Consider the following 72,089-nt stretch of genomic DNA (forward strand, 5'->3'; position numbering starts at 1 on the left):
TTCAGTCCTACATCACTTCCAATATTAAAATAATTATCCTTGTTTTCAAAGTCCTCTGCATTTCTCTACCCTTCATTTAACTTCAATGGTCCTCTGAAACCTCCTTCCAACTCTGCACCGTTAGCAAAGCTAATTGTCAACTGTTCACGAATTATTGCCGTACCTTCAATTGCCTCCACTCACATTTCTCAAAGTGCCTCCACTCACATTTCTACCCCCGTTCTTTGCCCTCTTCCATTTCAATGTTCATCACATTTTGTTTTTTTAAGCAGACTTCCATCAACCTGCCCCAATATTTCTTTCTGTGGCGGGATACCAGATTTTGCATCACTTATACTCTGTGCCTCAGCTCATGTGACTCCTCATGGTTGCACGCCCGCAACAACATATTCATACAGGCGCCCACATTGGGGATGAAAGAGTTTCTATTATGTAAAGCAGCATCACCTTGAGAAAAGAAAGCTCAGACCCAGCCGTTGGTGAGTCCAGCATCTGCAGTTCCTTCCTGCACACGCGGTCGGTAACAACGTGCGTGGCTTGACGTCAGCGCGAGGGGGGCGGGAGACGGCGCGGCAAGAGCCGGTGTCTGAAGAAGGGTTTCGGCCCGAAACGTTGCCTATTTCCTTCGCTCCATAGATGCTGCTGCACCCGCTGAGTTTCTCCAGCTTTCTTGTGTAACCCAAGAGCCGGTGCCCTCCTGCTTGGCGGTGACCGCGTGCTGGACGTTGACAGCGAGCGATGGTGAGCGAGGCTTAGCCACGTGCTGGGCGGGGCCGGGGCGGGCTAGTGACCACGTGCCCCGCGTTGACGTCAACGGTCGGGAGATGGAGGCGCGCGGCGCGCCTGCTGGCTGTTGACGACAGCGGTCGCGTGCCCGCGCACAGTCTGTCAGTGGCGGGAGAGCGCGGGCAGTGCGTGCTTCTCCTCCTCACCGGCAGCACCATGACCGAGTGCGGCCGCCGCAGCGGCGACCACCGGAGCTCCTCCGGCTGCAAGCGCGCCCGCAATGGGGAGAACAAAGTGACGGTGGCCCTCGGCGCGCAGTGGGGCGACGAGGGGAAGGGCAAGGTGGTCGACCTGTTGGCCACCGACGCCGACATAGTGTGCCGCTGTCAGGTAAGCGCTGCTGGCGTGGGTAACACCGTCGGTTGCCCCAGTAAACCCGGTTAACTGACCAGCGAGGGGCTAAAGAAAGTGCGTCCTTACAAACACACCCTGCAAATAATCTGTCCACAAAACATGTATTTGTGTACATAGGTCGTGTAGTGGGATGCCTTGGTTCCACATGGACAGTGTGTGCGCGAGTGTGTCCCAGTTTCGTTCCCCACCGTAATTCAGGTTGGGACACTGCTGACTTGAGTCAGGTCAGACATCGTACTCCACTGATTTCAGGCAGTCACCCCAACCTCACACATCACTAAATATAGCAGGCCTATTTTGCTTGGTTCAAGAGTGTCCTGTGATTCAAGCAAGGTCGTTCTCCCTCTGACGCAGTGGTCGGTAACTGATAGTTCAGGCTGGAGTTTTGAACAGATCCGTGAGCAGACATATGTTATTGTGCAGTAAATGTTGGATCGCAATAAATAATCAGGCCAAGTTTAAATGCATTGTTTTAATGTTGCGATAATCATATTTTGTGGTGTTGCTTTAATGCTGCGATAATCATATTTTGTGGTGCAGTGCACGCAAACCTGACTAACAAGTTGTGAGCAAAGTATGTTTCAGTCCGATATTGTAGTTAAAACAAGAGTTTTTAACCGCTCCGTGAGATAACATATAGTTCTGCAATAAATTATCACAATTAAATAATCAAAAAATGCTGGGGAAACTCAGCGGGTGAGGCTGCATCTATGGAGAAAAGGAGTAGGTGACGTTTCGGGTCGAGACCCTTCTTCAGGAATTAATACGGGGAGATACTTAACCATCCTAAACTGAAATGCAGGCAATAACTTTACCTTTCCTGGGAGTGCATTGCAGGCATCAAAAGCCGCGTGAAGTACTTCCAAAATCACCATCAATTTTCCTTTTATCCTACTCAACATTATTCGGTTTCAATCAGTCACTGGGAATTGTGGAATAGGTAGCATTAGCTATACTTTGCCATTAATAAAATCACCGATTAGATTAGATTGTGTATTTGATGGCAACATCTTTGAGGGATATATCAATGAGGGAAAGGCAATAAATCTACATCCAGGATGGAAAAATCAAATACTAGAGGGCATAACATTAAGATGAGAGGGACACATTGTAAAGGGGATGTGCAGGGGAACAGAGGGTTGGAGGTTGATGCAATAGTGACATTTAAGGTTTTGGTTAGGCATATGGCTATGTAGAGAATGGATTATACGCAGGTAGGCTAGAGATGGTCGTGGTATCATGTTTGGCACAGATATTGTGGGCCAAAATGCCTTTTCTCGTACTGCACTGTTATACGTTCTAATTGCCTTAAATACTTTATAATATTTTCTCAGTAAAAGAGAACCATCAAAATATTTGGGGGAGTAAAACATTTTTTAGTCTAGGTAATAACCATGATTCATTCAAAATGGTGCTTATAACTGTGCTGCAATGAACTCGTCCATTTGTGATGAGTACTAAGTAAAAAATTGAGTTAATTTGTTTCCATTCATGTATACAATATGGGAGCTGTATTGGAAAAACCCTATGTGGAAAAAAAAACACACAATAGTTTATTGCATCCTCCAGGCAACACCAGGAAGATAAATATACTCAACTTGCTTGTTTTCTCAGTTGTAGTTTGGATGTGTGGATTAGAAACGTCATGGCTTTCATATTCAAACTTGCATTTTCTTGAATTGAGGCCCAAATGTCTCAAAGACCAACATTGTTGAATAGAGTTAAATGTCGATCAGAGTAATTGCTTAGCAATTTCAGTGCCTTGTCAATTTCAATAGCCTCCAACAGTGTAACTGGCAGCCTGTGTTCTTAAAGAGAGTCCGCTATAACCAAAATCAGTAAGAGAGGGCTTACTGTACTAAACAATATTCTCTGACAGACTTTTCAATAGATAAAGATACAGAAAACAGATACGTTTTTACATCTTTATTAGCATGCACCCTCAATACTCTATGAGAATATCCTGGTTATGTAATAATTGTAAGGTAAAATATTTTATTCAGTAAAAGATTAGACTTTTTTGGGTTCCGAATAAACTGAAGTTTTATCATTCTATACTATGAGGAACTATGGGGATCAGGAAGCTAGAGGCCTGCATACCAAGCTTTTCTGATAGTGTTTCCTTTTAAGACACAAAAGATTGCAGATGCTGGAATCTGGAGCAAAAAAACAAACTGCTGGTGCATCTCCCTCCCCAGTCTGGAGAAAGGGTCTCAATTTGAAACATAAACTGTTCATGTATTTTCACCAATGTTGCCTGATTCGTTGAGTTCCTACAGCAGTTTATTTTTATTCGTATTACTCTGTACCCTGCCAATCTATTAGTTTATTTTCATCAACATCTAATTAAGTCATTTTGAAGTGGAACTCTGCAAATTATTATCTGTGATCAAAGTATAATCGCTGACCATAAGTCAGTGACATTGAACAGACACACAGGGAGATTTTCACTTGGAAAAAGTTATGCATAAATATTGGTCTAACAGTCCATTGATGAGCAACTGAAGTTAAAGTAAATACTAAATCTCCTTAAACACTGACCTAATTAGAAAAAATGTTTTATTTTTAATACATCTCGCATATCTTCACTTCCAATGGTTGCAATGTAAACAAACTGCAAACCAAACCAATATCACAGAAACTAATGCCGGTTTATACCGAAGATGGACACAAAATGCTAGAGCGGTTCAGGCAGCATCTCTGGAGAAAAGGAATAGATGGCATTTCGGGTCAGAACCCTTCTTCACAATGCACAATGCAATCAGACTGCTCTCTCTCAGACTGCTCTTACAGAAATGGTTACTTGACATAAAGATGTGGTTTAAACTCCATTTGCAATCTTGAGTCATCATGGGAGCAACTTATAATATGATGATGTGCCTGAATGAACGTTCAGGTTTAGTTAAGCAATAGACAAAAAAGAGTTCATACATGGCAGCAAGATTAGAAGTTGACTTTGTGGGCATTGATTTATGACACTGCCACCTACCCACGGACTTTGTTCAGCATCAGTGTCAGACTTCTTTCCCATGCACAGCTCCCTGTCAAATTCAGATGTTACTTGGCCAAATTGAGCAGTTGGCCTTTACTGTTGGATAGTTGGCCACACATATCAGTCACAAACCTTGTGACAAGCATGAAGCAGAGAAGATACTGTCTCCCAGATTTAGTTGGATAACGTGCACAGAACAGGCCCATTACCTGGTGTAAATATTAGCAATTTGTACTAACTGCAGCAGGCATCTCAATGTCTCCTAACAAGGGCAGAGTCCCCCTTGTCCTCACCTTCCACCCTACCAGCCGTCCCATACAACAAATAATACTCCAACATTTTCGCCACCTCCAACTGAATCCCACCACTGGCCACATCTTCCCATATCCTCCCCTTTCGGCATTCCGCAGAGACCGCTCCCTCCATAACTCCCTGGTCAATTTGTCCTTTCCCACCCAAACCACCCCCTCTCTTGGTACTTTCCCTTGCAACTGCAGGAAATGCTACACTTGTCGCTTTACCTCCCCCTTGACTCCATCCAAGGACCTAAGCGGTCTTTCCAGGTGCGGCAGAGATTCACCTGCACCTCCTCCAACCTCGTCTATTGCATCCGCTGCTCAAGGTGTCAGTTGCTCTACATCGGTGAGACCAAGCGTAAGCTTGGCGATCGCTTCGCCCAACACCACTGCTCGGTTCGCAATAACCAACCCGATCTCCCGGTGGCTCAGCACTTCAACTCCCCCTCTCATTCTGTATCCGACCTTTCTGTCCTGGGCCTCCTCCATGGCCAGAGTGAGGCCCACCATAAATTGGAGGAGCAACACCTCATATTTCGCTTGGGTAGTTTACACTCCAGCGGTATGAACATTGACTTCTCCGATTTCAGGTAGTCCCTGCTTTCTCCCTCTTTCCCCTCCCCTTCCCAGCTCTCCCACAGTCCACTGTCTCCGCCTCTTCCTTTCTGTTTCCCGCCCCTCCCCCTCCCCCACCCCCTCATCAGTCTGAAGAAGTCTCGACCCGAAACGTCACCTATTTCCTTCGCTCCATAGATGCTGCCTCACCCGCTGAGTTTCTCCAGCATTTTTGTCTACCTTCAATGTTTCAATATGTCTGTTAACATTAAAACATAGTAATAGGTTAGGCCTATTGATTTCACGTTGATCATGTAACCACTGTGTTCCCCTTGAAGAAGGGTCCTGACCCGAAACGTCACCCATCCCCATTCTCCAGACATGCTACCTGACCCGCTGAGTTACTCCATCACTTTGTCTTTTTTTGTAAACCAGCATCTGCAGTTCAGTGTTTAAGAAGGAACTGCAGATGCTGGAAAATCGAAGGTACGCAAAAAAGCTGGAGAAACTCAGCGGGTGCAGCAGCATCTATGGAGCGAAGGAAATAGGCCACGTTTCGGCCCGAAGCGTTGCCTATTTCCTTCGCTCCATAGATGCTTGCTGCACCCGCTGAGTTTCTCCAGCTTTTTTGTGTACCTTCTGCAGTTCAGTGATTCCTCATGTTCCTTTAGTTACTTTTCTAAAAACCTTGAAACTTATTTATTGGTCATTTTAGGTTTTTATTCCCCACATCTTGACCCAGTAATTAGCTCTGAATGTACGTATTTCACTATTACTCCTCAGAGTAGTGAGTCCATTGATGCCTGGCGAGTCGGTTCATATTCTGCACCGTTGGACGCATCCATGCATTGCTGATGCTCTGGATCTAATAAGATTCTTTGATGTTCATCACAATGCTTGATCCAAGATGCTTTACTTGATCTGTAGATAGACACAAAAAGCTGGAGTAACTCAACGGGACAGGCAACATCTCTAGAGAGAAGGAATGTTTTAGGTTGAGACCCTTCTTCAGACGATCTGTAAGCAGACTTGCTCGTTTTGCAACCAGGGTGATATTTTAGACAGTCTTTACAATATAATAATAATATGTTCCATGTTTCTACCAACTTCCTCATTAGATTATTTTGCTGTCTTTAATTTAAATTTGACTACATCTTTCAAATACTGGTACAAGAGTTCTGACTTCATTATTCCAGTTATCCTTTTGGGATGTCTATATCAGTTTATTAAGAACTGCATAATGGTGTAGTTAGTAGAGCTGTTGCCTCGCAGCACCAGAGAAACAGGTTTGATCCTGACCTCAGGAGCTGTCTGTGCAGAGTTTGTACGTTCTCCCTGTGACCGCATGGGTTTCCTCTGGGTGCTCCTGTTTCCTCCCACATCCCAAAGACGTGAGGGTTTGTAGGTTAATTGGCCTCTGTAAATTGCACCTGATGTGTAGGGATAATTTACCATCTTAATTATTTTTTTTATCAGCATAATAACGCAAATGGTTTACTTTCAGGAGATAATTTGCTATAAAAAAATAATACGATTAGCAGTTGAGTTTCATCATTCCATAGTTCACAAATGTAGGTAAAATGGTATCATTTTCATGTTTGATACCATAAATTCTTTACTTTGGGGCAACAGTTCTAGTATATGTATGATTATTTTTGCTTTCATTACATCAAACCATAATTATATAAGGCCTTCATAAAACTGTTGAGATTTTTAGAATCTCTTTGTGACACACTTTTTACTCTAGCTGTTAAGTTCTGGTTGCTAAGTTACAGAGTGTAATAAATAACGTAGTAGAGGCTTAGATTTTTTTTCAAGCAGTTCAAATTCACCAAATAGACCCTTCCCTGATAGGGTTTAGCACTGGACTTGACAAATTAAAATTCTGAATTTTTCAAGACTCTGAAGAATGGATTGTTGGTAAGTCCATTGCATTAAAAAAAGTTGGTTGAGAGGGGACGGGATTTTTATCGTCACTGAGCACATGAATGTGTAATTCACATTTATTTAGGTGGGAAATGCCTAAATTACCTGGAAGCAAGGTGTCCTTCTCTTCCAGGCTTCCTACATTGTCCACCATTCCACTCCTCTTATCCCAGCATCTAAAAGGGTTTTTGTCATCTGACCTGCAGCTAGTCCTCCTTCAAAATGCCCAAACCATAATGACAACCCAAACCAAATATCTATATTGTCCTACATTCCAGAACAGAGATTGTCCACATTTGCAAATTGCACTGTTTTTAAAAATTGATCACCACAACCAGAAATGGGCTTTAAAAAGTTGTAACAGGCTTAAAATAACCAGGCATGGGTGTCCCTGAATGCAATTTAGGCTCTTTCTAAATAAACTTTGCATTCACAACTGTTGCTTTGATGAATTGACATGATTTTCGAATGATTGGTGGTAATTTACACTGTTCACTTTTGTGGTATGTTCAAGAATCCCAATTTATATTTATTATTTGTCTCACACTGCCTTCAAATGCCTGAGATCTGCCTCACTATGGTGTCCTGAACAATTTGGTGTACTTCGATCATATGTTTATGCTGAAGAAATAGCAGCTGTAAGTTGGATTTCTATCATGAATTTTTTTTTTTTCATCTCTCAAGATTCAAATTGATATGTGCATTCCTTATTTTATTAATTGTCAGTCAATTTCACAATCCAGTGTAAAAATATATGTAGCTTATTTAATGTCCAAAACACCAGCACCTTCACCTTCCTGTTAATTAGGCCAAAATAACTGGTCCACTTTCCCCGTATGGAATACTAAAGGTCAGATTGGAGTGCTAAGTAAGAACATGAGAAGGTCAGTTAAATGTTTGTTGTTGGCAGCAGCACAAGATCTGGAACTATGTCATCAGTCACCCCAGGCACATCAAGGTCTCATTGCATGGTTAGAGGTTATTATAAACTAATTCAGAAACTCAATTGCAATAAACGAGTCCGGTATTCCGAACGCGCATGCCCATGTCATAGGTCACTTGCTATAAAACAGTCTCAGCAACAGTGCTGCTGCATTGTTTGCAGGCTTGCGTTTTGGTCGGAGTCGGCTCTCCGTCACTGCGGGTGCTGTTGAGTTGCTGTTGGGCCGTCCCCTCCCCGGTGTCCCATCCCTGTCCGGGGTTGCCCTGGGCTGGCGGGGAGGACCCTGACCTGCAGCCGCTGGCTCCAGCTCGGCTCTGCTTGTCCCAACGGGTTTGCCCCGGCAGCCCTCCACCCCCACCCCCCCCCCTCCCTTCAGTCCAACACCGAGATCCTGCTGAAGATGGGCAGCTGCCGGCCCTTCTCGAAGATGGGCGACACCGAGCCGCTGTTGCTGGAGTTGTCCTGGTCGGAGAGAGAGTCTGCGGATGGGCTCCTGCCGGCCATTGGCAGGCCAGCGCCCGCTGGAGCTGCGAGTATTGTTGGTGATGGTGGTGCTGGCGGCAGCCGCAACCTCCTCCCCCTCCCTTGCCCAGCCCCGAGCCCAGAGTACAGGCCAGCTCTAACTCCAGGTCGGGGCTGAAGGCTGCCCGCAGCGTGACACAGTTAACCGCCGGGCCGGAGAAGGCCGAGCCCAGGCTGATGCTCTGACACAGGTGAGGCCGGGGCCCTCGCTCCTCCTCGGGGGTTGTGGATGAAGTGGCAGCAGGTACCGTGGGGGCAGAAGCCGGTGGTGTGTAAGGTACGGCTTGTACTTGGGGTAGAGGCTGAGGCCTTGTGCGAACTTGCACTTGTCGCCGCAGCAGTCCATCGGGGTGCAGGTTCATCTGGAGTTGGAGCGGGGTTGGGCTGGAATTGGCACTGGCTGTAGGTCTATGGGTTCTGTGGGTCTGGGGCCGCTGCTGTTGTCCGTCCGGGCTGTCGGTTGGCCCGGTGGGAGAGACGGAGGTAAGCAAGGGTTGGTGCTTCTCTACGCTGGGCCTGGGGGCAGGTGTCCCATCGATCCGGACTTCTCGAGGTGGGGGGGGAGGGGGGGACCGGGGACTGTCCAGTGGTGTTTCGGCAGCGCTTGCGGGTCTCCTCCCCCTGGTCTCCCACTGAAAAAAGTCCAAAAAGGATCGATCAAACCCTGGTCTCTGACGCTGCAACGCATGAACTCTACTGATGAATCACTGTGCTGCTGCCCAGTGGCAGGTAGACGGAGTATATTGGTCGGCCTGGGCAAGTTGCACCAAAGGGCCTGTTGCCACGCTGTATAACTCTGACTCGGATGGGAATTTATTTCAGGAAGTCTCACATTATTGATTCATAGTCATACAGCATGGAAATGGGTCCTTCAGCCCAACCTGCCAATGTTGACCAAGATACCCCATCTACATAAATTTGAAGAAGGGTCTCGACCTGAAACGTCCCCATTCCTTCTCTAGAGATGCTGCCTAGTCCCTTTGAATTACTCCAGCATTTTGTGTCTATACCCCATCTGCACTTGTCCCATCTGCCTGCATTTGGTCCATAACTCTCAAACCCTATCCTATCCATGTACCTGTCCAGTAGCTTGTGTTGTTCTGTTGCTTAGATGGAAGCCTTCCTCAGCCAGACAGCTGTTATTTGCGCATCCCTTCCATGTTTTAAAAAAAAATAGCCCCACGTACCTACGAACGGCTATTACCGTAATTCTTCGAGTTTGAATCAGGGGAAAACTCGGGAGAGCGTGAGTAAATCAGGAAAGTGGGACAGGGCCTTAAAGCCGAGAGGGACGAAGTTTAATGGATAGATGCGGGGCAAGATTGTTTTACATAGAGGGTGGTAGTGACTGGAACAAGCTGCCAGGGATGGTGGTGGAAGCGGATACAATTGTGGCATTTAAGAGACATTTGTACAGGCTCATGGATATGTTGGGAATGGAAGGATTTGGATCATATGCAGGCAAATAAGAGCAGGAAAATCTCTTGCCATCATGTTCACCACCGATACAATGGGCTGAGTGTGCTGTTCCTGTGCTGTACTGTTTTATGTTCTACAAGTGCAATATTTTTTAATCAATGCAATTTCATCGTTAATTATTTGCTTCAATCACTAATTTACAATTTTACCTGTGTTGTAGGGTGGAAACAATGCAGGCCACACTGTTGTGGTGGATGGAAAGGAATACAAGTTTCACCTTTTCCCAAGTGGTATTATTAATCAAAAAGCTATCTCATTTTTAGGTAAGTGAATTGACTTGGTGAATATAAAATAAAATTGAGAGTATAAAAGTGGTGGTGGACCAATCACTATTGCTTGGCTCAATAAGATGTATCTTTGTTCTATATCATTAGGAAGGTCTGTTGAAAAGATCTGAATAGTACAGTTCACTTCATCTTTGGATTAGGTGGAGAAAGATTCTCGTGCATCAGTTCTGGTGATTATTTAGTGACCTCTGCAGGAGTATTGGAGATGTTTCAGAGGGAATGAAGTCAGACATCTACGATTTCATCAGTCGTGAAATGGGCACAGGTTTTGCCACTGAGGCGAAACTTAAAGGGATCTTTGATCAGTGATAAGCTTGAACTCGTACCATTGAGTATTAAAGATAAAAGATCAGCGGGGAGTTTAAGTTCATTAGTCATGGGAGCAGAATTAGGCCATTCAGCCCATCAAGGCTACTCCGCCATTCAATCATGGCTGATCTACCATTTCCCCTTCAATCCCATTCACCTGCCTTCTCCCCATAACCCTCAACACCCTCATTAATCAAGAATCTGTCAATCTCCACCTTAAAAATACCCAATGGTTTTGCCTCCACAGCTGTCCGTGGCAACAAATTCCACAGATTTTTGGGAAAACCAAAAAAAGAAAGGTCAAATACATTTTGTAATCTTGCAATATAAACATGAGACTTAGCACTACGTTTTTTGCTTAAAGGTATTTTGTTATTCATTTAACAGCATCTTAACTCAATATTGTGTACCCAAGAGTGTCCAAGACCAATAATGCAGTTCATAGGGGGACTGTCGAAGGGGGCTGCCGTTGTGTATGGCTGCCCTGCCTACAATTGTCCTTTCACCCTTTTTATTTTTAGTGTGATAAAAGGTTTTGCTATGTTGGTCTTGTAGTCTTTTATGTGGGAGGTGGGCGGGAATGGGGAAACTGTTTTTCTCAGTCCCTACTTGGTTGGAGATGTGTCTTTCCTACGAGGCGCATCTTCTCTCCCTCCTCGTGGCCTACCAACTGGACTGGAGCGGCGTTTCCGGCCGGAGACCAGCCAGAACTTCAGCTTCGGCGGTGGCACAGGGCTGAAGTATCATCGCGGAGCGGGCGATGCCTTACTGAGGATCGCCGTGTGGTAAGCTCCGGAGTGCTGAGACCGCCGACTCCAACATCGCGGAGCTGTGGTTGCGGACTTTCCAGCTGCGGGCGGCGCTGAGTTGAACATCGCAGAGGCCTGGGATCTTTCGCCGAGGTTGCCAGTGTGAATCTACGCCAAGCTTGGCCTGTGGACTTCTTCGGAAGCGGCCGTTTCAGAACTCCAAGCAGCTGGAACTGTTCTTTCCGAAGCCAGAGCTCCATCATCCAGCGAGAGGGCCTGAAACATCAGGCCTCCGTTGCGGCGACCACGGAGGCCTCAAATAGGCCCCGTCCACGGGTGAACACAGAGGAAGAGGACTGAACTTTTACTGCATTCCCTCACAGTAGAAAACGTTGATTTCGCTGTGGGGGGACGTTCATGTTAAATTCTATAGTGTGTTGTGTTTTTCTTTTTATTTCTATGGATGTACGGCAATCCAAATTCTTCTATGTACAGCACTTTAGTTCAACGCGAGTTGATTTAAATGTGCTATATAAATAAAAATTGATTCAATATTTGCAGTGAAATCTCAATACCAATTCTGCAGAGAAGCCTTACCAAATTGTTAAAACTATCCTATTTGCAGAAATCAAACAAAATTGAAGGAAACTACAAACGTGTTCCATGTCATAGTGGGAGAGTCAAATTTTCCAAATTTCACAGAAAATTGATGCTGGGGCTGTTTATTCTGCTGGAAAAGTTAAAGCCTTTGCAGGGAAGGGTGTTTTAGGCTGTTGACTCCAAGTGGAAATGTGAGGACACTTCTGGCGTTAGATGAACTTGTAATCGATTACAGTACCTACATGTACCAATGTGTCTCACTATTTTTACTACTTTAGGGAATGGTGTTGTAATACATCTGCCTGGATTGTTCGAAGAAGCTGAGAAAAATGAAAAAAAAGGTATTTTAATTCAACTGTTGGATTACAGTTCCTTTCTAATGTGCAGTAAAATACTTCCGACGTTGACAATGTTTTTATATTTATACTTCAGACATTCAAAAAGCACTAATTTGAATGCCTTTTATTTATCCAGTCACCTTCTTGGAAGACTTTCTTTAAATAATTTCTGTTTAACCTTCCAATATCTGATTCTAAAGTAAATGGACTTAACACATTTTACTTCACTCGGATATGATATGCTACAATTATATATTTTCATGCTTAAATGCCTTTTGTCCTTCTCCATGATTAAAACAAAGGTTTTATTTTAACACTTTTTTAATAATTTCTCGCTTTCCTTTTTATTCTTGTACATTGGGAGAATTGAAGAGCTTTATAACATGATGGTAAATCTTTTGCCTCTACCTCTGTCCTACTACTATGGTTTGCACCTTTTAAAAAGTTTTTTAGAGAAACACTGTGGCGCAATGCCTTCACTATTACTTAATTTAATTAAATATATTCTGTCCTTTAAGTTATTAATGACATGATTACTTTCCACTTCCATAAGGTCCAAGCAACCTAGCGTTCCTTAATATCAAAGCCAAAAATATTTAGTTCCTAATCCTTCTTTCAACCATTCCTCAATTATTGTCACCATATTTATAATTTCACAAGGATAACCAATATTTTAGTTTACCAGAATTTTTTTTTAATCAATATTGGTGACACATCCAGCATTGTTAATTTACAGTACGTTTATACAGTACATATGCAATCAAAATCCCCTGGCTGGTTTCCTGCTTTGGATCACTTCTTTAATCAATACCTCTTTCTATCTAGTCTATTTGTATCTTGTCAAATACAGTTAAATCCACCAGTGTTAATGGGTAGGAATGGTGAGAATGAAAATGCCAAACACAGGTTGGGAGTGCCTTGTGCAACATCTCCAGTCTGCAAGGGTGATCCCAAATTTCTAGTTGCATGTCACTTTAATTTCCATCTCACTTCATTCTAACATTGTTCTTTGTCAATAGTCAATAGTCTATTTAATTGTCATTTGGACCCCTGGAGGTCCAAATGAAATGCCGTTTCTGCAGCCATACATTACACACAAATAGACCCCAGACACAACATAATTTACATTTTACATAAACATCCATCACATAGCTGTGATGGAAGGCCAAAAAACTTATCTCTCCACTGCACTCTCCCCCCCCCCGATGTCAAAGTCAAAGCCCCCGGCTGGCGATGGCGATTGTCCCGCGGCCATTAAAGCCACGCCGGGTGGTGCGAGGTCGCACACCGGGTCTTGGTGTTAGAGCCCCCGGCGTGCGCTCGCAAAGTCCCGTGGCCATTCCAAGCCGCGCGGGGCAGTGATGTAGGCCCCGCTCCAGGAGCTCTTCGACCCCGCAACTCGGGCGGGAGAAGTCGCCGTTGCAGGAGCCCTGAAAAGCGGTCTCCCTCCAGGGATCCGCGGGCTCCCGGTGCCGCCGTCCACAGACCTGCCGTTGAAGCCTCCGCATCAGCGGCAGCAGCAGCAGCAGCAGCAGCAGCAGCGGCAGCGCTCCTCCACCGCTCCACCCGCCCCGGTCTCGGCCAGCTCCGCGACGGTGAGGTGAGTTGGCACCTGAGTCCCCGGCTTCTTCTGTTGGAGGCCGCTCCTCGTTGCAGCCCCAACGACAACTGAGACCCGACGACGAGAAAAAGGTCGGGTCTCCAGTGCAGGGAGAGAGATTTAAAAAGTTTCCCCCTCCCTCCCACCCACCCCCCCCCACCCCCCCACACACACACCCCAACATATAAATAAAAAAACTACATATAAACATAGACAAAAAATAATAAAAACGCGGACAGGCTGCAGAGGCCGCTGCTGACCAGAGTCGCGCCGCCTCTGATGCTGTTCTAAAAAGGCCCAAAGCAAGCTCAGAGAATGTACTTTTCTTACCAGGCACATTACTGTCTTCCACGTTCAACATTTAATTCAATAGTGTCAAATTATTAGCATTTTCAACTTTATTTCACATTTCAGCGTTCACTATTTTTTTCGAGTCAAGAGTGTTTAATTGTCAGAAATATGTCCAGTGCCAATATGTCAGTTTTACTTGGGACAAGCAGGAACTTTTTATTGATTGGTATTTTACGAATGCTTTAATCTATGCATTGATCTCCTATTCTCAAGTGCAATTCTTTTTGTTAGGCTTAAAAGATTGGGAGAAGAGGCTGATTATTTCAGACAGAGCACATCTAGGTAAGTGGTGTTAAAGCAGTTCACAACATTTTAAAGGTGTTAAACCTTAAATTTCTTGCAGAATTTGCCTTGATGTTTTCTCTCAATATGGCTGTGGAGACATTTTCTTTTGAACTCAACATTATTTTTCTATTTAATTTAACAGTGTTTGATTTTCATCAAGCAGTTGATGGCCTCCAAGAGATCCAGCGGCAAGAGCAAGAGGGGAAAACGTAAAAAGTGCCTCAGTGTTAAACTCGTGTGCTGCAACAGAACATTAGAATTTAGAACGTTAATGACTAGGGCACTTTGTACTGTGAAACTTCACTCACTTTGTAGAACTGCTTCTGATTTTAAAAAGAACCACTATAAAAACCTGGTAATTTTAATAATGTTGAAATATGAAGAATCTCTTTGGAAATGGGATTTTTCTACATAGCTGACCATTGAATATTTTACATATACAAATAGTAGCCATGAATGGTGTTTGTCCAATTTTAGATCAGAAGTCGATCGAAAGTTAGTCAGGATTTGCAACATTTGACCTGACAAATTTGAAAACATACACTGGCACCTCACATATTACGCAAGTAAAAAAATGTGCTTGTTTAATTAATACCAAAACCTAATTTAAACACTATTTTTGAAATAATGCACTCAAATTTACGTGTGTTTAAATGTATAGTTTTGTTTATTATCACGTGTGCTGAGGTACAGTGAAATGTTTTTTGTTGCGTGCCAACCAGTCAGCGGAAAGACTATACATGATTACAATCGAGCTGTCCACAGTGTACAGATACAGGATTAAGTGAATAACGTTTAGTGCAAGATAAAGTCCAGTAAAGTCCGATTCATGATAATACAAGGGCTTCCAATGAGGAAAATGGGAGGTCAGGACCATGTTCTAGCTGATGAGAGGATGGTTCAGTTACTTGATAACAACTGAGGAGAAACCCTCTCTGAATCTGGAGGCATGCGTGGTCACATTTCTGTACATCTTGCCTGATGGAAGAGGGCAGAACAGAGAGTGACCGGGATGAGACTCGTCCTTGATTATGACTCGCTGCTTTTCAGGAACATAACCCCTGCATAAACTGCGAGGTGCCTGTACTTAAGTTAACTGCAAAAGTTAAATATGGTGCCTGTGTAACAACTTTAATCAGCAATGGAGCTGGGCTACATTGCACAATAACTAACAACATGTCCTATTCACATCAATCGGGGTGGAAAAAAAACAAATCTGTATTTATCTTTTGCAGTTTTCTTGAACTTTTCTTCAACAAGCTATTTTTAAACTAACATGGGTAGATGATTGTTGCTGCACTTTTGCATATTATGATAAATATAAAGGAGTACATGTTGTCTTTCTAGTATTGGCACAACAAAAAAAGGCATAGGACCAACATATTCTTCCAAAGCAGCACGCACTGGTCTCCGTGTCTGTGACCTTTTGGCTGACTTCAGTGACTTCAGTGGCAGGTAACAACAGAGAAATTGTATGAAACTTCAGAATTTAAATGGAATTTAAAATTGTCACAATTCAGCAGGGAAGTCAATAATGCCCATCATTATTGGGGGAAATTATGAGGGCTGTAGATAATGGGAGTAAGAAGCTTCTCCTAGCAGTCTAAAACTAGAGAGCATGGGTTTAATGTGAGCAGCAGTAAGTTCGGAGGGGATCTAGATTAGTTTAAAGATACGGCATGGAAACGGGCTCTATGGTTCACCAAGTCCATGCTGACCATCGATCACCTCTTCACACTAGTTCTTTATTATCCCACTCTTGCGTCCTTTCCGAAGACACTAGGTGCAGTTTACTGAAGCAAATTAACCTACAAACTGCATATCTTTGGGATGTGGGAGGAAACCAGAGGAAACCCACACAGGCACAGGGTGAATGTGCAAACTACGCACCCAAGGTCAGGATCGAAGCTGGGACTGATAATATAATTAAGGAACTGGCACCTCTTTAAATGGTGGGATGGGAACTTTATCCAGTTGCCAGGCAATTATGCATTGACTGGGAGCACATCAAGTGAAACTGCTGCAAAATTGTAAATTATAGAAATCTATTGTTTGAAAATTAGTAAACCTCTGGTCGATTTCTGAGATTATGAGATAAACTGGAGATTACTTCTTTCTTTTATCATGGCTGCCAGTTTTGCATTGGATAGAACAAAATCTTCAACAACCAGAACAAGCAAAGGGGTTAGGATTAATTACTTTAGACTTTGGAGATAGTGTGGAAACAGGCCATTTGGCCCACGAGTCCACGCTGACCAGCTATCACCCCATGCACTAGCACTATCCTACACACTAGGAATAATTTACAATTTTTACCAAAGCCAATTAACCTACAAGCCTGTACGTCTTTGGAGTGTAGGAGGAAACAGGAGCACCTGGAGAAGGCCCACACAGTCATAGGGAGAACATACAATCTGTACAGACAGCATCCGTTGTCAGGATTGAATCCGATTCTCTGGCGCTGTAAGGCAGCATCTCTTCCACTGTGCTGCCCCAAATGTTGGATTGCTTTGGCTCAATAAATACTGAATGGGCATCTCCTCTGCTGCAAACATGTGTGGTTCTTTATTTGATTAGGAAGAAAAGGAAGCTGATAATGTTTTATATGATTCTCGAATCTTTGACAGATTTAAACTTCTGGCTCAGCAATATCAGTCCATGTTCCCAAGTCTGAAAATCGACATTGAAGGACAGCTTAAAAAATTAAAGGTAAAATGATGAAGGGAATGTTCTAAGTAAACATATTTATCATTGTTAGTAAATGATGCACATGAGAGTACATTGATATTGAGTAATTGTATTATGAACTTCTTGTAACAGAGTATATAACTTTTATTAATCTCCTGTTCTAATGATTTGAAATTGTGTATTCCATAAGATTATATTACATCTGTCCACACTAATCCATAATTTTCCTATTAATTTCTATAATATGACAGGAACAAAAATAAGATAAAAGAAGGCATACACCCAGAGTTAACGATTGTATAGCTCCAAGTCTAATTGGTAATTTAAGTATGTATGCTCTACTATAAATTCTAATTGTGCAGATTGACATTGCATTTTGGGATACTGGGTTTACAATTCTATAGAGTGAGAATTCGTGTGGGCATACCTCGAGCTGTATTTGCATAACTTAAACAGATGGTTCGATGAAGAAAAAGCAGAAATTCATTGGATAGTTTTTTATATGCTACTGTAATGAAGTAGTATTTCAAAGTGAGATGAGAGTATTGAACTACATCAGTGACATGTGGCTATAACATTATCAAACTTAATGTGATAAACAAGTGGAACCTGCTATCCATTAGAATTAACCTTGTGTATATAATCGCAGTGATCTTGCGCACAAGGCTTTGAGGCCCACTCAAATGGGAAAGGCGTAATTTTATCGCTCCTCAAGTAATCAGACTGAAGTCTCAATAAAACAAGCAGATTCTGGACCACGGAATACCAGTTTAAGTAGATACCCCCAGATCAAATCGGGTACAGAAATAAAAAGTGTGGGGAAAGAAAGGTTAGATTGAACTGGGGAAATAGAGGTAGAGAGATAAGTTAGAAGAGCCCTAAGAAAAGTAGGTATTACAATCTGAGAGAATGAGACTGCACAATAATCAGTTTAATTTGGCATCGTGTTCAGCACGAAAATTTTGAACCAAAGGGTCCATTCCTGTGCTGTAGCATTCTGTTCAATTTAAACAGGTGTGCAGAATTTATGAAACTGCAAGTGAGACATAATTGAAAATAAATCTTTATTATTTGAAGACACTAACTTTTACATGAGATCCAAGTGTAAAAACCAATTGGCAAAGCAAGGTCAGTACATTGCATGTTTTCCCTGTCATTCCTGGTCTATTTGCTCTTAATGTTGTCAGCACTGTTCAAACCTGTTTTTGTTTAATATGGATGTCTGGAGCTATGCAGTACAACATTTGAAACCATTCATATTTACCTGTCAAGTACTTTAAGTAGAAAGCAAGGAGTTTTCTTTAGAAATCAAATGAACAGCTCAATAATTCTGCAATTTAGAAATGAATGGGAAAATATCTATGGACTACAGATTTAATATTCATTAAAGATTACCTTTCGTCAGAGAGACTCCGTGTTCTTCAGCAAAAACAACCTGTAATATTCAACTCTTACTTTAGGAATACGCAGAACGTATCAGGCCAATGGTACGAGACGGTGTTTACTTTATGTACGAAGCTATTCATGGTCCACCTAAAAAGATTCTTGTGGAAGGTGCCAATGCAGCGTTACTAGATATCGATTTTGGTACGTTATCAAAATCACATGTTTTACTCATTAAATAAGAATACACATTTTATCGAAAAACGAAATCTCATCTGTTTAGTTTGTCACATGTACAGTGAAAAGTGCTTTTGTTGCGTGTTATCCAGTCAAAGGAAAGACTATACATTTCGATCAAACCGTCAACAATGTACAGGATAATGTGAATAGACCTGAACATTGAACAAATTCTCATTAAGACGTTTCTAGGTTGTTTGTTATTTGTACTGACAACGGAACAATTAAATTCTTATTTGCAGCAGCATAACAGGCCTATAAACACAATAATTATAAATAACAAAGTATAAACAGTAATCGAATAAATTAATACCCCCCTAGTGCAAAAGAAAGCCCGGTCCTTGGTGCAAACAAAAGCAGTCCATAGCGTAGTGTTCTAGGCTCTGATGGTTGTTGAACCTGGTGGTCACAGATTCAGATTCCTGCACTTTCCTCCTGATGGTAGGAGTGAAATAAGTATGTGGCCAGGGTGGCGTGGGTCGATGATGTCTAAGAAGAGTAAGGTGATATGTCTCTGACTACTGTTTAAGAAAGATCTGCAGATGCTGGAAAAATCGAAGGTAGACAAAAGTGCTGGAGAAACTCAGCAGGTGAGGCAGCATCTATGGAGCGAAGGAATAGGTGACGTTTCGGGTCGAGATGGTCTGAGGAAGGGTCTCGACCCGAAACTTCACCTATCCTTCGCTCCATAGATGCAGCCTCACCCGCTCAGTTTCTCCAGCACTTGTCTGCCTCTGACTGGTGGCACTAACATCCGTGGTGATGAACTGCTTTGAGAGTTGGTTATAATGCATATCATCAACTACCTTAGCAAGAACCTGGAGGCACTATAATTTGCCTACTGCCACTAAAGTCCAACGGAGGTTGCCCAATCAAAATAATCGGAGCTTAGATTTAAATGCAATAGTTTAATGGCAATTCTTATTCTTCGGAGATTTATTTACTCCATATTATTGCATCACCATTGAGTTGAGGTTGGTTGTTATAGAAAATTATTCCACGCGCACATTTCACTCCTGCCATCAGGAAGAAGGTAAAGCCTGAAAACTGTAATGTTCAGATTTGGGAGCAACTTCTTCCCTGCAGACATCAAGCTATTGAACATTACAATCTCCAAAGAGGCTCTGAACTAGACTTGGGACTTTTATGTTTTATTATGGGTTTTGCAGGTACTATGTTTACATATCTGTTATGCTGCTGCAAGTAAGAATTTCATTGTTCCGTTTTGGGACATATGACAATAAAACACTCTTGAACTCTTAAATACGTGGTCCCTTTTGTTGCTGTAGCATTAAAGCATGAAAGGCAATCGTTGCCCCTGTGTAGCATTGCTATACCTTCCAGGCTAGCAGCACGTTTTGGGATGGGGACTGCCAATAGCTATTGGGCACTGCTCGAGGGCAAGAGAATCTGGACCCGATTTTGTTGGAAATGATAGCATAAGAATCACCCAGGCAAATTTAACAGGCAATGTGTTTTGATATGTTGTTCAGATACTATGGAACGTAGAACCTGTTATCTGCAGGCTGGTTCTTGGTTAGAATGGTCAGAGCTGCTGCTTATCTAAACAAAACAAATGGATGGGCATACCTGTTCTGCTGTGGTTTTCTATGTTTCAAAGTTGTACTTGGAAATTTGAGCAAAATATTTCCAGTCCCTCTTAACAATTCAATTTTAGTATTAGTTTATTATTGCCACATGTACTAAAATACAGTGAAAGGCTTTGTGTACTATCCAGTCATATTATACCATTGAGTGCAATCAAGTTTTACACAAGTACAACAGGAAGTGCAAAGAGAAAAATAACAGTGCAAATATAGTGTTACAGCATTACAGTGTTACAGAGAAATAGACAAAAGTATCAATCATTCATTCAAAAAGTCCAAAGTCCCCAATGAAGTAGGTTGTCAGATCAGGTCTACTCTTATTGGGAGGACCGTACACTAGTCCAATAACAGTGGAGAAGTTGTCGTTCTGGAATATGATGCTACGTGCTCTACAGTTTTTGTATCTTCTGCCCGATGGGAGAGGGGTGAAAAGGGAGTGACCAGGATGAGAACGATCTTTGATTATGTTGGCTGCATACCTGAGGCAGAGTTGAAGTACAGATGGTATTTTGTACAACAGAATGAAAGTTACTGAGCAACTCTTAATGAATCGAAGGCAGTTATGTATTTTTTGCCTGCAGTTTGAACGTGATAGGCAGTTTATGGCCATTAATTTATCTTCACTTTATAATCATGGGTATACGTGAAGATGCCAATACTCAGTAACATGAGCCTATTCTTGGCATGGGATTTCACCACCAGGTGGCATAGTTAGCCAGGAGCCCATCACACAAGTCTGCCAAGAAATACACAAAGTTCTGAAGTTACTTGACGGATCAGGCAGCATCTCTGGAGAACATGGATATGTGACCTTTCGGATAGGACCCTTCTTCGGGATTGCCCCTAAAGTCAGTCTGAAGAATGGTCCCGACCCGAAACATCACACATCCATGTTCTTCAGAGATGCTGCCTGACCCGTTGAGTTACTCCAGCAATTTGTGTCTTTCTTTGTGAACCGGCATATGCAGTTCCTTGTTTCTACACAAGCCTGCCGGTTTAATTACTCCATCTAGACTGAAATTGGACTGCATAGCACTATTACTTGGGTATTAATTAAGCAGAATTCAATATTTGGAATAGGAAAATAATTTCCAGGTGAAAGTGCACCATTTGTAAAATTGGAAACGGTACTTTTGTCTATGATTCTAATTTTTATCGAAGTTAGCTGACATTAGATTCACATGATATTCGTTTTTGCCCCTACAGGTATATATTGTAACATAAAGCTCCACACTAAGTCTACTGTGGAATAATCCCCAGAAAACTAGGTGCACATCATTTGCCTTCCTATTTGCTTGTCTACTGCATATTAGTTTCCAATTGAGTCCAAACCAGTCATGTTTTTTAAGTAATTTAATCTTTCAGATGGTTTTCTGTGGAGGTTTTTCTATTAAACAAGAAGGGGAGAAAACCACCCATTCTTGAAAAAGGTTCATGAAAATGTTGCTTGTAACCATTATTAGAACATGTTACCCAAATGTTCTTATTACTTTGAAGACTTGTATCCTGCACCATCTATGTGCCTGCTTGTAATCCATAGTTAAATGTGTTTTCATTAGTATACTTGAAGGGTGTTTGGATACTCATTAAAGTGAATCATGCAATCGTGCAATTTCATAGATGTTGCCTCACCCACTGAGTTTGTCCAGCATTTTTGTCTACATGCAATTGTGAGTTTAGTTTAGAGATACAGTGCGGAAACAGGCCCTTTGGCCACCGAGTCTAAGCCAACCAGAAATCCCCGCACACTAACACTATCCTACACACGCTAAGTACAATTTACAATTTTACCAAGCCAATTAACCTACAAACCTGTATGTCTTTGGAGTGTGGGGGGGAAACCAGAGCACCCGGAGAAAACCCACGCAGGTCACAGACAGAATGTACAAACTTCGTACAGACAGATCCATAGTCGGGATCGAACCCAAGTCTCTGACGCTGTAAGGCAGCAACTCTACTGCTGCGCCACTGTGCTGTCCCTTGATCAAAAAAAAAATTCTGACGTTATGACTGGATAACACTTTTTTTTGTTCCTTAATAATTTTATAATTGAGATCTTGGAAAAAACTGTTAAGCTGCGTTTGACGATATTTCCAGCAACTGCATTGTGCTTTGCTTTTCTAATAAAGGAACATATCCGTTTGTGACATCCTCTAATTGCACTGCTGGAGGTGTGTGTACAGGACTGGGAATCCCTCCATCATGCATTGGAGCTGTGTATGGGGTCTTCAAAGCCTACACCACCAGAGTTGGGATTGGAGCATTCCCAACTGAACAAATAAACGTAAGTTTGCATTGTTCACCCTAATAGGCTCGAAAAATAATATCTGACGCACATTGAAAATTGTACAGACAGTAATCATGATTGAACCCGAGTCTGGTGCTGTAAGGCAGAAACTCGGCCACTGTGTAGCCCTTATTTGTGAATGTGTCAAGAATGGCAAGTTGAACATAACATTTGTGCTTGTTTAGTTACTGCTTCATGAATTCTGTAGGTGCAAATTTTATTTCCTGTCCCATTTTTTGGATAGTTGTTTATGAATTCTATTATCCATTAGTGTGCTGTCGTAACATAAGACATTAGACAATAGGTGCAGGAGTAGGCCATTCAGCCCTTCGAGCCAGCAGCGCCATTCAATGTGATCATGGCTGATCATCCCCAATCAGTACCCCATTCCTGCCTTCTCTCCATATCCCCTGACACCGCTAACTTTAAGAGCCCTATCTAGCTCTCTCTTGAAAGTATCCAGAGAACTGGCTTCCACTGCCCTCTGAGGAAGAGAATTCCACAGACTCACAACTCTCTGTGTGAAAAAGTGTTTCCTCATCTCCGTTCTAAATGGCTTGCTCCTTATTCTTAAACTGTGGCCCCTGGTTCTGGACTCCCCCAACATCGGAAACATGTTTCCTGCCTCTAGCGTGTCCAAACCCTTAATAATCTTATGTTTCAATAAGATATCCTCTCATCCTTCTGAACTCCAAAGTATACAAGCCCAGCCGCTCCATTCTCTCAGCATATGACAGTCCCGCCATCCCGGGAATTAACCTTGTAAACCTACGCTGCACTTCCTCAATAGCAAGAATGTCCTTCCTCAAATTAGGGGACCAAAACTGCACACAATATTCCAGGTGTGGTCTCACTAGGGGCCTATAGGGACACCTATACCTGGAAATCAGGAAGGCAAAAAACGGTCCCTCACTCAAATGCCAAAACTAACATTGCTACAAAGCGAAGACCTTGGTGGGAGAGGGAGGGAGGGGGGGGGGACAATAGAAAACCCAGCAAACAACTTACAGTGGAACATTGAGGACTCTGATCTTGCCCTCTGGGTATGATTCCAACTTTACCAAAAGTGAAAATAAGATAGTGAAAGGACTTCAGAATCCACAGCAGCAGTAAAGTCCTCCAATAAAATCATTGCTCTAATCGCCTGAATTTAGCTATGATCCTCAATCTGTTGTTGAATACAAGGTAAACATCATGCAGCAACAATTGGATAATCCAGAATTTAAATATATTTATGTACAAATTATTAAACAAATATATTATAACTTATTGATGTGCGCATTGTTTCTAAATAAAGTTGGGTTACAAATGTAAATATTTTTCACTAATGTTTCAGGAAATTGGTGAAATGCTTCAGTCACGAGGCAATGAAGTGGGTGTAACGACGGGAAGGAAGAGGCGTTGTGGCTGGTTAGATCTAGTCATACTGAAATATGCTAATATGATCAATGGATTCACTGCGTAAGTACATTGGTACAGATTGCATTTAATGTACTGCTTTATCACTGAAGTAAGTTCCTACATTTACTCAGCACCACTTACATCTCCAAACATTCCAAGAGATTTCATAGCCAAATAACTATCACATTTAGTTTTGGGAATACAGCATGGAACACGCCCGACAGCCCACCGAGTCCACACCAGCAATCGATTACCCGTTCACAGAATTTCTCGGTTATCTCACTTTTACATCATTTTAGGGACAATTTACAGAGGCCACAAATCTACAAATCTACCCAATTCCGGAATGTGGGAAGAAACCGGGGCACCCGGAAGAAACCCACGCAGTCACAAGGAAAGCGTACAAACCCAACACATCGACAGCACCTGTAGTCGGGATCGAACCCAGTTCTCTGGCGCTGTGAGGCAGCAGCTCTACCAGCTGCACCAATGTGCTGTCCTTTATGTGAAACTATTTCTCCAAATGTGTGACTGGAATTCTAAAGTTACAACAAAAGTGTTCAAAAGTGGCCCATACAATTAAAACAAAACTACAAAATATAAATTTTAAAGAACCTCTGTGTAACAATCCAAGACGGTGATCCAATGATATTCAAGATCAGAGATAAACACAAAATGTTGAAGTAACTCAGCAGGACAGGCAGCATCTCTTGAGAGAGGGAATGGGTGATGTTTTTGGTCAAGACCATTCTTCAGACAAAGTCAAGAGAGAGTGAGACTAAAAATATGGACGGGTAAGGTGTGAAAACGACAGATCAAACCAGACGATCAAGGAAATGTAGAATAGTTCATTGTTAGCTGTGGGGAAGATGACAATGAGGCATATAATCAGTAAAATTGTGTGTGGAGGGGGGGATAAGGGGGTGGTAATGTGTTTGGCAACGTGTTTGGCAACTAGGAGATCGCATAGACAACCTACGAGCCCCCGGGCCAAACGCAGCCCGTAACCCAAAATCATCCGGCCCCCAGGCGTTTTTTTTTCTGTAGTTATCCGGCCCGCAAGCACGGTGACGCAAGGAGGCTTGCGCTGGCGGCCGCAATTGCGGAGCCGCCGAGCTCTGGGGGTACCGCATTCTGCACAAAGCCATCGGCAAGGCCGCGCACCTTCTGTGTCTGGGCTTCAATGTCGGGATCAGGGTTGTCAATAGACCAGGGATGAGTGAGTGTGAGTATTTGAGCCACGGCCTTCAGGACAGAACCAAGGTAATGGACCGTAGGAACGCCGTGTTCGTGAGCACCCATAACTAGGGACCAGTGCTCCGGGTGACGTCCTCGAAGGGGCGGGATCCATGTGAACACGTGATTTGATGCCTGCCATCCGGGGCGGGATGGGGCCGGGACCTATGTGAACACATGATAGATATGACCCGCCATCCGCTCACAGACATGCGTCCTGGTCCCTATGCAGAACAAGGTTGCCAACTCCTGGCCTAGAGGTGGTGGGATTGTACACTAAAATTTGAACTTCGCATTTGATTTTAATAGTGACATTATTTCTAAATCCATAGCTTGGCACTAATGAAGCTGGATATTCTGGAGACCTTTGATGAGATTAAAATCGGTTTAGCATACAAACTGAATGGAAAGAGAATTCCGTATTTTCCAGGTACTGTATGAAAGCACATGTTTTGGGTTAATGATTAATAACCTTCAGTCATTCTCCAACCCAGCTTTCCTAAAATGGCATAATGGCACCAAAATCTGTCAACTATTGCATATAGACAATGGGATGTTTCTGTGCATGGGGTACTTCAAAGGTTTCAAATGTCTTTTATTGTCACATGTACCAATTGAGGTACAGGTTTATGCGGATTACCATGCAGCCAAACGAAATAAAAAGTAACAAGACACACAACTGCATAAAGGTTAACAAACAGCCACCACAGCAGATTCGCCACATTCCTCACTGATGGAATGCATAAAAATCCGTTCTTCCTCTATTCTACTGCGGTCGGGGCAGTCAAACCATCCGCCGTTGCGGCGATCGAAGCCCCCATGTCGGGGCGATCGAAGCTCCCACTGTTGGAGCTCCTGAAGTCAGTAAAGGACCACCAACTCCACGATCTGTCGGTGCGGTTGAAGCACTCGCAGCTGGTGGTCGAATCTCCCTCGTCGGGGCGGTCTAAGCTCCCTCGTCCTGGTCGAAGCTCCTGCGGCTTGGAGTTCCTGAAGTCTGTCTCTGACCAGAGATCGCGAGCTCCATGATGTTATGTCCGCAAGCACCCACGGTTGGAGCTCCAAAGTTGATCCCTGGCAAAGGGATCGCGGGCTCCGCGTTGTTAAAGTCCCGTAGGCTCCCCACGGCGGAGCTCTCAAAAGTTGGTCACCAGCAAAGGCCGCCAACTCCTTGATGTTAGCGTGGACAGAGATACGATACGGGAAAAAAATCTATGGAGCGAAGGAAACGGGCAACGTTTTGGGTGGAATCCCTTCTTCAGACTGAGGAAGGTTCAGTCTGAAGAAGGGTTTCGACCCGAAACGTTGCCTATTTCCTTCACTCCACCCGCTGAGTTTCTCCAGCATTTTTGTCTACCTTCATCTATCACCTCCCATGCTTTGTCCTGCCCACCTCTTATACAGCTTTCTTCCCCAACCCCTTGTACAATGTCTGAAGAAGGGACCTGACCCGAAACATCACCTCTCTATGTTCTCCAGAGATGCTGCCTGACCTGCTAAGTTACACCGACCGTCACTTTGTCTTTTTTTATAAACCAGCATCTGCAGTTGCTTGTTTCTACATTCAATTATTTTCCTTGTTGCTCAAGGTGTTGATCGATGCAGGTACCAGCCCAGAAGTATGCTAGTTATTCCTCTTCTCAATGATCCGTATCCTCAGAATCTCTGCAGTATACTGACTGCTGGTTTGAGGCGTCATTTATACGTTTCCAACTGCCCTGCTGACTGTCCCGGTCACTCTTTATTTTTCTGGACCCAGTAAGAAGTGGAGGACCCAGCACGTTGATAATTCACTCAATGACACTTCACTGCCACTCGGTGTTAATCTTTCAAGCATTGGCTCTGAATTCCTTGGGCCTGCATTGGGAGATTCACCAAGGATCCAAGGAGAGATAGCTGACAGGATAAAAAGTTGGCATCATGGAAGCATGGAAGGTGATGGTGGAAAGTTGCTCTTCTGACTGGAGGCCTGGTTCGACCCCTTGCTGCATGTCATTTACATCAATGATTTGGATGAGAAGGCATGATTAGCACGTTTGCAGATGTCGCTGAAGTGGGTGATAGTGAAGATGGTTATCAAAAATTGCAGCAAGATCTTGATCGGTTGGGCAGGTGGATCGAGAAATGGTTGATGAATGTAATACAGAGAAGTATGAGTTGTTGAATTTTGGACAGTTCAACAAGGGCAGGACCTAAACAGTGAATGACAAGGCTCTGGGGAGTGTTGTAGACCAGAGGCATCTAGGTGTCCAGGTAGATAATTCCTTGAAAGTGACATTAAGGTGGTCAAGAAGGTTTTCAGCACAATGCTCTTCACCGGTCAGAGAATTGTGTATAGGAGGTCATGTTACAATTGTATAATACGTTGGTGAGACCACATTTTGGAGTATTGTGTTCAGTTTTGGTCACCATGTTTTCGGAAAGATGTTGTCAAGCTGGAAAGGGTGCAGAGAAGATTTACAAGGATGTTGCCAGGACCCAAGGGCCTGAGCTATAGGAGAGGTTGAGCAGGCTAGGACTTTACTCCTTGGAGTTCAGGAGGATTAGGGATGATCTTATAGAGGTGTACAAGACCTTGAGAGGAATAGATTGGGAAAATGCATAGACCTTTACTCTCCAGAGTAGGGGAATCAAGAACAAGAGAACATAGGTTTAAGGTGAGGGGATAAATTATGTTACACCGATGGTGGTGGGTATATTCAATGAGCTGCGGAGGAGGCAGGTACTATCACAGTGTTTAACAGACATTGGGTTGTAGGAAGGAACCAAAGATAGATACAAAAAGCTGGAGTAACTCGGCGGGCCGGGCAGCATTTATGTAGACAAGGAATAGGTGACATTTCGGATCAAGACCCTTCTTCAGACTGAGAGTCTGGGTCTGAAGAAGGGTCTCAACCCGAAACATCACTTTTTTATTTTTCTCCAGAGATGCTGCCTGACCCGCCAAGTTACTTCAGCTTTTTGTGTCTATCTAAGTGACACTTGGACAGGTACATGGAGAGGATAGGTTTAGAGGGCTATGGGCCAAATGCAGGCAGGTGGGAGTAGTGAAAATGGGACATGTTTGTCATCATGGGCAAGTTGGATCTAAGGGCGTGTTTCCATGCTGTATGATTCTATGACACTAGTGTACATTAATAATGGCAGGAGCTTATCGCAAGATTAATGTTTACAGACCACTTCACCTGTGGGAGGGTCTGCCTGTCAAGGGGAGGCTCGTCAGCCACAACAGGAAATGCAACCACAGATGAACATTCCCCTCACCAAGCAGGACAATGTTAAAGCCACACCATCATCTCTCACAGATGGGCATATGCTAACAAACTATCACACGAAAAAAACATGTTTTAGTCAAGCAGCAAAGACTGCAGACAAAGGCTTTCAGAACCCAGCTTGACAAAGACTGATAGCTATGCAGCTCCATTTGTTCAATGCCTGCTTGGTAATCCGAGAACATTGTTACCTACTGTGAAGGAGTTTATTTTCAAATTGTGAGAAGCCATTTCACGATTGATCGAATCAGTGGAATCGGAGGTGAAGCATATGGTCGCTTATATACACAGCATTAGTATGGTCCTCCGTTATAGCGCCTGCAGTGTTGACTCCAACAGGTTTGATCGATGTTCAGACAGCTGTTTGAGGCTCTGGTTACCTCCAGCTCTGGGCTAAGTATGAATAAAAGCATGGATAGCGTGCCAGGTTCAGTGTTGCCGGGGTGCTGAGACATAATCCCAAGTGAGAGGCGATGGCACCATTGGAGCGGTGCATGCTGTTCCCTCAGGCCGACGGCACACCTGTTCTCCACCAGCTGACCAGCTCGTGCCCATGTTAGTGCGAGAAGGACAGCTGGGCCGGGCTGGCTTCTGCCACAACCCTGCAGTCTGCAGCTGCACTCTTCTAAGCCACGATCTTGTGGTTGCCCACGGCCATCTCCAGCACTTTCCGTGAATGAACTGCAGCTGTCCTGTGCTGCAGCTGTTCAGAGAGTGTCCATATGAGCACAAAGTTTAACACACACGTTATCGTTTGCAACCACATTTTAAAACTGCTGCATTTGTTCTGGAGCACTTTGGAATTTTCAGAATCTATGAAGTGTTATCAAAATGAGAAAGTAGAAACAAGGAACTGCAGATGCTGGCTTACACAAAGGGCCACAAAGTGCTCGAGTAAGTCAGCGGGTCAGGCTGCATGTCTGGAGAGCATAGAGTCTGAAGAAGGGTCACCTATCCGAGAGACGGCACCTATCCATGTTCTCCAGAGATGCCGACTGATCCACTGAGTTACTGCAGCACATTGTCTTTTTATCAAAAGAAGAATCTGTTTTTTCTTCTTCTGTTTTAATACACTATTTTTGGTGCTCACAATGCTTTTCCTTTTGCATTGTAGAGACCAAGTGGGAAATAAATGTTTTCTTATTGAAGCCCAGTGTTCAATCGACAAGTCTGACCCTAAAGATCTTGTTTCTCATTCTCATTGTCTCTATTCCAACAAGAGGGTGACAAATAGAACCAACTCACAACGATACATCCCTCTGGCCATAACCTCTGGACCAGTAATTTCAGATAATATTGACTACTCCCTATTTTTGTTGAACAGCAGCTGCTGGTAATGGTTCCCTTGTTGCCATTCTTCAGATTCAGCTTCACTTGCCCATTTTAACCATCTTCAAGTCAACGTTAGACACAGGAGTAGAATTAGGCCATTCAGCTCTTTGACTGCTCTGCCATCCCATTATGGCTGTTCTATCTTTCCCTCTCAACCCCATTCTCCTGTCTTCTCCCCTTAACCTTTAGCACCCTTACTAATCAAGAACCTAATAATCTCCTCTTTAAAAATACCCAATAACTTGGCCTCAATGGTCATATGCATGTACAGTGAGGTATGATATAGACTGCAGAAATTTACACAAATTCTGTAAGATTAAAAAAAAAAGACAACACGTTAAAAAAAAATACAAATCCATGATAGTGCAAGAGGTCTATAGTTTTCCATTGTTGATGTAAAATTGAGGTGGTGCAGGATGGTTCAAGAACCTGATAGTTGTATGCAAGTAGCTGTTCCTGAACCTGGTGTTGTGGGACCTCGGGCTTCTCTGTCTGTGCTTTCCGATGGTAGCATTGAGAAAAGGGCATGGCCAAGATGGTGAGGATCTTTGATAGTTGCCACCGTTTTGAGGGAGCACCTCGGGTAGATGCTTTTGGTGGAGGAGAGGATTGTGCACATGATAGTCTGGGCTGAGTCCACCACTCTGCAGCCTCTTGTATCCCTGTTCATTCAAATTTTCATAAATGTACAGAACCTACAGACCCACATGTCTTTGTGATGTGAGAGGAAACCGGAGGAAATCCACGTGGTCCCAGGGAGGTTGTGCAATCTCCACATAGACAGCACCCGAGGTCGGGATCTCTGGCGCTATGAACCAGCTCTTTACTAGCTGCGTCATTGCACTGCCCTCAGCATAATTGCTAATTCTTTGGGGATCGCTGTTCAAGAACGTAGAATGAAGTGTTTTCAAAAGAGAACATTAAGGGCCTCAACCCGAAACGTCACCCATTCCTTCTCTCCAAAGTGTCAATCTTCAGTTTAAACCAGCAACTGCAGTTCCTTCTTGCACATTATTAGTTGCTATGTTGGACTTATTGTCATCCAAGGTAATCTCTTTAATTGCACCAGTTTACTTCTGTCAAGTTTCAGGCTGTACAGTTTCTGTTCGAGTCATTTAAGTTATGTTTGTCTAGATGTTATTGCACTAAATGTGCTCTCTCCAAAATCCAACATCCAATGGAAACAGAGGAATGGATTTCACAGATGAACTACATACAATGACACTGCCATGTTGCACATTTAATGGGAATAGTAGGCGATGAACTTCTTGGAAAAACATTTAGGTTTTTCTATGTTATGTTCTGAGATCTCGCCTTGATCTTACCTGGTTCGGGGGCTCTCGAAGACTTCCAACACCTTGACTGGACTTTGCACTTTGGTCTTTTTTTCGTTTTTTTTTAATGGTGCTGAAAATTGTGGCAACAGTGCATTTGTGGTTGTGCAAAAGAATTTCATTGTGCTGTGTATACGTGACAATAAAGAACCATTGAAAGAATAATATATTAGAGTGTTATTCTTTATTCATTACTCGTGATTATCTATTCTTTCAGCAAACCAGGAGATTCTGAATCAGGTGGAGGTTGAATATGAAACACTTCCGGGCTGGAAGAGCAACATCACCGCTGCACGAACATGGGATGATCTTCCTCCAAAGGCTCAAAACTACATCAGATTCATTGAAAACCACGTGGCAGTCCCAAGTGAGTGTTCTGAAGAAGCACTGCTGCTAACATTGCAATTAAATGGCATCTTCAAGTTTAATAAGAGAGGGTATGTTGGATCTGGTTCCAGGGACGCGGAGGGGTAGGTATTAGTGGGAGAAATGATGAAAAAAACATAATAATGGGAAAGACAAGAAGCAATCTAAAGTGGAACTTCTTAATTGCTAAATTAGATAAGGTGAGAGAGAATTTTAGAGATAGAGATACAGCTCAATAAAAGGAAATGTATGACATTTGTTAATTGAGAAAATCCAAGTGAGAGCCAGGCTTAATTTAGTAAGCTGTGGCTAGAAATGAAAATTAAAAAAGGATGGACAAAAGAGAGAATGCAAAGAAAATGAGACTTGGAAGTGGTTGGCATGAGGAGGGGATAGGGAAAATTAGGAATAAACAAGATGAAATATGCATTGAGGCTGAGGAGCAGCTGGAAAGTTAAATGAGAATACGTTTCATCTTCATGGAGGAGGAGAATGCTTTCAGAATTCCAACAGAAAGGCAATAGTGGAGATAACAGATAAGGCAAATGAGGAGGTGCTAGAAAGGCAGACCGTTTGATTTCCTTTTACAGTAGATGTTGATTATCGAGAAGGCTATGAATGAAAGTGCGACACTTCCAGGAACCATTAACAACATGAATAGGAAAGTGGCTTGAGGGGGAGAGCAGATAATAATGATAAGTGGGACTAACTGGAACATGTTGGCCAGTGTGGGCAAGTTGGGCTGAAGGGCCTGTTTCCATGCTATGACAATTTGTGACTATAACAGACAATGGGAAAGAATGAGGGAATGGGTCTGACAGTGAGGAGCCAGAACAGTCGTAAAGAATCAAAGACCTGTGCCATTAATTATTCTACGATTCTAGAATATCTGATTTTCACTGTATCATTATTATAAATATTTACCAAAATGTCTTTAATTACAAGACGAGTCTTTTAATTAATAGACAAGGTTCAATCCCCCCATTTTATTATATTCCAACTGAAATTTCTCCACTTTCTTTCAGTTAAATGGATTGGAGTTGGAAAATCAAGGGAGTTTATGATCAAACTTTTCTAAGAAAATAACAGGACAAGACTGGATAATTTGAACAAACAACCATTTTATTTGAGGAAATATAACTGACTGCTTTCCTATTTCAATTCAAAACTGTTTTATAGTTGAACTGTTCCCAATATAGTGTAAAGTATAATTATTTCACAATATCAGTTGTGTATATTAACAGTAATGTATTTTTAACTGAAGGAAGAAATACTTGAAATACTTTTCTTGCTGTTCATGTTCATATTGAAACAAAGTATGGCATCGAACCGCTGATTGCAATTTCCTTTAAATGTTGAATGAAAGACATGTAATACTCATGATCAATTACACCTGGAGTAATATCTTTAAAACCACTCCATAATTTGTGCCTTTAATGGCGGTTTTACTAAAAAATCATTCATTTGCATCTACTTTTTAATTTTGTGAACTAACATGGTATAAAAATGCATGATTTGCAGTGTTGGATGTATCCTGTTTGTGTTGTTTGCAATGATATATACAGTAAATCAGTCGGCTCACTCGTATGATATAAATTCTACACCACAGCTTCTTGTTTTTATTTTAAGTATGCCAGTAGAATTTTTTTTTTTTAAGTATACCATAATGAAATGTTTTAATATAATTAATGATGGCTTAAATTACTTGGCAATAGGTAAACAATATTCAAATCAAAATGTAAAATATTTGCTGAAAAATTGCAGTCTATGGCTTGAGTTGAACTATTTATTAAACAAAAATGAGACAAACACTTTATTTGATATTTGGCTTTATCAAAATATCTTCGAGCTGTTGATCTTTTTGAAAATCAGAAATGGTGCTTCTATTTCCAAGTGCCCTGTAAGATATATTAAGCAACATAAGTAATGCATGACTTGAGATTATGTAACCACTCTAATGAATCAAGTTTCACTCATCTGTTAGTTCTAACTTACGTCAGGGTTAATGTTGTATGATGAATCATATTCTGTCTTCCATCGATAAGTATCAGGTTCCCCAAATATATCTTTTGGGATTCTTTTTGGTGTCTCACTTGATTGTTGAAAATTACTGTAAGGACTGACTTCACAATTTAATTCTTCAATTCTTCTTGCATAATCTGCACTGTTATGTTTATTAAACAACCAGTTGTTAATGAACAAATTGTGTCCTTGTAATTGTTCATTTTAAAGTATTATTACTTTCATTGCTGAATAATTAATATTCCTGACTATTTTAAACCTTCAGGATTCAATCATTTTAAACCTACATGTTATAGCAAACATAGCCATCAAGCTTTGAATACATGTGTAGGAAGGAACAGACTCTGAAGAAGGGTCTTGACCCAAAACATCACCCATTCCTTCTCTCCAGAGATGCTGCCCAAGTTACTCCAGCATTTTGTCTATCTTCAAGCTTTGAATACAAGTCAAGTGGTATCATTTTTTTTATCTTCTCCAAATGAAAACAACCATCGTATAATTTTGAGACCCATCTGGTAGTATCAGTGGTAATGCTCTCAGATATTTCCAAGTTGTGTGGACCAGTCTTTGAGATCAGTGCTGACACTTCTGCAGTATAATTATGAAGGACCTATTCCAGGATGATACCATTTTCTAGATGAAATATAACACTAATGAGCCACAATCCCCCATATTTGGGTATGGAAGATCCTGTCACAAGATTTGAGAAAGGGTAGGGAGTACTTCTAATTTGTATCCTAGTATACATCAGACCAATTTGCATTATGTACAGTATATAATACAGCCTCAAACCACACACATAGTGGCTTCAATCTAGTTAGTATATTAAGATGATAAAGCCATATCCAGTCCTGCACACTTTGAAAATCCTTTGTCATAAACATTTGGATCTGTGTCAGAATAGAGAGAGCTAAACATAGTCCTAAATGTTCCAATTATGTTCATAGTTACTTCCCGTCTCACCAGCAGTTCAGAGCTCTCAGAGGTGATGCTACAGTCTACAACCAAAGGAAACAACGAGAGAACTTAACGTTAATTCTAAACCCTTCAAAGATTGGTACTATCAGGTCTCATGCAAACAAGGTACCTTTTCAAGGTACTTTCTCAAATTATGCCTACTTTTGAATAAGTTCTCTGTTGTAGAAGCAAAGAACTACAGATGCTGGTTTATACCAAAGATTGACACAAAGTGCTAGACTAACTCAACTGGTCAATCAGTCTGAAGGGTCTCGACCCAAAATGTCACCCAACATCTTTTCTCCGGAGATGCAGCCTGTCCCACTGAGTTACTCCAGCACTTTGTGTATATCTCCTCCTCTACTCCGTATTTCTACAAGGAAATATATATTCGTTAGTCGACTACCCTCATATGGCTGCGGTATCAGTGTTGAATGCAAGGCACAGAATGTACTTTGGATCAGGGGCTTTTTTTTATTGCCAAATTCATCTGGGGTTAACGTATCATGAGTGTTTGATGGCATTAGGTGTACTTTCCCAGTACAGGTAGTTTAGAGAGTTTCTTTGAAACCCTGGTGGTGTCTCTCCAGTTAAGACATCAGTCAACTGTTGCTTATCAGGTTTGAATCCAAGACTAATAGATTTCCCAGAAGGTCAGATAGTTTATCCATTTCAGCCCTTGCCAAGAGAAGTTAATTACAGATTCAAACTTTAAATTTTACAAAAAGTAAAATCCATTCAACTTGCCTGCCAGTAATTCTGCCTTTACAAAGTTCGACAGTCCCTAAAGGAGGCACAATAGAAGTCTGGAGAAAGCAAACAAAAATAAATGTATGCCTTCTCTTGAAATAATATCCAAATCACTCACTCTACTGTACTTCTAAAATACATCTTCATATCTTTATATTTACAAGGATAGAGTTGCCCTGGTCCTCATCGTTCACCCCAGCAGTCTCCACATCGTCCTCCGACACTTTCATCGCCACCAATATGATCCCACCACCATTCACATCGTCCCATCCCCACCCCTTTCCACCTTCCGAAGAGATCGCTCCCTCCACAACTCCTTAGTTACTCATCCGCTCCCACCCTTTTCCCCTGAAACTGAAAGATGTAACACCTGTCCCTATATGGAGTGATGGAGGAGACACAGTGGCCAGATGGCAACTCCTTTTCCTTATGTTATACTTTTGAGATTCTATGTTGACAAGCATGAAAATTCACCTAAATATGAAACTTCTGTTTAGCAGACAATAATACGTGCTCAATATTTTCTCTTCTAATTTCTCAAATAACTTACAAGTGTTATTATTATTGCACGAAAAAACACATCAATCTTCTACTTACATTTGGGCCATGTTGGCACCCAATACACCCTGCCTTTTCCTGTATTTGTTCTTCTTTTGTCTTCCAATTAAAGGTTATTCCCTGAAATATACATTTAAAAAATATTAATCAACCCCAGAGTTGATAATATATGGGATTAGTAATTCCTGCTCTTGTCTTTACATATGGTCAGCGTCGCCAATGGAGGGACTAAAATTAAACAACTGTAATATGGTGTGCAATTGGAATTTAAAACATTTAAGGTAGACTATTGTTTAGTTAGCTATGTTATTGTAGGAAGTTCAATTTAGAATAGAAATAAAAATAATGATCTATTGACTGTATGCACTATTCAACAAAGCACCAGTGCACCTAAGTTTCTTTCTACCCATCTGACCATCAACTGACCGACAACATGAAGGGGGTTTCCTTCCACATCCCAAAGACGTGCGGGTTTGTTTGTAGGTTAATTGGCCTCTGTAAATTGCTCCTGGTGTCTAGGGAATGGATGAGAAAGCGGGATAACATAGAACTAGTGTGAACAGGTGATTGATAGTTGGTGTGGACTTGGTGGGCAGAAGGGCCTGTTTCCATGCCCTTCCAAATAAGCAACTTAAATGTATTTTCATTCACATAACCATCGAGAAAAGCTGCCGACACACCTTGTGTGCTGAGAATAGTTCAATGCATTAATTATGCTCACTTAAAAAGCTGATTTGAACTTACATCCCTTGGATCGTGATATGTGTTGTAGGCTTTATGATAAGTGGTGGTCCAGCGATTGATGTCAGGTCTCCCGTACACATCCAATGGAACCAGTTTTCGAGGTCCAGCTGATGTTGGGCCACAACATAAACTGGATGGAATATTTGAGCGAACTTGGTAGTTATTTGCTTGTTCCGCAGTTCCCACATATTGCCCTCTGTAATGATCATTAAAATGTCACATTTCATTGTAATCTATTATACATTATAAGTTCATGTTATAAGTTCATAAGAGCAGAAATAGTCAATTCAGCCCATCAAGTCTACTCATCATTCAATCATGGCTGATTATTTTTCCCTTTCAACCCCATTCTTCTTCCTTCTAACCCTGAAGAGTCTGAAGAAGGGTCTCGACCCAAAACGGCTCCTATTCCTTTTCTCCAGAGATGCTGCCAGAGATGAGTAACACCAGCATTTTTGTGTTTCTTTGGTGTAAACCAGCATTTGAGGTTCCTTCCTAGACCTAGATATTTCCATTTGTCAGGTAAGCATATATAAATTTGGGAATTTTGTAAGTCTATTGAAATAACATAAAGTTCTTGGTACTTACCCGGGAGTACACAGATCTGCAATCGAGGGGCAGAAATAATCCATCTCTTCTATTGTCACATTAACAGACTGTGGGAAATTAGAAAATTATTTTTACTGCGGTGTGACTGGACGGAACAGTTATTGTATCTGTCACAACTGATATTTAACTGTTTTAAGAGATAGTGCGTGGAATTAGGCCCTTCATCCCACCGAGTCCCTGCCGACCAACAATCACCCCGTACACTGGTATCCTACACACTAGGGACAATTTACAGAAGCCAATTAGCCTACAAACCTGCACGTCTTTGGATTGTGGGAGGAGCGGCCTTGTCGAGGGAAGTGCCTTGTGAGAAAAGTATGAGTCTTTGGCTCGAGAGTCTTCGACGAGGAGGCTGAGGCAAGGAGGCTACACTTGTTTGAAATTGTGACTTTTGTCTTTGAAGAAATGGCAGGCATGTTGGAGCAGTGTGTTCCCTGCAGGATGTGGGAAGTCAGGGACACTGCTGGTGCTTCTGGAAACTACGCCTGAAGAAATTGTGGCCAGGTGCAGCTTCTGAACGAACTTGTTAGGGAACTGGAGAAGCAGCTGGATGACTTCAGGGCCATCCGGGAAAACGAGAGTTTCCTGGACAGGACCTACAGTGAGGTTGTCACGCCAAGGATACAGGAAGAGCAAAGGTGGATGACTGTGAGAAAGGGGAGTAACCGTGGAGTGCAGGAGACCCCAGTGGCTGTGCCAAATGGAAACAGGTACATCCTTTTGGGAGCTGTCGGGGCAGACGACGCTTCCAGTCTGAGCGGCGGACAGGTCGGTGGCTCCAATCCTAGTGATGAGACTCGACAGGCGAGACCGACGTTGGGCAGAGCTATAGTGGTGGGTGACTCCATTGTCCGAGGTGCGACAGGAGATTCTGTGGCGGCAGGCAAGACTCGCGGATGGTCTGTTGCCTCCCAGGTGCCAGGGTTCAAGATATCACAAACCGAATTCAGAACATCCTCGAGAGGAAAGGTGAACAGCCGGCAGTAGTTGTGCACATGGGCACAAACGACGTCGGGGAGAAGAGGAAGGAGGTTCTGCAACACGAGTTTAGAGAGTTAGGAAGAAGACTGAAGAGCAGGACTTCTAGGGTGGTTATCTCTGGATTGCTTCCAGTACCTCATGCGTGTGCTGGGGAGCTGGTGCAGGGAGCAAGGATTTAGCTGAAGAGACCACTGGGATCTCTTCTGGGGTAGGGGTGACCTGTACAAAAGGGACGGGTTGAACCTTAACTGGAGGCGGAACAACGTTCTGGCAGACAGGTTTGCTAGTGCTACACGTGTGGGTTTAAACTAAATAGTGAGGGGGAGGGATTGACAAATTGGGAGTATAAAGATGGAGTTAAAGGGAGCGCAGAAAAAGTTACAAAAGACTACTGAATTAATAGGAAGGAAAGTTCGAGAAGGTACGGGCCAATAGTGACCGGAGTGAGAGGGGAGGGGAATACCAAAGTCAAAGTGCTGTATATGAATGCGCGAAGTATAAGAAATAAAGTGGATGAGCTTGAGGCTCAGTTAGAAATTGGCAAGTATGATGTTGTGGGAATTACAGAGACATGGCTGCAAGAGGACCAGGGCTGGGAACTGAATATTCAAGGGTATACGTCCTATCGAAAAAACAGACAGGTGGGCAGATGGGGTGGGGTAGCTCTGTTGGTGAGGAATGAAATTCAGTCCCTTGCGAGGGGTAACATAGAATCAGGAGATGTGGAGTCAGTATGGATAGAACTGAGGAATTGTAAGGGTAAAATGACCCTAATGGGAGTTATCTACAGGCCCCCAATCAGTAGCCTGGGTATAGGGTGCAAGTTCAATCAAGAGCTAAAATTGGCATGTTGTAAAGGTAATGCTACGGTTGTTATGGGAGATTTCAACATGCAGGTATACTGAGAAAATCAGGTTGGTACTGGACCCCAAGAAAGGGAGTTTGTGGAGTGCCTCTGTGATGGATTCTTAGAGCAGCATGTACTGGAGCCTACCAGGGAGAAGGCTATATTGGATTTAGTGTTGTGTTATGAACCGGATTTGATAATGGAACTGGAGGTAAAGGAGCCATTTGGTAGTGACCATAATATGATAAGTTTTAATCTACAATTTGAGAGGGAGAAGGGTAAATCGGAGGTGTCAGTATTACAGTTGAACAAAGGGGACTATAGAGCCATGAGGGGGATCTGGCCAAAGTTGACTGGAAAGATACACTAGCAGGGATGACAGTGGAACAACAATGGCAGGTAGTTCTGGTAATAATACAGAAGGTGTAGGATCAGTTCGTTCCAAAGCGGAAGAAAGATTCCAAGGGGAATAAGGGGTGACCGTGACTGACAAGGGAAGTCAGGGACAGTATAAAAATAAAGAATAAAAGAGAAGTATAATATAGCGAAGATGAGCGGGAAGCCAGAGGATTGGGTAACTTTTAAAGAGCAACAGAAGATAATTAAAAAGATAACACGGCGAGAAAAGATGAGGTATGAAGGTAAGCTAAACAAGAATATAAAGGAGGATAGTAAAAGCGTCTTTAGGTATGTGAAGAGGAAAATATTAGTTAAGACCAAAGTTGGACCCTTGAAGACTGTAAAAGGTGAATTTATTATGGGGAACAAGGAAATGGCAGACGAGTTGAACAGGTACTTTGGATCCGTCTTCACTAAGGCGGACACAAACAATTTCCCTGATGTACTAGTGGCCAAAGGATCTAGGGTGATGGAGGAACTGAAGGAAATTCACATTTGGCAGGAAATGGTGTTGGATAGACTGATGAGACTGAAGGCTGATAAATCCCCAGGGCCTGATGGTCTACATCCAGGGTACTTATGCGGGAGAGAGAAAACAGGGAATTATAGACCTGTTAGCCTGACATCAGTGCTGGAGTCAATTATAAAAGATGAAATAGCGGCACATTTCAATAGCAGTAGCAGGATCGGTCTGAGTCAGCATGGATTTATGAAGGGGAAATCATGCTTGATTAATCTTCTGGAATTTTTTGAGGATGTAACTGGGAAACGGGAGAGCCAGTGGATGTAGTGTACCTGGACTTTCAGAAAGCATTTGATAAGGTCCCACATAGGAGATTACTGGGCAAAATTAGAGCACATGGTATTGGGGGTAGGGTGCTGACATGGATAGAAAATTGGTTGGCATACAGGAAACAAAGAGTAGGGATTAGCAAGTCCCTTTCAGAATGGCAGGCAGTGAGTGACTATTGCGGTACCGCAAGCTTGGTGCTGGGACCGCAGCTATTTACAATATATATTCATGATTTAGATGAAGGGGTTCAAAGTAACATTAGAAAATTTGCATATGACCCAAAGCTGGGTGGCAGTGTGAACCGTGAAGAGGATGCTATGAGGATGCAGGGTGACTTGGACAGTTGGGTGAGTGGGCAGATGCATGGCAGATACAGTTTAATGTGGATAAATGTGAGGTTATCCACTTTGGTGTCAAAAACAGGAAGGCAGATTAATATCTAAATGGTGTCAAGTTGAGAAAAGGGGGAGTACAATGGGATCTGGGGCTCCTTGTTCATCAGTCACTGAAAGTAAGCATGCAGGTACAGCAGGCAGTGAAGAAAGCGAATGGCATGTTGGCGTACATAACAAGAGGATAGGAGCAAAGAGGTCCTTCTGCAGTTGTACCGGGCCCGAGTGAGACCACACCTGGAATATTGTGCGCAGTTTTCATCTCTAAATTTGAGGAAGGACAATCTTGCTATTGAGGGAGTGCAGCGTAGGTTCACAAGGTTACTTCCCGGGATGGCTGGACTGTCATACAGTGCATTCAGAAACATTTCCACATTTTGTTACGTTACAGCCTTATTCTAAAATGAATGAAATTCATTTTTTTAATCATCAATCTGCACACAATACCCCAGAATGAAGAAGCAAAAACAGGCTTTTGGAAATGTTTGCAAAGTAATTAAAAAGAAAGAACTGAAATATCACATTTACATAAGTATTCAGATCCTTTGCTATGACACTCAAAATTGAGCTTATGTTCATTCTGTTTCCATTGATTATCCTTGAGCTGTTTCTACAACTTGATTGGAGTCCACCAGTGGTAAATTTAATTGATTGGACATGATTTAGCAAATGGTACAACATTTTGAGGTTTTAAAAATCAAGTCTGTAATTTATCCCATCAGATAAAGCATAAAAAGAAGTTTAATTTGACACCTAATTCAATTTCATATCTTCAGTATTAAAAGATTTATGGCCATTTTCATACTCGGAAATTAGCATCTTGTTCCCTATTGCTTTTCCATAGACTTAACACAAAAGCTGTGATCGAGGACAGTCAAAAGCCCATAACTTTCTTAAAAATTAAGAGAACTGGAAAAAATTTCAGTTATTGTAGATTGAAGCATTCTGAAACAAATATGAAACAATCTTACTTGGATGACCTGAAATTAAAGCATATAATTAGTTAGTTACCCAATTGTAGCTAATTACAAAATTCAATTACTAGATCTAAACATCAATCCATTTCTTAAGAAAAGATTAACATTTTTAATAATAATAATAATAATAATAATAATAATCTTTATTTATATAGCACTTTTCAACAAAACCAGTATTTGAACCAAAGTGCTTTACAGAGATTGATTAAATTAATTGAACAGATCAAATGTCAATATATCCATACAAAACAAAAAAGAAAAAAGACACAGAACAGTACACTATAGAAATCAACATGAAACGTCCCCCCACAGCAGAATTCACTGTGAGGGAAGGCACTAAAAATATCCAGTTCTCCCCCTCATAGTCCACCCGAGGTCGGGGTCTATATGTGGCCTCCTCAGCCAACTCGATGTTCTCAGGCCCTCTGCCGCGAAGCTGGATCATCGGCGTCGGGTGAACATTCTTCAGCGGCCTGGACTGAAGCGGCCGCTTCCTCCCTGAAGACTGCAATGTCCAAAGTTCTCAGGCCGCGCTGGCCGGACCTCTGACACTGGCGAACTCGGACACCAGGCGCCGCGGTGTTGAAATCCAGTGCTGCCCGCCCGCGGCTGGACGCTCTGCAGCCGCAGCTCAGCGATGTTGCAGTCGGCGTTCCCAGTGCCCCGGAGCTTACCCGAAGGCGACCCGGTAAGGCATCGCCCGCTCCATGTCGGTGTTGGTGTCCCAGCATCTGCACCGCCGGCGAATCTGTAGTCCCGGCAGGAAATCGTCGCTCCAGCGCTGCTCCAGCTCGATGGTAGGCCGCACAGAGAGGACGAAGAAGCGGTTCGGAAGAAAACCGCATCTCCGACCAGGTAGGTTTATAATTAAATAGCGTAAGTGTCCAAATAACATTCACACAATAATTCACAATATAACATGATTTTTAAATCTAATTTTCATGAATTTATAGGCCAAATGGAAGGAATTTAGTGTTTAATTCCTGTAAATTAATGGCCATTTTAATCATCTTGCGAATGGGATTTTGTGGAACGCGATCGTTTGGAATGTTGCGGTTGTGGTGAATTTAAACCCCAAATTGGCAGGAAAAATACTTCCGTTTCGTATGTGGCCAAAATCACCGTTTCGCAACGTAAAATGTGGATTAAGGTCATCCTAAGAAGCACGTTTATGTGTAAAATAAACGACTTTCCTTTCGTTGTTCCATACCTGAAATCCGTCCCCGTTGTCGGCGTTCACGGTATTAGAAGCGACTTTTTAGTTTACTCCAGCGCTGAAATGGTCGAGCAATTTTTAAAAAAAAATCACAGAACGGCAGTCGGAACAAATCTTCAGCGTTAACTAGCTCCCCAAGAAAATATAATCCAAGACAGGCGGTAGAAAACCGCATTTTAACCCTGCCCCTCCCTCCTCAAAGGAGCCAAAGTCGCGCACACGGCCAGTGACAGAACTGCAGCGCCGCTGAAGGTAAGTTTTGTAACATACCTACATTATTTGAAAAGGCACAAACCTGTCTATATAAGGTCCAACAGTTCACAGTGCATGTCAGAGCAAAAACCATGCCATGAAGATGAAGGAATTGTCTGTAGACCTCCAAGACAGGTTTGTGTTGAGACACAAAACCGGGGGATGGGTATAAAACAATTTCTGCAGCATTGCAAGTCCCGAAGAGCACAATGGCTTCCATCATTCTTAAATGGAAGAACTTTGGAACCACCAGGACTCTTCATAGAGCTGGCCACCCGGCCAAACTGAGCAATCAAGGGAGAAGGGCCTTGGTCAGGGAGGTGACCAAGTACCCAATAGTCACTGACAGAGCTCCAGAGTTCCTCTGAGTAGATGGGAGAACCTTCCAGAAGGACAATTATATCTGTAGCACTGCACCAATCTGGCCTTTATGGTAGAGTGGGCAGATGGAAGCCACTCCTCAGTAAAAGGCACATGACAGCCCGCTTGGAGTTTGCCAAAAGGCATGAGAAACAAGATTCTCTGGTCTGATGAAACCAAGATTGAACTCTTTGGCCTGAATGCCAAGCATCACGTCTGGAGAAAACCAGGCACCGCTCATCACCTGGCCAATACCATACCTACGGTGAAGCATGGTGATGGCAGCAGCATCATGCTGTGGGAATGTTTTTCAGCGGCAGGAACTGGGAGATTAGTCAGGAGTTTAAGAATAAGGGGTAAGCCATTTAGAACGAAGATGAGGAAACATTTTTTCACACAGAGAGTTGTGAATCTGGAATTCTCTGCCTCAGTGGGCGGTGGAGGCCGGTTCTCTGGATGCTGTCAAGAGAGAGTTAGATAGAGCTCTTAGAGATAGCGGAGTCTGGGGATATGGGGAGAAGGCAGGAACGGGGTACCGATTGTGGATGATCAGCCATGATCACATTGAATGGCGGTGCTGGCTCGAAGGGCCAAATGGCCTACTCCTGCACCTAATGTCTATTGAAACCGGAGCACCCAGAGAAAACCCACACATTTCTTTAAATTGATTTGATGCTAGTTAATTATGAGAAATCAATAGATTGAAGATGGGGAACGATACGGCAAAGGATAAACATGTAAAAAAGTGAATACAAATAATCAGCATTAAACAAAAAGACACAAAATGCTGAACTCTGTGGGACAAGCAACATCTCTGGAGAGAAGGAATGGGTGATGTTTAGGGTCAGGACCCTTCTTCAGATTAACCAACTGATGAATATTACACCACTGAAGTACCTGCCTTTTATTCGTCACTTTCACTTTGTACGGTCCTCACACCTATTTTCATAGTTTCAACAATATAGATTCTCAACCTGCAAAAGAACAAAATAAAATCAGACTAGAAATGTGTAAATAAGGAAGTGTTATATCCAAAGATGAAATAATAAATTCAAGAAAAATGAATTATATTCATTGGAACATATGATCTGAAACAGTACAGTACAGGATCAGGCCCACATTTACAGTGCATTCTATAATGTTTACACAAAGACCCATTATTTATTTATTTGCCTCTGTACTCCACAATTTGAGATTTGTAATATAAAAAATCACATGTGGTTGAAGTGCATATTATCAGATTTTATTCAAGGGCATTTTTATACATTTTGGTTTCACCATGTAGAGATTACAGCTGTGTTTATACATAGTCCCCCCATTTCAGGGCATCATAATGTTTGGGACACAGCAATGTGATGTAAATGAAAGTTGTCATGTTTTGTATTTTGTTGCATATCCTTTGCATGCAATGACTGCTTGAAGTCTGCGATTCATGGACATCACCATTTGGTGTCTTTCTCTGGTGATTCTCTGCCAGGTCTGTATTGCAGCCATCTTTAGCTTATGCTTGTTTTGGGGGCTAGTCCCCTTCAGTTTTATCTTCAGCCTGTAGACGGTATGCTCAATTGGGTTCAGATCGGGTGAACCCAATCTGCAGTTATTTTTTAAACAACTCCCATATCTGCTTCCATCACCAGCTCGGGCAGCACATACCAGGCACCTACTACCCTCTGTATAAAAAAAACTTGCCCCACACATCTCCATTAAATCTTGTCCCTCTGACTGAGCCAATTTAGTGTTGTATTTACAAAATGACATCATAAGATAAATGGTGAAACATGGAACTGCAGATGTTGGTTTATGTCAAAAGACAGAAGGAGCTGGAGTAACTCAATGGGTCATGCAGTTTTTCTGGAGAAGATGGATAGGTGATATTTCAGCTCAAGACCCTTCATCAGGTCCTGACCTGAAATGTCATTCATCCTTTATCTCCAAATATGTTGTCTGACCCACAGACGTTCTCCAGCCTTGGTGTCTCAAATGAGTTACTTATAAAATATCTTACCTGAGCAAAATTGTAAAATCAGCCTGTTACTGGTAACATTCAATTTTCTACCAAGGATAATTTAGCATGGCCGGGTGATATAATAATACTATTGTGATGTCAGTTGTGCATAAAAACATAAGTGGTGGCTGGAGTGGGAGTTTTTTTTTAATGTATTTAGTAAACTTAACTTTATGAAATATAAAGTACAGAGAGAGAGAGAGAGAGAGAGAGATTCAGATTACATTCTTTTGATTATCCATTCAGGTTTGCGAAAAATCCTGTCATTATCCATTTCCTTTATTCTTTTATCTTTGAAATTTATCTAGTTATCCAATAGACCCTGAGAACTACAGATCTCCGGAGTTCCGTGTCACTGTTCTCCAGATATGCTGTCTGACCTGCTGACTTACTCCAGCACTTTGATTAGCACCGATGTCAGGGGTTATGGGGAGAAGGCAGGAGAATGAGAGGGAAAGATAGATCAGCCATGAATGAATGGCGGAGTGGACTTGATGGACCGCATGACCTAATTCTATTCCTAGGTAGACAAAAAGCAGGAGACACTCAGCATCTCCGGAGTGAAGGAATGGGTGACATTTCAGGTCGAGATCCTTCTTCAGACTGATTTGGGGGTGGGAATAAGAAATGAAGAGGCGGAGACAGTAGGTTGTGGGAGAGCTTGGAAGGGGAGGGGAAATTCTATTCCTATAACTTATGAATTTATGAGAAGGGTCCCAACCCAAAAACACCTATCCATGTTGTCCAGAGATGCTGTCTGACCCACTGAGTTACCCCATGACACCTATGTCATCTTTTTGCAAACCAGCACAGGCGGTTCATTTCTCCATCCAATATAACTATTTCTGCCTTCATCCGTAAACAAAATATCCAATTCTCATTCCGTGTAAATTGCTCTATTCCAATTTTCATACATTTTAATTTACTCTTGTCTGAAACATAGAAAATAGGTGCAGGAGTAGGCCATTCGGCCCTTCGAACCTGCACCGCCATTCAATATGATCGTGGGTGATCATCCAACTCAGTATCCTGTACCTGCCTTCTCTCCATACCCCCTGATCCCTTTAGCCACAAGGGCCACATTTAACTCCCTCTTAAATATAGCCAATGAACTGGCCTCAGCTACTTTCTGTGGCAGCGAATTCCACAGATTCACCACTCTCTGTGTAAAAAATGATTTTCTCATCTTGGTCCTAAAAGATTTCCCCCTTATCCTTAAACTGTGACCCCTTGTTCTGGATGTCCCCAACATCGGGAACAATCTTCCTGCATCTAGCCTGTCCAACCCCTTAAGAATTTTGTATGTTTCTATATGATCCCCCCTCAATCTTCTAAATTCTAGCGAGTACAAGCTGAGTCTATCCAGTCTTTCTCCATATGAAAGTCCTGCCATCCCAGGAATCAGTCTGGTGAACCTTCTCTGTACTCCCTCTATGGCAAGAATGTCTTTCCTCAGATTAGGAGACCAAAACTGTATGCAATACTCCAGGTGTGGTATCACCAAGACCCTGTACAACTGCAGTAGAGCCTCCCTGCTCTTATACTCAAATCCTTTTGCTATGAATGCTAACATACCATTCGCTTTCTTCACTGCCTGCTGAATAGAATAGTTTATTTATTGTCATTGTAACATGGACCATGTACAACGAAATTTAAAATGTCAGCCAGTCAGTGCAGCATTCAAACATTTCTAAAAGCTAACGATACATACACGGTAAAATAATAAAGATAAACAACTAAATAAATATCACGAACACAGCACGCATGCACACCCAACCCTCCATCCTTCTGTCGATTTCACAGTTTACCACAGTCCCTTAGTATGTCTCCCCCCTGCCTTCCTTGGCGGCTACATTTAGTGCTTTTCTAGCAGTGGGGTAAAAACTGTTTTTTAGTCTGTTCGTCCTTGTCCTTGTAGATCTGTACCGTCTGCCTGACGGCAACAGTTCAAACAGGGAGTGTCCGGGGTGGGAAATGTCCTTTATGATATTCTGGGTTTTTTTGGTGCAGCGGGTAGGCACCTGCATGCCTACTTTCAATGACTGGTGTACCATGACACCCAGGTCTCGTTGCATCTCCCCTTTTCCTAATTGGCCACCATTCAGATAATAGTCTACTTTCCTGTTTTTGCCACCAAAGTGGATAACCTCACATTTATCCACATTATACTGCATCTGCCATGCATTTGCCCACTTGCCCAACCTATCCAAGTCACCTTGCAGCCTCCTAGCATCCTCCTCACAGCTAACACTGGCCGCCAGCTTCGTGTCATCTGCAAGCTTGGAGATGTTGCATTCAATTCCTTCAACCAGATCATTAATATATATTGTAAATAGCTGGGGTCCCAGCACTGAGCCTTGCGGTATCCCACTAGTCACTACCTGCCATTCTGAACAGGACCCATTTGCTCCTACTCTTTGCTTCCTGTCTGGCAGCCAGTTCTCTATCCACATCAATATTGAACCCCCAATACCGTGTACTTTAAGTTTGCATACTAATCTCTTATGTGGGATCTTGTCGAAAGCCTTCTGAAAGTCCAGATATAACACATCCACTGGTTCTCCTTTATCCACTCTACTAGTTACATCCTCGAAAAATTCTATAAGATTCGTCAGACATGATTTACCTTTCATAAATCCATGATGACTTTGTCCAATGAATTCACCAGTTTCCAAATGTGTTGCTATCCCATCTTTAATAACTGACTCTAGCATTTTCCCCACTACCGATGTTAGACTAACTAGTCTGTAATTCCCCATTTTCTCTCTCCCTCCCTTTCTAAAAAGTGGGGTTACATTAGCTACCCTCCAATCCTCCGGAACTACTCCAGAATCTAAAGAGTTTTGAAAAATTATCACTAATGCATCCACTATTTCTGGGGCTACTTCCTTAAGTATTAAGTATTCTGGGATGCAACTTATCTGGCCCTGGAGATTTATCGGCCTTTAATCCATTCAATTTACCCAACACCACTTCCCGGCCAACCTGGATTTCACTCAGTTCCTCCATTTCATTTGACCCCCGGTCCCCTATTTCCGGTAGATTATTTATGTCTTCCTTTGTGAAGACAGAACCAAAGTAGTTATTCAATTGGTCTGCCATGTCCTTGTTCCCCATGATCAATTCGCCTGTTTCTGACTACAGTTGTTTTAACTAATCTTTTTCTCTTCACATATCTATAAAAACTTTTGCAGTCAGTTTTTATGTTCCCTGCCAGTTTTCTTCCATAATCTATTTTCCCTTTCCTAATTAAGCCCTTTGTCCTACTCTGCTGGACTCTGAATTTCACCCAGTCCTCTGGTAGGCTGCTTTTTCTGGCTAATTTGTATGCTTCATCTTTTGTTTTGATATTATCCCTAATTTCCCTTGTTATCCACGGATGCACTACCTTCCCTGATTTTATTATTTTGCCAAATTGGGATGAACAATTGTTGTAGTTCATCCATGCAGTCTTTAAATGCCTTCCATTGCATATATACCGTCAACCCTTTAAGAATGAATTGCCAGTCTATCTTGGCCAATTCACGTCTCATACCCTCAAAGTTACCTTTCTTTAAGTTCAGGACCCTTGTTTCTGAATTAACAATGTCACTCTCCCTTGTAATAAAGAACTCAACTATATTATGGTCACTCTTGCCCAAGGGGCCATGCATAACAAGACTGCTAACTAACCCTTCCTCATTACTCAATACCCAGTCTAGAATAGCCTGCTCTCTCGTTGGTTCCTCTACATGTTGGTTTAGAAAATTATCCCGCATACATTCCAAGAAATCCTCTTCCACAGCACCCCTGCCAATATGATTCACCCAATCTATATGTAGATTGAAGTCACCCATTATAACTGTTTTACCTTTGTTGCACGCATTTCTAATTTCCTGTTTGACGCCATCCCCAACTCCACTACTGTTAGGTGGCCTGTACACAACTCCCACTAGCGTTTTCTGCCACTTAGTGTTTCGCAGCTCTACCCATATCGATTCCACATCCTCCAAGCTAATGTCCTTCCTTTCTATTGCGTTAATCTCCTCTCTAACCAGCAACGCTACCCCACCTCCTTTTCCTTTCTGTCTATCCCTCCTGAATATTGAATATCCCTGGATGTTCAGCTCCCAACCTTGGTCACCCTGGAGCCATGTCTCCGTGATCCCAACTATATCATATTCATTATTAACTATCTGCACATTCAACTCATCCACCTTATTACGAATGCTCCTTGCATTGAGACACAAAGCCTTCAGGCTTGTTTTTACAACACTGTTTTACAACCTTTATACAATTATGTTGAAAAGTGGCCCTTTTTGATTTTTGCTCTGGATTTGTCTGGTTGCCCTGCCACTTTTACTTTTCACCTTGCTACCTATTGCTTCTACCCTCATTTTACACCCCTCAGTCTCGCTCTTGCACCCATCCCCCTGCCACGAAGGTCGTGTTGCATCAACCTGATAGGGTTTTACCCATGATCTGTAGCATTCATCATGCCCCTGGGACTTTGGACTAGCGACTTCAGGCTTTGGTTTGTTTAATTTTGCACTATGTCGGTTTTTTTTAATGTTTATTGAACTTTTACAGTTTGTTAATTATATTATCCATTGAGTACTGTGTTTACAAGCCTGCTGTGTTGCTGCAACTCGGAATTACATTGTTGTTTCATTACATGACGATGAAGCACTCTTGATTCTTGACTTATCTACTACCCTGCCTCATTCTAATTATTTAACACCACTTTTATTTAGTTCCTGGTTTCCTGATGCGTGTTACTCCAATTATCCATAAATGCATTTGCTGAAGCAATAATTTACCTGTTTACAAGATTTACCGCATGTTGCGTTTGACTCGATTGCTTCAGGTCAACTTGCAACAATTGGCATGGAAACATTGCCGGGGGCGGGGCCGGTAATAACCCCGCCCTCCACGTTGTCTGCCACGTGGTCCGTTGAGCCCCGCGCCAGGCAACACGCGATCCACAGGCCCCGCCCGGAGATAAGCCCCGCCCCTACGCCGGGACTAGCCCCGCCCCCTGTGCAGCGACGGCCGTCACGTGGACCACGGGAGCCCCGCCCCCTCCCCTCGCGGCACCGGCTGCCACGTGACTATCCACCACGCTGGCCGTAGCCCCGCCCCTCCCCTCGCGGCACCGACTGCCACGTGACTATCCACCACGCTGGCCGTAGCTCCGCCCTTCGGCGTGCAATAGCCCCGCCCCCTCCCGCAGGGCAGTGGGCGTCACGTGCCCCTCCACGGCGCGTGCGTCGCCGAGTTAAAGGTCAGGCTTGGGCGGGAAGTGGCGACGGCGGTAGCGAGGATGACCAAGAGGGCGAATCCGTTTGGGGACAGCGCGCCGCTACAGTGGAAGATCTATGTGACCCAGCGGGAGCTGAACGAGGGCGTGTTCGGGGAGAAGTACAAGCGGAAAGTGTACGGTGAGTGGAGGGGTCCGAGTTGGAGTGGATGGTCCTGGTAGGATTGGCCTGGGCGAGGGTCTACTCTCCCTGCCTCGACTGCACCCACTCCAACTGCTCACTGAAGGAGGGAGGCTGCAAACTCTCTGCCTCTGTCCATTGCCTGCAGAGGGAACATCTCCTGCATTCCTTTGGAGAGGGTGCCTGGATTTCAGCTACAGGGAGAGGTTGGACAGACTTCTCCTGAGTGCTGGAGGTTGAGGGGAGATTTGATGGAAGTATATGGATTTCTGAGAGGTATAATAGATAAGTAGGGTAGACAGTCAGCATCTTTTCCCCAGGATGGAGAAATCAAATACTAGAATTATGACATTGATTTTTATTGTCATGTGTACTGAGGTACATTGAAAAGTTTTTTTTGTTGTGTTCTATCCTGTCAATGAAAAGACTATACATGATTGCAGTGTACAGATACAGGATAAAGGGTGTACTGTTTAATATAAGACAAATGGCCATACAGTCGGATAAAAAAAATAATCTGAGGGCCTCCAGTGAGGTAAACGGTTGCTCAAGGCCACTCTCTAGTTGTTGATAGGATGATTATGTTGCCTGATAACAACTGGGAAGAAACTGAAGGTATTTGTTTTCACACTTCTGTACTTCTTGCCTGATTGGGGGGAGGGAGATGAGGGAGTGATTGTGGTGAGACTGGTCCTTGATTGCACTGGCCTTGCTGAGGCAGTGTGGTGTTGATTGAGTCAATGAAAGGGTAGTAGGTTTGTAGGTTACACAAAAAAGCTGGAGAAACTCAGCGGGTGCAGCAGCATCCATGGAGCGAAGGAAACAGGCAACGCTTCGGGCCAAAACCCTTCCTCAGACGTAGTAGGTTTGTGATAGGCTGGGAACTTTAAAGGAGATGTGTGGGGCAATGTTTTTTATACAGGGTGGTGAGTGCCTGGAATATAATGTTGGACGCTGGTATGATAGTGTTTAAAATAATTAGGCATATTTGCAGGTAGATAACAGATGGTCAGCATCATATTTGGCATGGACATTGTAGGCTGAAGGGCCATTTCTTGTGCTGTACTGCTCTGTTCCTCTGATGGGGGAGTTGAATAATTTGTGCTGAGGTTGCTCCTGCTTGTTTTTACTTTAAATATATATTTGGGGCATTGCAGTGATAGATTAGGCATATTTGCAGTTAGATAAGAGATCGTTGGCCTCGTGTTTGACATGGACATTGTAGGCTGAATGCCTTTTCTTGTGCTGTACTGCTCTGTTCCTCTGATGGGGGGGAATTGAATAATTTGTGTTGAGGTTGCTCCTACTTGTTTTTACTTTAAATATATATTTGGGGCAATGGCTGCCTTGTAGTGTCAGTGACCTGGGTTCACCTTGGCCACTGGTGATATCTAGATGGAATTTGTGGGTTCTCCCTCTGAGTTTTCTCTAGGTGCTCTGGTTTCCTCTCTGATTCCAAAGATGTGAAGGTTAATTGACTTCTGCAAATTGTCCCTATTGTGTAGGATAAAACTAATGCATGGGTCTGGTCAGTGTGGACTCGGTGGGCTGAAGGGCCTATTTACATGCTGTATCTGTGAACTAATATGTCTTCAACAGTTGGACAGTTAGAAATATAAATGTTCTGAGTCTGTTTCCTACCTGAAGGGTTTTGAATGTCAGAATTAAATTATCTTTACAATTGAGCAGCTGTTTTGTATTGTGAAGAAATTCAATTTCAAATGTCCTAAATTTTTATTTTCAGAAAAAACCAAGAGCTTGTTATTCAATGGAACCCAGGCTTATATGGGAGTCATGTTGACTGGTAACATGGATGAGAATTATACAATGAATTCCATGCAAGCTGAGGATAATTGCAGAAAAGCACCTGACAACTTGTGTAATGGTGTTGAAGAACATGACTTGCTCTGTGGGCAGACCTTTCTGGGACAAAATGGACAACTTCTAAGGGGGTTGTCATATTTACATAAATGTAAGTTCACATGCTTTAAATTACAATTTGTGTTGGATGTTTCTGCACTTTATTGGCTTCATAATTTAGTCATTTTGAATCGATAGCTGTTTAAAATGTTTTTATATTTGCAGTTTCATGGTGATTTATAGGTATACAAGTCAGTAATTCTAATGCATGCTGTAACGCAAGTCAAAAAGCTACTTATCCAAAGTCTTTAGCATCTTGAGCAAAAATCTAGACTGCCATACAATTTTGCTGAAAGTAGTCTTTGGATGATGTTTTAAACAACTTGTTCAAGATTACCTGACATTTTGAAGATCAGTGGTGTTACCTCTGCTGTGACTAGCAAGCTTGCAGATGTTGTGAAAATTGGTATTGTTAATGAAAATATTCCTGTGTTGCAGGATGGTGTTGACTAGTTGGCAAGATGGTAGAGCAAGGCCAGATGGAATTTAATCCTTGTAAATGGGTAAAGTATTTTTGAAGGTCAAATGAGGGTAGGGCATGCACAATAAATGGTGGGGTCATGAGATTGAAGGATTAGGGCTTTGAAATGCTGATGGTGATGGCACGGTGGCTGAAGTGACATTTGGAAAATTTTACTTTCATTTATCCCTCAATCCACAACATCAAAAGCAGCTAAAATTGTAATTTATGGGCACTGATGTGGATATTTCAGTAGCTGCATTTCAAAAGGGATGTTTAAGTCTTGCATTATATGCCTTTTCAAGTGTTTAATCTGTTCTAAAGTTCAACATGTGTGATGCACTGAAGAATTTGGTTTGAGTAGAAATAAGGAATTGTAGGTGCTGGTTGCAAATGGAGCATGTTTGTTTTCCAATAACTTAATAGGCTATAAACAGAAATGAATAGTATAACTGTAATACCCAATTGTTCTGATTGCTGGTCACTTTGTTCATTCACCTCTGACACTTGGGCTGTGGGGAATCTGGACATTGCTCCCTCAAAGTTGCTTTCTTTTGAAATGTCTGCCTGCATGGGCATTGCACCACTGGAATTACTTGGCATTATATATTTTTAAAAGCTTATCATAAATGAGCTGATTTGGTAGTGTGGCAATATTTTGATGAATTGCTGATCCGTTTAAACTGTATGTAGTCCTAACGTAGCTTTACAAGCCATAGCATTCCTCATTTCTCTAAGTTGGGACACCCAGTGAGTTTTATTAAATTGAAAGCCAATAATATTTATTTCTCCCCCCACCCCCCCAAAAAAAATATTGCATTTGTGATCAGACTGTGGCTTGTTGATTTCTACTGCTGCTAACTGTTGATTGGGAGGCATGACTGCACATCTATCCTTGTATTGTTACAATAATGGCAGATCCTTCATGACTAATCTCAGACCAGAACTGTGAATTCCAGAATTTCAAACCTGTTACAAAATCCAATTGTTTTTTCCAAAATAAATACACTAGCTTTTATTGGAAATTATTACTTTGGTTTATCCTAAAATGCTAATTTTTGTTTGCATAGCATCAATCAAGCCAGCAGTCACAAACTGTTTCATCTGTCTGAAGCCATCCAATTTCAAAGGACCATGTTCAAGGTGTAACCACTTGCTATGCCAAGATTGCACCAAAGTGTGTGACAACTGCACACAGAATTTCTGTTCCATATGTTCAGTTGCTGAGTAAGTAATGTATTTTGTTTGATTTCTGTACTTGGCTTGTGGCTTGCAACCTTGCAAACCACAACCTGCCAATTTAACCAGCATTCTTCTATTGATTTAATACAGGTGCACAACCTTTTATCCGAAAGCCTTGGGACCAGACGCTTGTCGGATTTCGGACATTTTCGGATTTCCGAATGGAAGATTTTTAGCGTAGATTAGGAAGGTAGCGCGGGCGGCTTGAAAAGTCTGGAGCGGCTGCCTCCTTCCCGGAGACCGGGGAATCATTGTACATCATTGCATAAATGTTAGTCAGTTAGTTTGGAGGGATTTTATGTGGTGGTGGTGGTGGGTAAAGGGGGAGGGGGGTAAAGGGGGAAACTTTGATTCTTAGTCCCCTACCTGGTCGGCGACTCCCAACATCGCGGAGCTGGGGGCTCCGTCCGGCCGCGGGCGGCGCCGGTTGGAGCTCCAACCCCGGCAACTCTTCCCCTGGCTGCGAGGCGCTCCAAATCCAGCGCAGCCCGCGGCCGGACGCCCGCAGTCCCAGCTCCGCGAATGTTGGTAGTCGGCGGCCACAGCGCTCCGGAGCTTACCGCACGGCGACCCGGTAAGGCATTGCCCGCTCCCCACTGGTATCCCAGCGCTGCGACGCCGCCGACTCCCAACATTCCTGGGGCTGCGGGCGTCCGGCCGCGGGCGGCGGTGGATTTGGAGCGCCTCGCAGCCAGGGGTAGAGTTGCCGGGGTCGGAGCTACAACCGGCGCCGCCCGCAGCCCCAGCTGGGAGTTGGCGGCCACAGCGCTGTGGAGCTTGCTGCACGGCGACCCGGTAAGGCATTGACCGCTCCCCGCCTCTCCGACCAGGTAGGGGACTAAGAATTAAAGTTTACCCCTTCACCCCCCCCCCCCCCCCCCCCCCCCCCCCCCCTTCACATAAAAGCCCTCCAAACTAACTGACTAACATTTAAGCAATGATTTACAGATGTTTAAGTGTCTCCCCGGTCTCCGGGGAGGAGGCAGCCGCTACAGTAGTACAGACCTGGGTTGACCGTGGGTCGTTTCGGGGCAAGTTTGGCGCCAAATGCGAGCTTTGGTGTGCAGACGACATCCTGGAAAAAATGGCCGGTTTTCGGAGTTTTTCGGTTTCCGGAACACCGGATAAAAGGTTGTGCACCTGTATTTGAATTATTGTTTTTAAATGTCTTAAATTCTCCCATACTTTAATATTTCTTTTTTGAGGTTGTGGGAGATAACCCACATAAATTCAATTTCAAGTTTTTATATCTTAACTGACTGCTGGATATTAAAATAATGAGTGTAATTAGGCTGGAGGTATTATCAGTGGATTCTGCCTGATGAAAGTTTAATGTGCCAAATGGTCTCCAACTGTGTGCTTGCTAGCATCCAGTCAGGCTTCAGTGGCAAGCAGCCTTTGGCAGTGCATTGTTAACATCTGCCCTCCAGGATCTAATGGCCTTGGGCAAAAGGGCCCACGCTTCTGGTCAAAAATGTTGATTTTAAATGCTAAGTTTCCATTTGTGTGATTCTGATCCTCTTTCCGGGCCATATTGAATTAGACTTGAGGGAATACCCACTACTGTACCTCTCCTTGACTGTTCTGCCGCTCGACTTCCATTTAGAGTCCAATGTAAAGATGGGGAAACGTTTTCCTTAGCTGGGCATTGTATTCTGGCTTTGAGTACAATAACATATGATAGTAAATGGGCTTCCTTCCCAGTTGCTTTCTGGGGATTAATGATTTGCAGACACTCCATTCCTTTCTTTCTTCGTAGTAGTAGTAAAGAATTCAACCTGCAGTGTGAATGTTACTAATAATTTACTACTTCTTGTTTTGCTGCACAAGGACTTGCATAAAATGCATTTTTGTGGTTGGATGAGGTATTTATTATTGTGAGGCTAATCTGAACAGTCTGAATTAATGTTGCTCTTGTACTAACATAATTTCATTCCAATTTCAGTGATGCAGTTGAAGATAAAGTGTTCTGCTATGACTGTATCTCGTGAAAGCAACTCCGTGGAAGATTTGGGGACTGATTTGTATAGGAACGTTTTTGCAATGAAGTGTGATTTCCACTTGTGTGTACACATGGAAGAAATTCTACACTGTAATATACTATTTTAATTGTGTATTTGTATAATAAAACTTTTTTAACTGTTTTGCAAAACTTTGTTGTTACTCTAGTACATTTATCTCCAACACAAATAACAATCACATTTTACTTGGACAGGGTGGTAGATTTCTAATGTAGCAAATCCATTGGTTGTGAAGGTTCTTAACCCAGCATGCCTGAGCTTTTGGTGCAAGACGGGCAGATTTCCTGTACCAGTAGATGTACTATAATTAATATTCAACACTTTTTATCCATTAAAGTGTTGCTGGAAATGTAGTATAAGTTTCAAGGCAGTATGGGGGCCTGGGGCCTGGTGAGATTTGAGAGGGACTTTGAGGATTTGTGAACAATTCAGTAGGTAAAACAATTAAGTTTTACTGTAGTCTGTTTTTAAAACATGAGAATTTACATACTGCATTGAAGAATGGAAGGTTTGGATCTTGGTGATGGGTGGCTGTTGAAATATTATTCTAACTCTTAGCAATTACTTCAGTCTTGCTTGAATAAACAAGATGACTGAATTTTTTTTTTGTTGCAGAAATCAAGTACTACTGTAAATAGAATTTGAGATGGATGGGTGGAGAGGGTAGAGGTCTGCCTTTCTGTCCTTTCTGTGCAAGCATAGGAACTGCCATATCTTCAGCCTGTTCCAGGTAGTTGTAACTGAGCTTCAGGTCCATTGTATTAGATTTGTTCTGGCCTATTTATTGCAGGTAGCAATTGGAGGATTTATTGAAATAAATGAAATGGCAATTTAAATTGAATAAAATAATAAATAAAGTTATAGTAAATAAAATTAAAAATCAAGTTCAAAATTATAGTTCTAACTCTTGTGCCTTCTGCCTAAATGTCCCATATGGTTGTGTATGCAAAGTGCAATGTGACTACGTGTAGATACTAGAGAAGGAACAATGCTGGAGTAATTCTGGGTCAAGTTGTATCCTGAGAACATGGATGAGTGACATTTGAAGTCGGGATGCTTCTGACAAAAGGGTCCCAACCCAAAATGTCACTCGTCTATGATTTCCAGAGATGCTGCATTTTCCAGCACTGTTATAAACCAGCATCTGCAGTTCTTTGTTTCTAATGGTAGATCCTATCCTGACTCACTTTAGTGTTGAAGAAGGATGATGGTTTGTGTAAGATGAGTAGATGTATTTTAGATAAATGTTGAATGAAGCACTACATGAATATTCTTTTCCCATGTTGAGTAAGGGAGTTGGGATTACAGGTACAAAAGTGCAACAATTGCAATGTAATAGTAGACTTCACCGAGATGGTACACAGAGTCGCCACGTGTCTGGCGCCCACACAGTTTCAATGTTCTTGTGCAGTCATGGTCTTGAAGGCCTGTTGCCCTGGCGGTACAGATCCCCTCCATCTGCCACCATCTTGAAGAAGCGGGATGTGGGAAATGTGTTTTTTCAAACTTCATTTTATTTTCTCAGATATTTCACAACAAAAATTATCTTCCTTCTCTCCAAAGATGCTGCCTGTCCCGCTGAGTTGCTCCAGCATTTTGGTATCTTTGGTTTAAACCAGCATCTGCAGTTCCTTCCTACACCTTTTGTTTTCTTCAGGCTGTGCTTTCTTGCCACTAGGGTGCAGTAGTGAACTGCAAGACTGCCTGGACCCATATTAGGATTAAAACATTGTCTGATACACATAGTTTAAAGCAAACTCATTAATGGCTTTTGACCTGACTGTTAAATATTTTGGTAGCCAATGGCACTACAATTTTGGGTGTTTGGTCCAATCTACAAGTATCGGGAGGGGTTGTTGGGTTTTTTTGTACAGTTCTTAACAGGATTAAGGAGACTACTCGGATTTGTTATGTGATATTGACTACTCGGCTCAGTGTCATTTTATTGTCATCTGTACTAATAGAATGTTACAACATGTTTAACTTTTGGTGTTTAAATCCAGATTTAGTTTAATTTTTATTTGTCTGAATTTGTTTGCTTAAAGTTTTGGTCATTACAAAAATCAGGCATGAAATGCATTAAATCTGATAGTATCAGATGCTTTTTATATAGGTATTGTCAATTCCATCAATGCTCTGATTTTAATCTAGATTGATTTGTCACTGACATCCCTGCATTCAGTGCAGCAGTAGCATGAAGGTGACCTGAAGAATCTTGTCATTTTAGACCTTGAGTGAGATCAACTTCATCCTTGAATTGCTATTCATCCTTGTCCTTTCACTTACACTCTGCTGTTAAATGCTCTACCCAAGATAACCATGAGCAATGGAATATCTCTGCACAGAAAATGCTTCATTAATTAACTTTTGTATCTATCGGTTTTCCTTTGGTTGTGCTGTTAATGAAGTCAACAGCTGTTTTAGCTGTGAAGACAACCCAACTTGTTATCTTGAGCTTTATTTCTCACTAGACCAAGTGTGGGGCCCATCACCCCCAACGCAATATTCCACCACTCATCCATAGCCCCCAAATGCGCAAGCACGGCTGACGGATTCCCGTTGTGAAGCCAGAAATCCCCGTTGTGACAGCAACCCTCCCCAAACTGCGCAGTCGCGGCCGGCAAATGGGAACATGACTTCCAACGTTTTTAAAGTATAAAATGGCAAAAACGTAAAATATAAGATCAATGTGGATGCATCTCACTCGCCCGCTTCAGTAAGATGGCGAAAATATAATTGCTATATAGGGTCGAGTTTTTTCTAAAATAAATTAACAACGTAGACAGGAAGTGGTCATGATGAGAGACTTAGTATAATAATAGGTAGATGTAAATAAGGATAGTAATAGATCTGTGTTTTAAAATTATTTTCTCCCTTCATTTCACAAAGGTCATTCATTGCCCATATGCTGCCTTAATAACAACTTCGCTCCAAAACAGTTTTACTTGTGGATCATCGATCCCAAAGTATGATAAACATCCACAAATATTGCATTCCACAAAGCAAATGGGAATGCTGAAAATATGAAGTCAAAAACAATGATAGAAATAAGCGGGTAAATTAATGTCTGCATTGGGCTAGTTTTGGGCCTTTCTACTTTTTTTGTGCTTTTAGTATGTCTTAATGTATGTTTTTAATATTTCTCGGTGTGTCTTGTGTGGGGGGGTAAGGGGGAAACCGTTTTGGTCGCCTCCACGGAGAGGCGACTTTTTCCATGTCGGCTCCCCCGTGACCTAACATTGAGGATCGGTGCGGCCTTTCCCGGAGGCGTGCCTGGGGCTTCAGCCGTGGGCGCAGCGCGGACTCTCGTTGCGGAGCGGGCGAGCCCTCGCCGGAGGGGTGCACTCCGTTCGCTGGCCCGTGGCAGCCTGAAGCCACGGTCTGAGGAGCTCCAACTGGCGCAGCGTCCACAGCCTGGGATCCCTCGTTGGGGACCCCGGAGGAGAAGAGCTCTGACCGCCAGTCCGCGGCCAGCTTGTAGCACGGTCGCGGCGGGGATTTACAATCCGGAGTGGGGTCCCTCACCGGGGGTCCCTGGAGAGGTGCTTCGACTGCTGGCCCTGCAGTGCTTCTGGCTGTGGCGGGGACTTTAAATCTTCGACCGCCGACCTGCAGCCTACACCATCTTGAAGCCGCGGTCTCCGGTGGGGAGGCACCGATTCAGGACTTACCTTGTCTGAACATGTGGACGCCTGCAGCGGCGACTGCGGAGGGTTGAGGTCCCGACCACGGGTGAAAATGGAAGACTGGCCAAATTTTGTGTCTTCCACCACAGTGATGAATGCTGTGGTGGATGTTTGTGTTACATTTTTTTTAATTGTGTATTGTGTGTTTTTTTTATTGTACTGCTGCTGGCAAATTAATTTCATTTACACTTATGTGCAAGTGACGAATAAAACTTGATTGATTAATTTTATTGTGCAGATTGATACTAAAAAGATAAATGGATCAGTTAAGTGGTAACCAAGGAACTGCAGATGCTGGTTTACACCAAAGATAGACACAAAATGCTGGAGTAAATCAGCAGGTCAGGCAGCATCTTTGGAGAAAAAGGATAGGTGATTTGTTTTGTATGGGGACCCTTCTTCAGACTCTATTCAGTCTGAAGGGTCCTGACCTGAGACGTCATTAATCTATTTTCTCTAGAGCCACTGCCTGACCCACTGAATTACTCTAGCATTTTGTGTCCCTTCAGTAAAGTGGTGCTTATTTTAATTGTCACAATTTTGGAAAGGCCCAATATAAAATATGACTTCAACCTTCACTTTTACCTCAAAACCAATTAAAATATTGGAGGTTTGGCCTTTATAATCATAATCACCAAGATTACTTGTGTCACCTGCACATAGTATTACAGTTCGTCTTGGTCTGTTACCTTCAGAATTAATAATTTATAAACTCTTCAGGTTGCTTTTCCAATTGCAATAGTGGACCCTTCCAGCTGTCAGACATAATCCTGATTCGGATCCATTCCCTTCCACCCATTGAGTGTTACCTTGCTGATCTGTGTTGGCGGCAGCTGTTCCAGTTCCTTTAACTCTGGCCTGCAAATCTGTTGTTTCTCCTTCAACTTTGACCCATATGCAAACCCATTGACCACTTTTGGTTGATAATACATTTGGACCTTCTTGACATGAATTCTGGAAATCTCTACTCACTCTTTTAACCTGCCTTTTATAGGATAAAGTTTTAACTACATAGCTATCAAAATCTAAATATCGCCTCCCAAGAAGCAAATGTTATAAACCTGAAGGTTTTGAAACTACTTCTCTAACTTTAAAAAACAAAATTAAATAAACTGCTGAATTTGTAAGTTCTTTTTGCAAAAATTAAGAGAAATCCACAAAACAATTTAATCTATCAAAGAATTGTGAATGTTGGAAAACAAATCAAATACAGGAAATAATCAGTAACATTTGTGGAGTTTGGGGCATCTGATTAAAAACTTGTTAAAGTATTAAACTTTTTTTCACCACAAATGTTGCCAACCCCGTTTTCCCAGGTCTTTCTGTACAGTTCAATAAAGTGTACGATCTCTAATATTGTATGGATTCTTAGAGCAGCTTGTAATGGAGCCGACCAGAGAAACGGCAATTCTGGATTTAGTGTTGTCTAATGAACCAGATTTGATAAGAGAGCTCGAGGTAAAGGAACCGCTTGGAGGTAGTGATCGTAATATGATTAGTTTTAATCTGCAATTTGAGAAGGTTAAATTGGAAGTAGCAGTAATGCAGTTGAACAAAGGGGACTATGAAGGCATGAGAGAGGAGCTGGCCAAGGTAGACTGGAAAGGGATCCTAGCAGGAATGACGGTGGAACAGCAATGGCAGGAATTTATGGGCATAATCCGGAAAACTCGGGATCATTTCATTCCAAAAAGGAAGAAAGATTCTAAGGGGAGTAGGAGGCAGCCGTGGCTGACGAGAGAAGTTAGGGATAGAATAAAACTAAAAGAAAAGATGTATAACAGCTAAGAGCAGCCGGAAGCCAGAGGATTGGGAAACTTTCATAGGACAACAGAAGGAACAAAACGGGCAACACTGACTGAAAAGATGAAGTGCGAGGAGAAGCTGGCCAGGAATATAAAGAAGGACAGTAAAAGCTTCTTTAGATATGTTAAGGGAAAAAGAGTAGCAAAGTCAAATGTGGGTCCCTTGAAGGCAGACACGGGTGAAATTATTTTGGGCAACAAGGAAATGGCAGAAGAGTTGAACAGGTACTTTGGATCTGTCTTCACTAAGGAAGACACAAACAATCTCCCAGATGAACTGGAGGACAGAGGATCTAAGGGGGAAGAGGAACTGAAATAAATTTTCATTAGGCGACAAATAGTATTGGGTAGCCTAATGGGTCTGAAGAATGAAAAATCCCCAGGGCCGGATGGTCTGCATCCCAGGGTCCTCAGAGAGGTGGCTCTAGAAATAGTGGATGGTGATCATTTTCCAATGTTCTATAGATTCAGGATCAGTTCCTGTGGATTGGAGGTTAGCTAATGTTATCCCACTTTTCAAGAAAGGAGCGAGAGAGAAAATGGAGAATTACAGACCAGTTAGCCTGACTTCGGTGGTGGGAAATATGCTGGAGTCAATTATTAAAGAGGTAATAATGGGGCATTTGGATAGCAGTAAAACAGGTTAGTCCGTCAACATGGATTTATGAAACGGAAATCATGACTAATCTGGAATTTTTTTGAGAATGTGACAAGTAAAATGGATGAAGGGGAGCCAGTGCATGTGGTGTATCTAGACTTTCAGAAAGCCTTTGATAAGGCCCCGAACAGGAGATTGGTGACTAAAATTAGAGCACATGGTATTGGGGGTAAGGTGTTGATATGGATAGACAATTGGTTGGCAGACAGGAAGCAAAGAGTATAAGTGAATGGGTCCTTTTCGGAATGGCAGGCAGTGGAGTGCCGCAAGGCTCTGTGTTGGGGCCGCGACTGTTTACCATATATATTAATGATTTGGAAGAGGGAATTAGGAGCAACACTAGCAAGTTTGTGGATGACGCAAAGCTGGGTGGCAGTGTGAACTGTGAAGAGGATGTTAGGTGGTTGCAGGGTGAGGTTGTAAGTTGAGTGAGTGGGCAGATGCGTGGCAGATGCAGTATAATATAGATAAATGTGAGGTTATCCACTTTGGCGGCAAAAAACAAGGGGGCAGATTATTTTCTCAATGGGGTTAGGTTGGGTAAGGGGGAGGTGCAGCGAGACCTGGGTGTCCTTGTACACCAGTCACTGAAGGTTGGCGTGCAGGTACAGCAGGCAGTGAAGAAAGCTAATGGCATGTTGGCCTTCATAACAAGATGATTTCAGTATAGGAGTAAAGAGGTTCTTCTGCAGTTGTATAGGGCTCTGGTAAGACCACATCTGGAGTATTGTGTCCAGTTTTGGTCTCTTAATTTGAGGAAGGACATACTTGTGATTGAGGCAGTACAGTGTAGGTTCACGAGATTGATCCCTGGGATGGCGGGACTGATATGAGGAAAGATTGAAAAGACTAGGCCTGTATTCACTGGAGTTTAGGAGGATGAGGGGATCTTATAGAAACATATAAAATTATAAAAGGACTGGAGAAACTAGATGCAGAAAAAATGTTCCTAATGTTGAACGAGTCCAGAACCAGGGGAGGCCATTTAAGACTGAGGTGAGAAACAACTTTTTCACCCAGAGGGTTGTGAATTTATGGAATTCCCTGCCACAGAGGGCAGTGGAGACCAAATCACTGGATGGATTTAAGAGATAATTAGATAGAGCTCTAGGGGCTAGTGGAATTGAGGGATATGGGGAGAAGGCAGGCACGGGTTATTGATTGGAGACGATCAGCCATGATCACAATGAATGGCGGTGCTGGCTCGAAGGGCCGAGTGGCCTCCTCCTGCACCTATTTTCTATGTAAGACTATTTTCATTCATGCTAAACATGCAGTAATGCATCTTGTTGTACACACCAATGTGCAGAGATGCTTTACCAACTTTCTAGTTACAAGAATACCCTTGTAAATATTTAAAAAGAAAACTTTATGAGAAAACTAAATATTATCATTGATATTAATCCTTTCCAAAAGATAGTTTAATTTAATATTGATTACTGATAACTTGTTTCTACTCTTTTGTAATCCTTGCATCAAAAAAACAAGCAAATATTTGTCATTTCAGTGTAGTTATAGGATGAATAGAATGGAATTTTATTAACAGCAGTCTTTATTTGTAGACACACTTTGCATTCCTTTTTGTTTTGATTAGTCCTTCCCCATATAATTACTTGTATTCACAGCTTTTTTTGTAAATAAATTCTTCTTATGGGTTTAATCTTGGGACTTATTTTAAGTTGTAAAGGGAGAGACACATTTAAACCACAGCCTAATGAGTAAATGCATTAAACTTGAATAAATGATTTGCTTGGAGCACTGCAAACAATTGCTGCTCAAATTTGAGTTCCAGTTTATTTTACAGCACTCTAGTAGTAATTCAGCTTATTGCACAATGATTGCTTTTGACAAACGTAGAGGATTTGTTATAAAATATTGATTGAGCAACGGTTTTAGTGAAATAAACTTTTTTCCCTAAAAATGTGAGCAGCAGCCACAAGGCAGCAGATTGAGTAGCAGCATCATGAACATAAAACGGCCACAATTTTTCATTCAATGTTTAAAATAGCCTATTTTGTGAATATATTCTACTTTGTATGGGTTTGATCTTGGGACATTGATTTTAAAATGATTTTTTTTTTGTAAAGGCAGGGACAGTTTTAAACCACAATGGATGTAATAGGTTAATATATTAACATTTAATAAATGATTTGTGCTTGTATTTAAATTATTTTAAAACACCACTTTACATTAGGATAGAGATGTATCTGACCTTAATGCAGAACAACGCTTTCATCTTCCTATAAACTAATGTGACATTTTGAAACAGGCTTTTGTTGGTGTATTCGCCAGACAGTTGAATAATGGCTGCAGAATAATTGACCTTTGCAGCTTAACTTTACATTTGTAGATGTTTTGGGACATGGTAGCTTGTTTTCTTTAAAATTCACTTGTTCCTTAATAAAAGTCAAAGATTTTTAGAATTGGGACTTGCAATCTGTTGCTTGGGGACTCGAGCCTGTCACATCCACGATTAGCAGATGCAGTGACAGCTGACACATGTTCCCACTTCTGCAAGACAAAGAATGATTCAATCTGTCAGTCATTCACAACTGCTTTTATGCAGAGTTTCTGAACATGTCTAGACCCATGAAATATTTTGTGTCTCTGGATAAGAAAGAAAACGTGGCTGGTTCCCAGTATATTCTCTGGGCCAGTTTTGTTTCAGTGAGTACAAACGCAGTAAGCAATCCAAAGCCTCTGACCTTTATTCACCAAGGTGGATGTGTGCATCACTCATTTACAGCAGGGATGCCGACAACCTTCAGACCACTCGAGCTACCCTACCAGTTTGTAGTTTTTCTTGACTCCGCAATTTAATACATCCCATGAGAGTAGAACAAAGTTGACTATTTATGTAATTAATATGGGTGTGAGCGAACAAGCAGAGTACTGCATAGAATAGAACATCTTTATTGTTGTAAAAAAAAATGGATGGCAGTAACTTGTTGCTTGCAGAATGACTGCCTTCAATTTATTAGAATTAGGGGTTAGTGAACTTCCAGTATTTCTGTAAATAAATTGATGTAATCAGACTGTCACCACATTAATGCATTATTATAGAAATAAAGAACTGCAGATACTGGTTTATACCGAAATAGACACAAAATTATGGAGTAATTGCGGGTCATGCACCATCCCTGGAGAAAGAGGAGAGGCACCGTTTCGGGTCACGACCCTTCCCCAGACTGAACTCAATCTGCAGAATAATCCCATCCCGAAACGTCACCCATCCATGTTCTCCAGAGATGCTGCTGACCCGCTGAATTACTCCAGAACTTTAGCATTTTTTTTGTAAACTACCATCAGCAGTTCCTTGTTTTGGCATATAATTGAAAATTATCTTATCTTGATGCATTTCTGGTTCCAAGGTCCACTGAACCTCGGTAGATTTGATGTAATTTTATTGTTTGTAGATATGGTGACTATTGCCCACTTAGGACTAAGATGAGATGTCTCTGCGTAGAGAGATGAAATATTTAGAATTCCCTCAGTAGTTCATGGTTAAAGCTGGTTTTTAGACACCGACAGCCCAGGAATCGGACAGGTAAGCAGGCAACTGAAACATTCTATCAACAACCAGAGAGTGGTCGAACTACTATCTACCTCATTGAGGACCCTCGGACTATCTTTAATCGTATTTTTACTGAACTTTATCTGGCACTAAACATTATTCCCTTCATCATGTATCGGTACATTCGGGATCAAAGTCAAATTTATTCGTCACATGCACCAAAGAAGGCACAGTGAAATGAATTTGCCATGCAGCGCTACACTTTAAAAAAGAACATAGAGTTCAACGCAAACATCCACTGCAGCATTCCTCACTGTGGTGGAAGGCAACAAAGTTCAGCCAGTCCTCCTCCACTGTTTATCCGTGGTTGGGGCCATTAACCCTCTGTAGTCGCCGCTACGGACGGCCCAATGAAAAGGCCCTCTCGTCAGGATGATCAAAACTCCAACACACGCTACGGTCGAACACACTCCGCGGCTTGGAGCGCCCGAATCGGCCACTTTCATACCGGAGACCGCGGCTTCAGGATGTATAGGCCGGCGGTCGGAGTTCTTCTCCGGCGATCCCCGGCAAGGGTAAGTCCACGCCACGCCCGCGGCTAGAGCTCCGCAGACCACAGCCCCATGATGCCAAAGTCACCAGGCCAGCAATCGGAGCACTCCTTTCTGGCGACCCCCAGCAAGGGTTCGCCCCGCTCTGCGATGGAAAAGTCCACGCTGTGCCCGCTGCTGAAGCTCTGGGCCCGACTCCAAGAAAGGCCGCTCTAATCCAAGCTGTTAGGCCACGAAAGAGGCGGAGAAGCGACATGGAAAACTCGCCTCTCCATCGAGGAAGTGACTGAAGAACAGTTTCCCTCTTTTAGCCCCCACCACGCCCCACACAAGACATTCCAATAGACCCTAAAACAACATTTGGACACACTTAAAAAAAAAACAAAAGTAGAAATAACGAACACGCTGCTGGCAGGGCAGCCGACTCGCAGAGCACCCAACCGACCTTGACTGTAATCATGTATTGTCTTTCCATTGACTAGTTAGCACGGAACAAAAACTTTTCACTGTACCTCAGTACATGTGACAATAAACTAAACATGAGTTCCAGTATCTGACATCTTGTTGCAGGCTCAAGGGTGTGTGTTGCTACTGTTTATGTTTTGTGATTAATAAATCAGTGCAATCAATTGTACCTATTAGAATAGTTTGACACTGCGCTGGAGTCATCTGATTAGTTACGATCTCTTGCTCCTTTGCCATAGCCTTTTGTTTTTGCTCTCCAGGTATTCTGTAAATTAAATAAAAAATTTGGTAACTCTCACTTAACATCCTTGTAGTTTAATTATTTTACGATGAAACATTAGATTATTAATGGTTTGGGCACGCTAGAGGCAGGAAACATGTTCCTGATGTTGGGGGAGTCCAGAACCAGGGGCCACAGTTTAAGAATAAGGGGTAAGCCAATTACAACGGAGATGAGGAAACACTTTTTCACACAGAGAGTTGTGAGTCTGTGGAATTCTCTGCCTCAGAGGGCGGTGGCAGACAGTTCTCTGGATACTTTCAAGAGAGAGCTAGATAAGGGCTCTTGAAGATAGCAGAGTCGGGATATGCGGAGAAGGCAGGAACGGGGTACTGATTATGGATGATCAGCCATGATCACATTGAATGGCGGTGCTGGCTTGAAGGGCCGAATGGTCTATTCCTGCACCTATTGTCTATTATGAGTGTCGTTTCAAAATTGGTTATTTGAACTTCTGCAAGTAACTTGTAAAATAGCTTTCAATCAGTTGAACATAAAATGCTGGAGTAACTCAGCGGGTCAGGCAGTATCTCTGGAGAAAATGCATAGGGGATGTTTCGGGTCGGGTTATTACATTTTAATCAGTTGGGACTACATTGAAACCTGCACAGGTTGACATTTAGTAGGACCAGTATAGGTATAGTCCAGATATGGGAAATACTAAGATGCAACTTGTCTACATCCAATAGTCATCAATTAACTATATGGATCCAAGATTGAACCCATTAGAACATAGTTTACGCTACTGTGCGAACTTTAAGTTAATTGTGCAACAGTTTCCATAAGTTATTAGGGAATCATTCTACTAGTGTACATTAGCACAGGTTGCACTCCAACAAGTTATCTTTGAGATTTATCGGTGTCATCCCGGCACATTACTTCTTCTCCCCTCTCCCATCAGGTTCAGAAGTGTGAAAATGCACACCTCCAGATTCAGGGACCATTTCTTCAGGGATTTCAGATTCTTCCAATTCAGATTCAAGGACTGTTGACCAAGAAGACGGGAGAGCGAGGGAGAGAGAGAGAGAGAGAGAGACTATATTGAATACTTTAATAATTTAATACTTTTATAAATGTTGCTGCCCTCTATGTGATGACTCTAGCATACTGCACTGTATGCAAACAAAGAATCTCATTGTAGCAAGTACGTGACAATTAGAGACATAGACACAGAAAATAGGTGCAGGGGGAGGCCATTCGGCCTTTCGAGCCATTCAATATGATCATAGCTGATCATATATCAGTACCCCGTTCTGGCTTTTTCCCCATATCCCTTGATTCCCTTAGCCCAAAAAGGGGGGCTGTACCTTGGTACATGTGGTACAATTATAAACTAAATTAGGACTTCACAAAGGGAAAGGCCTGTTCTAGTTAATGACCAAGTGCACCCCCAGGAAAGCTGCACTAAGTTAAAGGAGGTCTGTAATATTCATCTTATTAATTTGGCCTGGAATGATGCAAATATTTAATAGGCATGTGTGTCTTTAGTTGAAGATAAACTGATTTAATTTGAAATGTATTTGGATCAACATTAAAAAAATGAATTGATTTTATTATGAAGTGGTACATAATGAGTACTTAAACAATGACGAGCTTTGTGTTCTATTGCGTGGTTGTTTCATTCGAATCCTTGCTTGAGTGCAGGATTCACATAAAACTGCTTGAACTTCGCCACAGCTAACATCTGGTTGCTAAGCAGATGTCACATTCTGGCAGCTCGAGAGAATAGTCTGTCTGTCGTACCACCTGGACCTACACAAAGTGCCAAATGGTACTAGCTAAACTGCCACATGGCGCAAGCTGATCTTTGACTTACAAAAATATGTATCGTGCATTTATTTACACTAACAAGACAACCTTCAAATGATGAAAATATGTAAAGATACCAGAGGTATTTAACATAAAATAGCTCAACATCGAACAAGCAATTTCAGAAATAAACAAGTTTTTAAAAATAGTCGATTTTGACATTTTAAAATATTCTTTGAAATACTAAACATAATACTGATACCCACATAAATCTACATTGGAGGTTTCTCCTGAGATGGCAAGTCTGCCTGGGTCAGTTACAATTAGAATGCATTTTGTGGATGAGGAAACAAGGAACTGCAGGTCCTGGTTTACAAAAAATGAGAGTGTGTTGGAGTAACACAGCGGGTCAGGCAGCATACTGTGGATACTGTTTATTGACAGCTAGTCTAATATGTATGAGAGCTAGTGAGCAGAATTGTTGCAAAGTATTTGCAGAACAGGTCATGCAATTGATAGACAGATGGTTGGACAAAAGCCAGAGATGAAAAGACCGAAGGTGTGAGACAAAAGGATTGAAGAGTTGCCAATTGTGAAGCTGGAGGAATGAATGTCAGGGGAAGGGAGAAATAGGTGCCAGTCCAGTGGGGGGGGGGGGGGGGGGGGGGGGCTGCTTGTCCCGCTGAGTTACTCCAGCATTTTGTGTTTATCTTCGGAATATGTGTTGTTCGTCCAGTGTGCGTGTGGCCTCTCCAGCACTTTGTGTCGAGCTTTGATATAAACCACCATTTTCTGTTCTTTGTTTCAGTGTATTACTTGCAAAGCTTTGTCCTGCCCTTCTTTCTTCTTCCCCACCCTCCCCTCCCCCTACACCCACCACACTGCTATCTACGTAGTTTGTACGTTCTCCCCATGACCTGCGTGGGTTTTCTCCTAAACCTTTGGTTTCCTCCCACTCTCCAAAGACGTATAGGTTTGTAGGTTAATTGGCTTGGTGTATATGTAAAATTGTCCCCAGTGTGTATGTAAGATAGTGTTAATGTGTGGGGATCGCTGACTGGTGCGATCTCAGTGGGCCGAAGAGCCTGTTTCCGTGCTGTATTTCTAAAGTAAACAATCAGTTTCAAGAACAGTCCCGACCCAAAACTTCACCTATCCACATTCTCCAGAGATGCTGCCTGACCTGCTAAGTTACTTCTGCATTTTATGTCTTTTTATGAAATATCTTTCAGTCAGTTAAGTTTTTTTTGCCCAAATATACAAATTGCATCCTTGAATAACAATATTCAATCAATGACTTAAAGAAATGCTGGTGCTTGTTTTAGATTTAATTTTATTCCTTCTGATAATATGAAATGCATCCTCTGCTGCAGCTGCTGCTGTGCCTCACTGAGGCCATTTGATGTTTGCAAATTTTAGAAGAGGTAAACAAATTATAGGAGAAGTTCTGGTTGGACTCCAGACCATTTTTGACCTTTACCGTGCATTGCACTAGTAAGCTAAGAGAATTGTCCATGACTGAGAGATTTATTTTGTTTACTGACTACTACAAATCGTTCATATAAATTGCCAATGGATAGGATTGGAATGATCATTATCTAGCGTTTATAATATGCAGTAATTGTAATTGACAGAAACAAAATTAAATCTGTGTGCACCTTTAAGGCATATTATACATAGATGTAAATGTCTGTGTGCACCTTTAATGCATAATATATTCATGAAAAGTTCAATTGTAAGAACATTATCACTCTCTTGTCAGTCAAATTGATACTCATTTTAAATCCATGTGCAGTCACTTAATTTTAGGACAATATATATGTTTTAATTGACTAACTTTAAACATCACAAACAAAAGAAAAAGATTTAGTTAGAACAGCAAATCACCTGCAAATTTTCCACAGTTGGACAAATAACGATACCAATAACCTTTCATAGGGATTCTTTCAAGAAGTGCTTAAGATGTAATATAGCTTTCTTTACGCAGTGATTTTATTTCTGGCTGAGAAAGAAAACTGTGGAAAATGTGGGTTCCTCTTCTTTTCTATGAATTCCACATGGCCATCTGTTTAACAGAAGAGCCAGATCAATAACTGCAACATTAGTCATTTTACATCAATTGTAGCTCATTTTTTAAAGTTTGACTAATCAATTCAGACATGCATTAAAAAGGAATAAAGAGGTAACCCAATCTCACACAAGTTTTCATAGAGAAAAACAATGTAACATTTAGAGCTTTTATTTCCCCATTTAGAAAGTATAGCAAGAGGCACCAACTGAACAAATACAAATCTTTTCAGGGCACAAGGAGCTGGAAGAGAGGAGGGGCAAGAAAAAGTGTGGCAGGTAATTGATGAACACAGAACACACGCAAGGGGGAGGTTTGATGGGCAGATGGTTGGACAAAGGCCAGAGATTTAAAAAAAGGTGAGACACAAAAGGTGTGAGTCTACATGGGCACAGGAGAAGGAGGGGGGAAGAAAGGGTGTGGGGGAGAAAAGGCCGGAGGAAGTGGGCGGGAGATTATTTGTCAGTCTGAAGAAGGGTCTCGACCCGAAACATCACCCATTCCTTCTCTCCAGAAATGCCTGTCCCAGCTGAGTTACTCTAGCATTTTGTGTCTACCTTCAGGAGCTTATTAGCGTTTATTTTATTTATATAAAATGTTACTCATTTTCAGGACAAACCTTTGACAAAAAAGAATAATCCAGTGGATAGTAATTAGATAAACAATCTGCATGAATTGTACAATCCCATGCTCATTAGTACTCAGTTGCATCATTTATACTCAATATTCTATCAAATTGTATACTTACGCCAGCCCTAGAATAAGTTAAATCCCTTTTCACGTCCTCAATGTCAATAAATTGAATGAATTTAACACCCCACCTTTGACAACTCTAGTAAAAAGCTTTGTTAGAGCTTAATGAACTGGATGGGA

At 42.4% G+C, this 72,089-nt stretch overlaps 2 protein-coding genes across 3 annotated transcripts; both read left to right on the forward strand.

Moving 5' to 3' along the window:
* The first annotated feature begins 831 nt into the window (after positions 1–831).
* On the forward strand, positions 832–35,300 carry adss1 (adenylosuccinate synthase 1). 2 transcript variants are annotated; one of them, XR_008724030.1, is made up of 14 exons: positions 832–1,116; positions 10,014–10,116; positions 12,077–12,139; positions 14,319–14,369; positions 14,515–14,581; positions 15,720–15,827; positions 17,000–17,081; positions 18,521–18,647; positions 22,417–22,571; positions 23,911–24,035; positions 25,544–25,641; positions 31,367–31,516; positions 32,541–33,686; positions 35,249–35,300. XR_008724030.1 is itself a non-coding variant. In XM_055640633.1 (13 exons), exons 1-13 carry the CDS (start codon positions 943–945, stop codon positions 32,591–32,593), a joined length of 1,356 nt encoding a protein of 451 aa, XP_055496608.1. In that variant the 5' UTR covers positions 832–942; the 3' UTR covers positions 32,594–33,718. The 2 variants fall into 2 exon arrangements, 1 of the variants encoding a protein (XP_055496608.1); XM_055640633.1 differs by lacking the exon at positions 35,249–35,300 and having other exon boundaries at positions 32,541–33,718.
* A 15,316-nt stretch (positions 35,301–50,616) lies between these two features.
* Positions 50,617–56,571, forward strand: siva1 (SIVA1, apoptosis-inducing factor). The gene is made up of 4 exons (XM_055640634.1): positions 50,617–50,797; positions 52,542–52,769; positions 54,248–54,404; positions 56,365–56,571. Exons 1-4 carry the CDS (start codon positions 50,680–50,682, stop codon positions 56,408–56,410), a joined length of 549 nt encoding a protein of 182 aa, XP_055496609.1. The 5' UTR covers positions 50,617–50,679; the 3' UTR covers positions 56,411–56,571.
* Positions 56,572–72,089: the final 15,518 nt, after the last annotated feature.

The sequence above is a fragment of the Leucoraja erinacea genome, chromosome 9 (assembly GCF_028641065.1).
Source record: "Leucoraja erinacea ecotype New England chromosome 9, Leri_hhj_1, whole genome shotgun sequence".
Taxonomy (NCBI): domain Eukaryota; kingdom Metazoa; phylum Chordata; class Chondrichthyes; order Rajiformes; family Rajidae; genus Leucoraja; species Leucoraja erinaceus.

Excerpts from the sequence above, each read along its gene's own strand:
- adss1 (XM_055640633.1), top strand. The coding sequence starts at position 943 with ATGACCGAGTGCGGCCGCCGCAGCGGCGACCACCGGAGCTCCTCCGGC. Across the intron at positions 14,582-15,719 it reads CAAGAGCAAGAGGGGAAAAC|TATTGGCACAACAAAAAAAG; the intron begins GTAAAAAGTGCC and ends TTGTCTTTCTAG. Across the intron at positions 31,517-32,540 it reads AAACCACGTGGCAGTCCCAA|TTAAATGGATTGGAGTTGGA; the intron begins GTGAGTGTTCTG and ends ACTTTCTTTCAG.
- siva1 (XM_055640634.1), top strand. The coding sequence starts at position 50,680 with ATGACCAAGAGGGCGAATCCGTTTGGGGACAGCGCGCCGCTACAGTGG. Across the intron at positions 52,770-54,247 it reads GTTGTCATATTTACATAAAT|CATCAATCAAGCCAGCAGTC; the intron begins GTAAGTTCACAT and ends TTGTTTGCATAG. Across the intron at positions 54,405-56,364 it reads TCCATATGTTCAGTTGCTGA|TGATGCAGTTGAAGATAAAG; the intron begins GTAAGTAATGTA and ends TTCCAATTTCAG.